The 71,347-nt window shown below is 37.3% G+C and overlaps 6 protein-coding genes across 8 annotated transcripts; 5 read left to right on the top strand and 1 right to left on the bottom strand.

Annotated features, from left to right (window-relative positions):
• Positions 1-9,553: 9,553 nt before the first annotated feature.
• LOC145784377 (protein-tyrosine sulfotransferase 2-like) lies at positions 9,554-24,179 on the top strand. Its single transcript, XM_082596185.1, has 7 exons — positions 9,554-9,799; positions 11,566-11,729; positions 11,967-12,122; positions 17,106-17,228; positions 17,817-18,026; positions 20,842-21,031; positions 21,636-24,179. Exons 1-7 carry the CDS (start codon positions 9,581-9,583, stop codon positions 21,660-21,662), a joined length of 1,089 nt encoding a protein of 362 aa, XP_082452311.1. The 5' UTR covers positions 9,554-9,580; the 3' UTR covers positions 21,663-24,179.
• On the top strand, positions 12,520-13,194 carry LOC145784656 (protein FAM200C-like). Its single transcript, XM_082596523.1, has one exon. It carries the CDS (start codon positions 12,520-12,522, stop codon positions 13,192-13,194), a length of 675 nt encoding a protein of 224 aa, XP_082452649.1.
• A 5,312-nt stretch (positions 24,180-29,491) lies between the features above and the next one.
• LOC145784381 (radial spoke head protein 9 homolog) lies at positions 29,492-34,162 on the top strand. The gene is made up of 5 exons (XM_082596190.1): positions 29,492-29,807; positions 31,380-31,545; positions 32,211-32,340; positions 33,158-33,304; positions 33,766-34,162. Exons 1-5 carry the CDS (start codon positions 29,581-29,583, stop codon positions 33,924-33,926), a joined length of 831 nt encoding a protein of 276 aa, XP_082452316.1. The 5' UTR covers positions 29,492-29,580; the 3' UTR covers positions 33,927-34,162.
• Positions 34,088-40,490, bottom strand: LOC145784387 (serine/threonine/tyrosine-interacting protein-like). 3 transcript variants are annotated; one of them, XM_082596197.1, is made up of 7 exons: positions 40,076-40,490; positions 39,608-39,694; positions 39,323-39,420; positions 38,784-38,921; positions 35,754-35,804; positions 35,017-35,089; positions 34,088-34,784 (listed from the first exon to the last, which is right to left on the bottom strand). In XM_082596197.1, exons 1-7 carry the CDS (start codon positions 40,094-40,096, stop codon positions 34,650-34,652), a joined length of 603 nt encoding a protein of 200 aa, XP_082452323.1. In that variant the 5' UTR covers positions 40,097-40,490; the 3' UTR covers positions 34,088-34,649. The 3 variants fall into 3 exon arrangements, with proteins under 3 accessions (XP_082452323.1, XP_082452322.1, XP_082452324.1); XM_082596196.1 differs by having other exon boundaries at positions 40,090-40,490; XM_082596198.1 differs by having other exon boundaries at positions 40,278-40,490.
• Positions 40,491-48,182: 7,692 nt separating this feature from the next.
• LOC145784374 (UTP--glucose-1-phosphate uridylyltransferase-like) lies at positions 48,183-64,510 on the top strand. The gene is made up of 11 exons (XM_082596182.1): positions 48,183-48,335; positions 49,628-49,735; positions 51,640-51,825; positions 54,235-54,368; positions 54,779-54,978; positions 55,262-55,353; positions 55,999-56,196; positions 56,761-56,839; positions 57,074-57,240; positions 57,585-57,689; positions 62,497-64,510. The coding sequence occupies exons 1-11, from the start codon at positions 48,219-48,221 to the stop codon at positions 62,602-62,604; spliced, it is 1,494 nt and encodes a 497-aa protein (XP_082452308.1). The 5' UTR covers positions 48,183-48,218; the 3' UTR covers positions 62,605-64,510.
• An 8-nt stretch (positions 64,511-64,518) lies between these two features.
• On the top strand, positions 64,519-70,979 carry LOC145784379 (arginase, hepatic-like). Its single transcript, XM_082596188.1, has 10 exons — positions 64,519-64,673; positions 65,029-65,104; positions 65,580-65,701; positions 66,086-66,153; positions 66,748-66,907; positions 67,061-67,098; positions 67,180-67,236; positions 67,583-67,687; positions 67,765-67,841; positions 68,400-70,979. The coding sequence occupies exons 1-10, from the start codon at positions 64,587-64,589 to the stop codon at positions 68,621-68,623; spliced, it is 1,014 nt and encodes a 337-aa protein (XP_082452314.1). The 5' UTR covers positions 64,519-64,586; the 3' UTR covers positions 68,624-70,979.
• Positions 70,980-71,347: the final 368 nt, after the last annotated feature.

Genomic DNA, 71,347 nt, shown 5'->3' with positions numbered 1-71,347 from the left:
GCAGTTCATTTGTATGAATCGTGGACAGTTGGAGGGCCATCCGGTGCTCGATATAATCGCTCTAGTTCAGGATGGTTCGAAATGCAAACCTTTGAGGACTGGTTTGTGAGCATTGCGCTTCCGTATCTGAAAAATCTGGAAGGGAAAAAAATAATGATCGGAGACAACTTAAGTTCTCACTTGTCTGCTGAAGTCATAAAACAGTGCGAAGAAAACTACATTGCGTTTGCATTCTTGCCACCAAATTCCACCCACATCCTCCAACCTCTTGATGTTTCCTTTTTTCGACCTCTTAAACGTTCCTGGAGGAAAATACTGGAGAAAGAAAAGCGCAACTGCAAAGGTTCGGCTGGCCTTTCTAAAGATTCATTCCCTTCCCTCCTAAATACGTTGCACAACGATGTGTATAACAATGCTGCGTCAAATCTGAAGTCTGGTTTTGAAAAGTGTGGAATTTATCCTTTAAATGAAGACAGGGCTCTTTCCTCACTTCCACATCGCAGTACCGGTACCGAACCAAATGATGGAGATTCGTTTTCTGCAGTGGATGATACCTTAATTTCAGTATTGGAAGGAATGCGTTACAAAGCTAATGCGCAACACAAAGCTCAAAAACGGAAACGGCTAACTGTGGAACCCGGAAGAAGTGTAGGAACGGCCGATGTTCCTTCATGTTCTGATCAAGGTGTGTCACCGGCACAAACTTGTATTAACACCGAATCAACAGAAGTGGACGATTTTGAGGAGGATGATATTGTTGAGATAAATGCGGCAGGAGATTATGTAATTTTTAATTATGAAGGGGAGGTTTTTCCTGGCCAGATCATAGCTGTGGAAAGCGAAGGCTGCTTAATTAAATCTATGGTAAAAAGCGGCTTCCATTGGAAGTGGCCGAAAGACGAAGACATCCTCGTTTATCCTTTTTCAGATGTCAAAAGGAAAATTGCACCTCCACTGGTCAGGAAAAGGGGCATATTTGCTGTACCAGAACTCGATTCCGTTTGGGGATTTTGAACTCTGATATTGATTGATTGACTGCATGGACTTATTTCTTGAGTAACAATAAAACTTCGTTTAAATGCAATTATGTGTGCATTAGTTGCTCTACAACTCCCACATGCGGTTGTCATATTGTAGATTATAAGCCACAAGTCGAAGCATGTTTCTTTTAGCAACATCAGTTGGGTTTTATAGGAACAAATACTTAAAAAGCAAAAGCGTTCCTTTTCACCCCGAAGTGTGGGGTGAATAGGAACATCACTTATTTGTCTCTGCTTTCTAAACGTAGTTACTTTCCAACTAATCTGGTTGTTACACGTATACCTAGTGTTGATGTACACATTTTGGAACTATTGTGGTATTGGTTAAGTCGGTACTTTCAAAACAGCATTACAAAATACCTCCAAATTGTTCCTATCCACCCCATCTTACGGTATAACACTCAATCCAACATAAATCTACTCCTGAAAGTAGTTTTAACTTAACTCGAAGTAATTCACGTCCTACAAAAAATTCATAAAAGGACATGACACTTTTTGGATTATGCATTGTTTAATTAAAGCTAAGAAAATGGTGTTTCATCCTCACCACTTCAAAGTTTATTGTAACAGTAACACTACCGCAAACCTGTAAGTCTTAATTGCAAAGATAAACTTACCTTGCCAACAATAGTAAAACTTCTCACACGCTTATAATAGTAAAACTTTCACAAAACGTCATAACGCTTGCTAACTACTTTTATTTTTGCTACAACCAGCCCCCAACAGATGCAAATAATGCATCATTATTACGCAGTAAGGTTAGCATTGATGTAGATACAGTTGTTGCAGCAAAATTCTGTGTTACGTCACAGTTGGAAAAGAAAACTTACTAATTCCTATCAGCAGGAGGAAAACTTGAAGAAGCAAGATTTCGATAAGCTATTTACCGAGCTAAACTGCTTTATTTTTCGTTTAAAAGGGTATTTTTAGAAGTTTTACACCAAGCCACAACTTTTTAGCACCAGTCATTGTTGGGATTTGGCAATTGAAAAAATCAACACGCCCTAATGAGAGAGTGCAGACTCGACGACCTCCTACGCCTTCAGGGCTACGGTCTTTCGCACTCTTTCATTGGATGCACACTGTCAGTTTTTGTTTTATGTATGTTTCGGCGTTTCGCATCCAAACAAAAATAAAATGACCAACCATCCATCCATTCGCGCAACATTTGCCGATGCTTGACATTTGTCACATTAAAAACAAAGCAGCTGACTCGATGACTGATATAGTCTTTTGCTGCTTCATTGCTCAAGCGCACACCCCGAGTCAAACCACAGCGGTTTGATCTTGAGGCTTCTTCGTTCCATAAGTCACGCGCTCACCAACTGAGGTATCGGGGCGCACAGTTTGCTTAATATCTGTTCAGATCATATCATAATAAAATGATATCATATAAAGAGTCACCGGGTAATAAGAAAAATGGTCACGATATGCCACTGGACAAAACTATATTAGGCAGTAGGCTATGTGTTGAAAAATCTGGTGTAGTTTTGCAGCGTCTTGTGAAAGCTAAACTATCACAAGGTTTTTCAGATAATAATTGGCATTTTTTCCAATTTTTTGTCAATCAAACAAGATTGACTTCTTAAGAGGCTAGAATAGACACTGACAACCACAACCAGTGTAACATGGCAGAACGCAGAGCCATGTTGGTGACCTTTTCTGTGATACTACTGATAAACATATTTTAGAGTCTGGCAGCACTGACTTCAAAATTTGTGAATAAGAAAGCTTTTGAGGATTTCAGATTTCAGAAAGAAATACAAGATTTAGATTTTGAAAGAAAGAGTAGAATCAGTGGCGTAGCTAGGGGGGGGGGGGCGGTCCGCCCCGGGCGGCACGTTTGGGGGGCGGCACTTTCAGACAGGACGTTTTTTTTTTTTTTATAATGCAAAAGTACACGAAAAATAAAAGCAAACAGAATGGCAACGTTCAAAACATCTTAAACATCTAAAAACGTTTCAAATTTTCATGAATTTTTCTGCCGTTATGTTTTTAATACGTTACAAAATACCTATTAGCTTTTATTAAGCAGAGGCGGAAACATGCTCTTCAAACTTGGGTGGCCTTGTAAAAGGTTACAAATTGATTATTTTAATTCTGCAGCAGTTTTTGTGCTTTTGCATTCAGTATATTACTAAATTATAGTGGTCAGTGGCGTAGCCAAGAGGGGGGGAAGAGGGTTGGGGGTTCAACCCCCCCCCCCCCCCTTTTGAGAAAAACTAAATGGAGAAAACTGAATCACTTTTTGAATTTTACGAAGCAGATCTGCCGTGTATACACGCCCTTGCTATTATATCTGAACTGCGTATATGTGGTATCGATGTCTTTTCAATTCTTCCCAAACCAGCTTGCCAAAAAGTGCTGTAAGTGCATTGCCATTTTGCCCGCAGTCAACGTTTCCAAACATTAATATTTTACTCCGCATTCTGGCTACTCTTCCAGTTAGCCTACCACTTGCACCAATGAAAGATCTTTTTCTGCTCTTCGAAGACTTAAACTTATTTAAGAAATTCAACCTCTGAAAACCGATTAAATGGTTTGGCTTTGCTTAATCTGTATAGAAAATTGGTCCCAACTGTTGAGGATGTCATTAACAAGATGTGTGAAAAGGTTCGTCGACTTCCTTTTTCCCTTTAGTTTCATCAGTATCAATGATTTTTTGCATTCTTATTGCTTGTGTTGATGAATTCTTCATAGCTGTTAGCTGTAAGCATGATTCTACTAATTCGACATGTTAAAGCAATTCTGGTGCTTTATCTTTTAAAATGAGTAAGAACTTGTGTGTCATATGCTTTATAATTCGAATGACCTTTCATATAGCAGGGTGTGACCGCTCTACAACTGTTCAGTATCCATGGTATGCAGCTAACTTGTGCAGTCGATGGAAACACCGCAATATCTACAGCTGTGAAAAATTGCACTAACCTTTTATAGCCTATACCCGATTCCAGTGATTCGTTATACAAAACTGGAATATATCAAAAATAAAGTAACTTCTTTGTCTCAAAGCTTTTTGTCTGACACTCATTAAGATGTATGACGTCTATGACGTTACATTTTTTAAACTTCGGGTTAACTTTAAAACATAAAAGTTAGTGACTTACCGGAAGAAGATCGTTTTTTGGATCAACTAAGGAGAAAATTGATAAATAATAAAACTGTAATGATCTCGCAAAAAAAAGCAATCAACCTATGTCTCTAAAAAAAAGTTTGCCTAATTTTAAACGAAACTGCATTAAAAGAGCTAGTTTTTCCAATACCAAACATTCAAATATCTCAGTCAGGAATTAGCAACAAGAAAACATAAAGACTTCAGCTTTATTTTCGAACAATGCCGAAGAAAACATGATCTTATTCTTTTGCTATGCCACCGGACAGCACCATTTTACAGGAATATTCATACCCACATTTTTGTTGAAAATGCTCTCAGAATGCACCAAATTCAAAGTAATTTTTCAAAATTTTCTGGGGGAGGTCCCCCAGATCCCCCGCCGCTTCGCCCGACGGCTGTCAAAACCTCTCCCTTTCACAATTCCTGGCTACGCTACTGATAATGGTACGTTCGTCTGACTTTACACCGCAAATTGAAAATAGCACGTTGCGTATTGCAGTGCTGATAAAAAAACGCATTTCATTTTCACATGCTTTTTCTTGAAGGGGCGGCAAAATCTGAATCCGCCTCGGGCGGCACATTCCCTAGCTACGCTACTGAGTAGAATGTAGGTGCTAAAAATAGATTCTTGCCTGTCATATATTAGCGCCATACAGACGTTCAACTGTATTTTGATACAAAAAACTTATATCTTCAACTTTGGGACTACCGTACAGGCGTACATTGATTACTTTGGGTTTATGAAATTGGGTTTATTGTATTGTATACCTAGGTCGAAAGATACCAACTACTTGCATAAAACATGCGCTGGTTGCAGTATACCTAAATTATCAGTTCAACGTATTTACTGCAGAATACTTGGGTTGAAGACTTACGTAATTACAATATCCGTTACATAATTACAATATGTGTGTGTGTATTAGTTTGTTTTTGTGATGTTGTTGGGTTCAGTCGTGTTCTCAAATGCATTAAGAATTGGCGTCCAGTTGTTTCAAGAATGAGGAGGTTTTAAAGTATCAGGTTTGGTAGCCATGCTTAACTATAATTATCGATGCATAATTAATTAATTATATTCCGCAATATTACATCCTTTCATGCACGTCTTAAACCATTATGGTTTTGCCACCTTTTCCTTTTGTTAGTTTTGTTACTAATACTGTATATATATTTTTTTCACAATATCATTTCTTTTGCATTCTGACAAAGAAAAATAAATCGAATTGAATTGAAAGGACCTTGGATCTCATATAACATTAAATTAATACAGTGCACTGGTTGCAGTAGTTCAGAGATGCGGTATGTAGCTCAGCTTGAACAGTTTTTTGAGTGTTCACCTTTTCAGCAAGCTTTGAGCATGTAGAGCTTCTTTAAGACCATATATGCTGACAACTCAAGAAAGGAGTTGATGTTTGTAAGTGACTATAAGGACCTTGATGTACCGGTACTAATTATTATCAGTACTTATTCAGAAAACACATAGAAAAAATAGTTTCTACTAGAGCTAACAGTGTGGTGGGACTGATTCAGCATTCTATATCTAATTTTGATGCTGTAGTGTTTGTCACTGTTTTTAAAGCATTAGTTTGTTTGATTTTGGTATAGAACAGTTTGATTTAGTTTCCAACATATAAGTAGGCTACTCTGCAGCTGTAGTAGAAATATTCAAAGGTGTGTAAACACATTGGTACTTGGATTTAAGGAGTTTATCATATCCTCCAAGATTGGAAAATTAAACTTGCATACGGTACTTTTGCATTTCAACGTGTTCGCCATAATATTATTTAATGTATAAATGCTTAAATCGTTTATATATGATGTAAATTATACTGTACTGTTTCAAATGTATCCAAATACCTATATTACAAGAGGCTATAGCTTAAAATTGTATAAGCCACAAACTACGTAAAGGCTAAGAAGTAACTGTTTCACAGTTCGTGTGATAAATGCTTGAAATAATTTACCACCAACAGTCAAAAATGCATTTAGCCTAAATGCATTCAAAGCGAGGCTTGACAATTATTGGAGCAAGGATCCATTGAAATTTACTTGAAATCATCATATGACGTACCGGCTGGGTTTTTTTTTTCAGTCATTGACCGATTTTTTTAGCAAAATGTCCGAAAAGAATATACTGTAGTCAATTCTGTCAAAATGTTTGAAAAAATATATAGTCAATTTGGTCAAAATATCCGAAAAAAATATAATCAATTCGGTAATAGTTTTGGTTTGCGTTATTTTCGAACGTGTTAGTGTGCAACAAAAGATGTCTGCGGCCGAGTGTTCCAAGGTTGAGTTTCGCTGATGAACGTTGATGAAACGTTTGTCTGTTCTAACTTTTCTCAGATAAAACACGACAATGTTTCTCAGTGAAACTTAATGTTGTAGCTAGTCAGGAAGTGCAAATTTTGGTTTGTATCAGCTACTTAAAAGGAAATATTTTCATCAGAAAAAATGACCGAAATAAATAAAAAATGACCGAATTTTTTCAAGTCATTTCGGACAAATGATCGAAAAGTCAAAACGAAAAAAAAAAACCAGCGTACCGGTACCTATTTTATTATGTGACAATACTATTGTGCTATGCATATATGACTGTGTTTTGTTTTACATGTTGTGCTCTCATAATTATCTCATATGATGGCTTATTTATGGTATGTTATCAGATATTATTAACTGAACTAGTTATGAAAGTGTAGCTGTTTAACCTAATTCGATAGCAATTGCATTATGTATATATATACATCACAAAGATAAAAAAGCACCTCAGTGCTTAAAGTTACAACATTTAGGATATTATTATTATTATTATAGTCTATTGGTACATATTAAAAAAATGAGAAGAAACTATGGGGGTGTCTTGATTCAACCACATTCAAGGCTTTTTCTTAATACAAGTCGACAAAAGTTTTAAAATTCAAAGAAAATGAAGGGGTGTACCAGCAAACATCTATAGGATTGGCCCATGATACAAGAGAAGGATCCACACTTCGCAGAGAATACAAACTGATATGCATGAATCAACAAGTGATTAAAAAAATAACAGTAACCTCCTAAGTACAATAGTACATGTAGCTCCACACAAAGTGAAATTTGCATGACTCTGTGTTATTTCTAACTCTTAACTTAACTATTTTCTTTACCTTTAACTTATGTTATTGCTTCTTAGTTATTTCTTTAAAAGTATATAATGTCTAAAAAGACATTATTAAATGTAATTATACATGTCTTTAATAATGTCTTTTAGACCTGATTTAAAAAAAAAAAGAGTCAAAAGTCATGCAAATTTCACTTTGTGTGGAGCTACATGTACTTGAGAGGCTAAAGTTTGCTAAAAAAAAGCGAACACCCACAAAAATAGCTACCCCACTGGAAGGATCTTGCTTGACTTGCTGCCTCATAAGCATGAAGAAGAATTAATAAAACTATTCATTGGTGTATACATAAAGCAGAGTAAATGTAACCTGGGGTGTTAAATTCACTGAGTAGGTTTGTTTAAATGCTGCATGGATATTGTATATATGCATATTAGTGATTGTGATCACTTCATTTGTCGTAACAAAGTTCAGCTGTACAAGGTCGGATCATCGCAGCACTAAAGCAGAAGTCAACAAGCTATTTTGAGCAAGGGCCGCCAGGTGACTGTAAAAAGATGCTTCAGGCCTCAAAACAACTTTTTTTTCTGGTGGCCAAACATGTCCGACTGAAGCAAGCTGTTTGGCGGCCAAGCACGTGGCGGATAACGGAACTTCGACACGCATCAACACACAGTCTTCAAAATTAGCACATTTTTTCCTTTGCAGAAGCGAAAAATATACTAGAGTAGTCTATCACGACCGCATTGTTTGATTTGTTGTGATGTAACAATGCCAAAAGTAGCGATAAAGCGAGCTACAAGATACGCACGTCGCACGCTGTTACAGTAATTCACGTTAAATAACTGACGGGGGGGAAAGTAAGTTAATTTTGTTGGGTTGATTCAACGTTCGAGTCAGCACAAATCAATTTAGTTTTTCTGGCGGGTTATATTGCATAACAACAATGCCCAATAAGAAAGTTACGTTTATTTTACATTAATTCGACATCTAGCAACGTTGAATTATCATAAAATAATGCCAATTGCTCAACCAGGTAACGGTAACAAAGTAATAGCTCCCTGCGAGAAGATTGCTTCGATTTACGTATACACTAACATAATTTCGGCACAATTGGGATACTGCAAAACAACACAAAGTCTGTTAGTTAAAGAACTAGCTGCCAGAATCGTAATCATCAGATGCTGTATCGAAGCACGAGGTTGTCGCGTCATCACTGGAATCAGACACATCAAGAGGCTCATCGCTTGGCTGTAAATCTACACCGTCTTTGCCGTTCGCAATGAAGCGTCCACGTTTTGCGGCTTTCGGGCTTTGATACCAATCTACACGCCTCTTTCTTTTTCATAGAGATCCATCAGGGTGTTGACTAAGGAACAAATCTATGGCTGTGCCATAGCGACTGGGAGGAATGTCTAACCCTAACCTTACAAGCGCTCGTGGGGCCTCGACATTTTATTGCTGACTCTAATGCCCCATTTGCCGACGCTAATTTCAAAGACTGAATATATCACATCAATAAAGTGTATTGTGATGTCACTTGCATTCTGCGGATGTCAGACATCAGCTGCTTGGTCAATCAATAATGTTAACAATTCAAGCATAGACACTAAGACAGGGTGTATTTCGATTTATTGGATACTTTGACTGCTTTCTAATCCTTTGTGATTATAAGTGGCAAAGTACTTTATTCACAAGGCCGCTTGCGTAAAGTTTTCTCGGAACTTCATGGCGGACAAATGCGGCCGACAGAGGGCGAGACCCGGCGGACAAAATGTTGGTTTTTGTAGGTTAATTGCGGCCATGGCTGCGATGGCCGCCTTCAGTTTTGAAGCCTGTGCTTGTGGGCCAAGTAACTATTTTGTTTAATACAGTCTGCAACTTGGGATGATTTAACAAAGTGGGTGTCGTTTACTCAGTTATGTGCAACAATTGACACATTCAGTTGTTGCAGCCAAATAGGAAAAAAATGGAGAAAAACTCAGTATTTTATAATCACAAACTCCCACAGTCACGTATACTTATTAATCTTTGAGAAATCGATATTTTTTAAACATTTTATAAAAAATATGGCTGGGAAATTGCAAATTAAAACTTAAACACTTCAGATGGTGTCAACTTTTGATGGAATTTTTATTCAGTGCTAAACCACATTCTTGAGCAGTTTGGCAGCCAGGTAGACACACTTTTTGGGTCAGAACTGTAACCTGCAATTTGGTGACTCTTAGACTAAGGTATCACAATAACTTCATGTCCTTTATTCTTTTTCAGCTTCAACAAATATGTCATTTTTTTTGACATAATCATGTAAAAACTTGTCTCTATATAAACTCATGTACAGGTCTGTTAAGATGAGAGTTGTTCGAGGTATGAACTATAGATTTGGAAGTTTGTTTCGTTTAGTGGTGTTGGGATTATGGATTATGTCAATGTATGTAACCTACTTTTTTGCATCTTCCCAACCTTCAATTGAAAATTCTCGGCAAGCATCTCACTACAACCGAGTTATCAAGGCAGCAGCCCCTATCCATGAATATGGTTATCAGGATAAGGTACTGTATGCATTCATGTGGTTGATTGAATCTTTATCCTCAGACTGGAAAAGCTTTTTGCAGTACTTAATGCTGGCGGTTTTGCATACTTGTAGAGGCTTTGAATCACTGGCGCAGTCCTGGTCACTGAGATTGACAGAGTGAAGTTTCCAATTGTTGAAGTCTTGTTGCTGGGGAATTATTTCATCCATTAAATGCCGCCGAATGGAGAGCAGCAGTTCCGTGCATTGCTCAAGTGCACACCCTGAGAGTCGAACCAGCGCCACTTAATCTTGAAGCTTCTTCATTCCAGAAGTCACGCACTAACCAACTGAGCTATAGTTATTTGAAAAGGAAATGTATTTGCTAGGTCTTTGTTTCTGATTTTATTTCTCTTTTACCATAATGTTTGTTCCCATGTGAAGGCAATAAAGTGGTTATCGTACGTGCCTTACTTGCATGGTCAATATGTTTTCATAACAATCAAACTTTAAACTTTTGAACACATTTAAAATCGTAGCAATGGACAATTATCGTTTCTAGCACTAGTTGCAACGTTCATCTGATGAAAGTGAAAGTAAAAGAACCTGTTCATTGTTGCTTTTACTTTCACTTTCATCAGATAAACGTTGCAACTAGTGCTAAAAACGATGTATGTAGCGTGTAACAAAAAGTTGTGGGACTGTGGGTATATACGCTGCATTTTCATACCAATTAAATTGCTCTTGTGACAATGGTTATGATTGAACTTATTTGGGAATTGGCATATGTATTATTTTCTGAAGTTATGCCAATCTATGTTATTTACACAATTAGTCAAAAGCAGATATGTTGTTGTCATTTTGTGTAAGTTGTTTTAGCTTCCTTGACAACCATATGATACTGTTGCACTTTGTTAGTTGTGTTTTTTGTTTGTTGTAAAGAATGCAAACAATAGTGAACTTTTTATCTGTATACTGCATTATACATGGATGGTACTGGTAGACACATGAAAAAAAGGGGTCCACGTCTTTTAGGCGCAGACAGTTAGGCGCTGGTCAAATAGGCGCGCACACTGTGGCGCTTGTTCATTTAGGTGCTATTCCTAGTAAAGTATATATACAGATTGTATCAGCTCAGCTTTGGCAAAACCTAGTCGGGTTTTCACTTAAGCCTGAATATAGGCTACGGTATATTTTTACTGATGTTTAGTGGTAGTTATTATTTGACTTATACAACTAAAAGTGAACTCAGTCATGTTTGGAAACTTGAATAATTTATTGATAAAGCTTTCGTCGACGCAAACCTGGACTAACAACAACTAAATGCCGAACACGCCCATTAAAAAAAACAATATATTTTTCTGTTCAATATAACATTTTGTGTGAATTTGTGTGAAAAGCATTGGCGGTTTAAGCAGCTTCACTTACCAAAGCCATGACGTATTTTTCTGTTCAATACAACATTTTGTGTGAAAAGCATTGCTGGATAAAGCTGCTTCACTCACTGAAGCCATGACTAACAACAAATAAATGCACGCAGATTAACAAAACAACATATTTTTTTGTTATAACATTTTGTGTGAAAAGCATTGCCCTACCTGCCAAGCTGATACAATCTGTATACTTTACTAGGAATAGCACCTAAATGAACGGGCGCCACAGTGCTCCGCACCTAAATATCCAGACGCCACAGTGTGCGCGCCTATTTGACCAGCGCCTAACTGTCTGCGCCTAAAAGACTTGCTCCCAAAAAAAGCGATGAAACATATTTTATGATTGGAAAATAATATCATTTATCTTCCTTAGGGTCTTACTTATGACAAGATGATGCCTTTAATCTTTATTGGAGGAATGCCAAGAAGTGGGACAACATTAATGCGAGCAATGCTCGATGCTCACCCTGATATCAGATGTGGTCAAGAGACTCGCATTATACCGAGAATTCTTGGAATGCGTGCCAACTGGCTAAAGTAATTAATATCTAAAAGTGCTTAGTTTGCTTGAAAAACTGTTCACTTAATATCTTTCTAAACAACATTGATTTCTGTGCTATGTGCTAAAACAGTTTGATGAGATAACGCTATATTGCCCTATATTTAGAGTAATTTGATATTTTAATGAAAGAGTATCATATAATTGATTATTTTATATGTACACATTTTTCTGTCTTGCATCTTGTAAATTTGTGTTTTTTTTGTTATTTTCAGGTCGCCAAAGGAAAGAAATCGCTTGGAAGAAGCAGGAGTATCAAGAGATGTGATTAATGCTGCTGTTACCCAATTCATTCTTGAAGTAATTGTAAAACATGGTCGTTTTGCCAAACATCTTTGCAACAAAGATCCTTTTACTTTAAAGTCTTTGAAGTGAGTGTTTACTCATATTTTTTCTGAATTAAAATATCACCTAGATCAGTGGTTCTCAACCGGGGGTCCGCGAAGCATTTCCAGGGGGTCCGCAATTAAATTAAGATTTTAGGAAATTATTTGCAGTATATTATCGTGTTTTTTTGGTAATAGGATCGAACATTTGCTTAATTGCCTATTAAGATGTGACAATAGCCTACAAAAACTATTTTGATTCATCTCCTGTAGACCTATTGTGATAAATACGAGTTATGACACCACAATGATAAATACGAGAACGCAGCTACAGTGATTTCAAGGGCATGTGGTCGCGTTCTCATTTGAAGCGAAGTAGCTAGTTGTTCTACAGCCAACGTGTAACAAAGGAGATTGTGTTGCTTACTAAAACTAAACCAGTATGGCTAAATCAAGAAAGTACTCGGAAAGTTATCTTGAAATGGGGTTTACCTCAGTGTCAGAGGGTGGCAAGGAAAAACCGCAATGCGTTTTATGTTATGCTGTCCTCAGCAACGAAGCAATGAAGCGATCAAAGCTAAAGCGTCACTTGCAGCAGACACACCCAGAGCATACCGAAAAAGATTTGCCATTCTTCCAAAGGCATAAATTGTCTTTGAAACGGCAAAAACTGGATGCTAGTGGTTATTTTCAACAGCAAAGCACTGCAAGCATAGAGGCTTCTTTTGAAGTGGCATTACAAATTGCCAAGCCAAAAAAGCCTCATACGCTGGGAGAAACGATTGTGAAGCCTTGTGCTTTGAAGATGGTAAAGTTGATTTTGGGCGAAACAAACGCAAAGAAAATTGAACAAGTGTCTTTATCTAACGACACTATTAAAAGACGCATTTCGCATATGTCGACAGACGTCAAACAGCAAGTTATGGAGGAAATCAAATCTTCTCCCATGTTTTCTATACAACTCGACGAATCAACAGATGTCGCATCATGCTCGCAACTTTTGGTTTTTGTTCGATACGTACATATGAAAGACCTCAAAGAAGAATTTTTGTATTGTAATGTTTGTTTGTTTTTGTTTTGTTTATCTTTATCCTGCATTGCGGGAAAGCGGACTTGAGCGCTATGCATCGGTGTACGCCTTCCGACATACACCTGACCCACGCTGCAGCCGACGGCAATGTCTGTTTCCGGTTGTCTACTCTTTTTATGACTTAAATTTGGTACTACCCATTACTCGAAATCGATCACTAGGTAGAGGCAATTATCGTAAAGTTTCTTGCCCAGAGAAACAACAGCAAGCGCGTGTGGCTGGAGTCGAACATGCAGGCTCTCGACTGCGAGCCCAACGCGCAAACCACTCGGCCACGGCTGCCGAGTGGTTTGCTTTGAAAACTACAACTACGGCCCAAGATGTGATGGACAGCGTCTCAAAGTTTTTCGAAACCGAAGGCTTGCAGTGGGAAAAGCTCTGTGGCGTACGTACGGATGGAGCACCGGCAATGCTGGGATGCAAATCTGGGTTCCAAATGAAAGTTAAAGAAAAATCTCCTCGAGTCATAGGAGTACATTGCATGATACATCGATATACGCTTGCTTGCAAAACTCTTCCAAGTTCTTTGAAGAATGTACTTGATTCTGTAGTGAAAATAGTCAATTTTGTCAAGAAGGGCGCCACCACCTCTCGTCTATTTAAACAGCTTTGCAAAGAAATGAACAGTGAGCATGAGACTCTTTTATTTTATACTGCAGTACGATGGCTTTCGAAAGGAAATGTTGTTGCTCGCTTCTTCGAGCTTAGAGTCGAAATCAAGCTGTTTTTGGAAATGGAAAAGAAAGATACCTTCATCAACCTCTTCAGTGACGAAACATGGTTGCAGGGTCTGGCTTATTTGGCTGACATTACGGAACAGTTGAATAAGTTTAACTTGAGACAACAAGGGCCTGATACAAACATTTTGCAATTCAAAGACATTTTGTGTGGATTTGTAGAAAAGATACAAAATTGGAATCGCAAAGTTAATCAGGGCAACTTCGCAATGTTTGAAAAGCTCTCTGAATTTGAATCTGCAAGTCTCAGTGCACAAATAAAACCGGAAATTTACAATCGCTTGAAAAAGAATTTCAGAAATATTTTCCTGATCTGACAGAAGGAGTTGGAGCATTTCAACGGAATCCATTTTCTCCTGTGATAAACATGGCAACTGTTCCGGAGGAAATTCAATATGAACTACTGGATTTAAGGAATGATTCAGCCAGTCATGAAATGTTCCTGGAAAAATCACTTTCTCAGTTTTGGTGCTCCATTGTGCCGTCGTACCCAAAAGTATAGATGGAAGCATTACGTGTTATTGTTCCATTCGCCTCCACTTACCTTTGTGAAAGTGGATTTTCTGCTCTCGTTCATATCAAATCCAAGGCTCGTAACCCACTAAACGTCGAAGACGATATGCGTCTAGCGTTATCAAAAACACGACCACGTATTTCAAGACTTGCTTCTGTTACGCAACAGCAGAAATCCCATTAAGTGTATTCGATTTGACAAAATAAATGAAAATGTCCACTAGTTTTGTGTTATTTTTGACTTGGTTAAATCTGTGTGGAACAATAGGTTGCCGTTTAAGCTATAAACTAAAATTTTAAATAAAAAACTTTTGAGGGGTCCGCGACCGCTTTGAGAGCACCAAAAGGGTCCGCCAAGACAAAAAGGTTGAGAACCACTGACCTAGATGGTATTAACTATATATAAAAGAAATCATGAGTTTAAAAAATGCTTTGTTATTGTTGTGGTAGACCTATCCTATATGTTGTACAGCATGTCTTTCTTACTGTTTACAGGATAACTGTATTGATAAATTTAATTTAGAACTTTGGATAAGAAGTTATTTTTACTATACCACAGACAGAGGTTGGACAACAAATTAGTGAGATTGAGTGACATTATTTACACAACACAAAAAAATAGCATACACAATAAGTTTAAAAGTACGGTATTGTAAAAACCCTACCCTTTTATCAGTATAATAATGCGATATATTTGAAAAGAAAAACAAAGATAACTGTGAATAATATTAAATAACTACGAAAGATATCACATTTAGTTATACAAGCAGTTAAGTAGAACAACGTTTGAAACAGATACAAAAGTTGTCAAGACTTTTCTGAACATTTACCAGAATGTAGTCACAAGACAAATGAGTGGTAACAATATTAACAAACTGTTCAAACTTCTTTGAAGTTCTCTAGTAGTAAACAGATGGAGGAGATCTGCCTGACTATCTGAGCGGCTACTATGCTGCGACGATCCTTTGTCCATTACTAACTTAGTTGGTCTGTCTGCACTGTCTAAGTACCAAAGGATCGGTCAACACTCAACAGTCTAAATCAGTGGTTCTCAACCTTTTTGTCTTGGTGGACCCCTTTTGGTGCCTTCGAAGCGGTCGCGGACCCCTAAAAAATTCTAATTGAAATTTTGCTATATCGCGTCTCCTTATTGATTGATTGATTGATTGATTGAATTTTTATCCTCGGACTGGGAAAGCTTCTTGCAGAGCTTAATCCTGGCAGTTTTGCATACTTGTAGAGGCTTTGAATCACTGACGCAGGCCCGGTCACCGAGATTGTCAGAGTGAAGTTTGCAATTGTTGAAGTCTTGTTGCCGGGGAACTATTCCATCCATTAGATGCCGCTGAATGGAGAGCAGTCCTTAACGTGCGTTGCTCAAGCGCACACCCCGAGAGTCGAACCAGCGCCGCTTGATCTTGAAGCTTCTTCGTTCCAGAAGTGACGCGCTAACCAATCGATGTAATCATATGTTGCATAATGTTAGGCCTACATAAGTTTCGAAGCAACACACTTAGAAGAATTTGCTCTATTCGCAACGTAATTGATGAGATTGACGAAATTATGTTATGACTTATGAACTATATGTTGGCACACAGTATCAAACATCAGTAATTTATATGCTCATTTGATGTTTTTCTACAAATTTTATCTAAAGTTAATAGAACACTTGCGACCGTTACAAATTTTTTTTTATTTGTAATCAATATTAGTTCGTTATAATCGCAGTCCTTGCAAAACTGTGAGTGGTGATAGACTGCTGACTAACGTTTGCATTTCTAAGTTAATCATTGATCAACAACCTGATGTATCAAAAGAATCAAGTTGAACATAGCTTTATATCTTTAGTTAAAAAACCTCTACCTTTGTGCCACGTCCTTTGAAATTTCAAACGATGCACCAGTGCGTTGCGACTTACAGTTTGAGAATCACTGTAGGTTAATATATAAACAAAGCACAAACAATTTTTAAATTTCGTAATTTATCAATAATGCTGAAAACTCGGAAACTTTCGCGGACCCCCTGAAATCGCTTCACGGACCCCCGGTTGAGAACCACTGGTCTAAATACTTTATTAGAAATCGATTTCATGAGAGGCCGTAGCCCTCACATCTTCAGTCTCGTATCTTTCAGTCTCGTATCTTCAGTCTCGTATACGAGACTGAAGATGTGAGGGCTACGGCCTCTCATGTAATCGATTTCTAATAAAGTATTTAGACTGTTGACCGATCCTTTGGTACTTAGACAGTGCAGACAGACCAACTGTTCAAACTTTATTACAAAACAGAAACAAGCGTAATTTAATGCAAGTTTAGCAGAAATGATGCTCAGCATACAGCTGTTCCTTGGAGGTGGGGTTACATCCTTTTATTTGTGATGTCTTCTGAATTTTAAACTCTGATTGACAATTAAGAATGATTTGAAAAGCATGTACAGTAAAATTGACATTAAAATAAGTGGTACCGTATCATTTGTAAATATGATCTTTAATTGCACTATCTGTGTTGGTATACACTGCTAAATTGTGTTTCTCCCAATGTTGTTCATGAATTTACTTATTCATGTGACGATTGACATCTGTACAGCTATGATTGACACGCTGATTTTTTGGCTGCGTGTCAGATCACAGAAACAATAAGCAGGAACTACTTGTTATTATGTATGGTTATAATATTCTCTGTCATTTAGGTATTTGAAGGAGTTATTTCCTAATGCTAAGTTCATATTGATGTTGCGGGATGGACGTGCTACTGCACATTCTATAGTAACCAGAAAAGTCACTATTTCTGGCTTTGATATCTCCAGTTACCGGTAGGTTGCTATGTTTTATATATATAATATACTTTAAAAGAAATATTTCACATCTTTATGTGTGTTGTTTACATGACAATGCAACAGATACGTTATAACGTGTTATTATGGTATTGGAAGTGTAGCACTTTGCTATCCAATTAGTGTTTTTTTGCTGTATATAAAAAGCTTTTAGCTAACTAGATAATCATTTAACTGAACAGTGCATGCAGAACTAAATATTTTTAGAGTACCGGTATCTGTAGAACAACTGCCAATAAGCAATTTTGTTTTTTTATTCCTTGACAGCTTGGTATAATGAATGTGCTGTATATTTTAACTGACACGGTGGTTACAAATAAACCCAAAAACATAACGATTTCACAGCATCGTCGACCAGCGAGTGAGCTGACGTGAAATGGCACAAATTGTTGGCATGTTTTTATTTGCCAAGTCACCCAACAGTGTTTAAACCGCACTCAGGAAAATGTGTATGAATAATGTATGTTCTGAGACACTTCGTTTCTGCATATGAAAAGCATTGTCTGTGTGCACTTGCGTTTAACATGCGCTTAGACGACGATGAAACACAACTGCTAATCGTTGCAGGGATGTATTGACGAAGTGGGATCGAGCGATTGAAACCATGTTTGCCCAATGTAAAGAAGTTGGTGCTGATGTATGCCTCCCAGTGCATTACGAACAGCTGGTTCTTCAACCAATATCGGAGACCCATAGAATTCTCTCATTTCTTCAGATTCCCTTTAACAATGCTGTGTTGCATCACGAAAAGCACATTTCTAACATTTCCTTATCAAAGTAAGTACTCTGTTGATACGAAGGCCCCACGCTTTAAATTAAGATGTACTCATCTGAACAGGAAATCACTCATTCCAACAGCATATCAGTCCTTTTTTCCCGTTTACTTACGGAATGTTTATGTTGAGTCTTTCCTAAAAGACCTGTTTTCTGTTTCGGGTACTACCAGCATATCGCATCAATATTGTTTTGACCGATTTATCAACTGACATATAACTCAAATCAAACGTTGTATTATTATATTTCGCCATGAAAGAAAACCAGAGAATTTTAATGTAGAATGGCTTTAGATGAGGTTTACCACTGCATTACTGTGCTTTTGGTGAAACCACCGCTCAGCAGGCAGATGTGCAGCTTCTGTTTGACATCCTGATTGTTTTGTTTATACACCACCTTGTCATGGCTTCCTCATAAGTGGTTGCCATTACTTTCGATACTTCCTTTTCCCCTTTAAACATCTGCCGGGTAATGTGTTAAGTGCGACGCGAACAATAAAATCCGTCATTTTTACATTGATTCAACGTCTGCAGACGCTGAATCTAATGAAGGATTTTGCTGTCCGGCGATTGTGTTTGCATTTACTCGAGCTATGTTGCAAAGTGCTGGACTCACTGAGTACCGGTATCCTCGTTAATTTCAGCACCAAAATAAACTTTGGAGACCTAAATGCACGTCAACATAAAGGCGTTTTTGATCCACTTTCGATATGTTTATACAGTATTCTTGTGAAGACAAGTTTGGTCTGAATGCAACACCTAGTTCTTGTGCAAATCCCATAAGTGCCGAAAAAACGACTCAGTGTACGTTACTTGGTTTGAAAGTCCTTTTTGTCTGATTTCTTTATCTGATCTGCATTGTTTGTGTTGCTTTGATCAAGAAAGCGAAAGACTCCCGTCTCTCGTGGACACCGCAAAAGTATTTCAAAGTTTGTTAAATAAGGATTTTTGAACAATCCAACAGCGTCATGATATCACGTGGTATTTTTGAACAGGTGTCAATTTTCAACTGAGGCATTCACACATGTATCATGTAGGCCTATGCTTGTTGAACGTGACGAATCTTTGTTTTAGGTGCGATGAGACATAATGTCATTTGTTTTTCAAGAATTAGCGTTAAGCGGTAGAAGGCGTAAGTGGCCTCCAAAACAGTGGATGGTAACTCTTGCAAAGCTACGATAAAACAATAGCAGCCAGCCCAGCAACTACTTCTTTGAACCAGAAAAACAAATTTTTGATGTGGTATTGCTGAATTCATACTTTGTGTAATGTGCTTTTCTCTTTTCTGCTTTTTTCCTCCAGAACTGTGCTTTAATTTGATAACAATGCATTTTTAGTGTTATCTTGTCGCAAGAGGTAAATCGATATCAGAAATATCTCAACAATATATGACGTCATACTAAGGCAAGAAAATTGCTTTTGACCGAGACCAATTGCAAGAACATCCCAGCCAGGAAATCGCTCCTTGTTGCATTGATTCAATATCTGCAGACGTCAAATCATTTTAAAATAGAAACGATTTATTGACTAGGGTCTCATATATGGATTGATTTGGCATCGACCTTTCTTTCACCTTCAACGTTTGGCAATAACTTGATTACGTCAACAGCTTTAATGAGAAAATCAACATGGGATCGACTTTGTGGTGATTGGTCAGTTAGTGTCGAGCACCTTCCAAGAATATTTGATAAATGCTGAACAATCAGCACTCAAGCAGAAGGTTGTTTCCTTTTTTTCCTTGAAGTACCAGTGACTTGAAACACTGCTGGCTTTTGGGGTCTGAAACTTTCAATGGCAATGAAATGTCCCAGATCTTTTTTTACACTGATTCAACGTCTACAGACGTTGAATCAATGTGAAAACGGTTGATTTGCGGTCTGAGGTGGAGCGGAAATGGTGTTACAATAGAATTGACGACCACTTGCGTTAGATTCTGGCGAAGCTACTTTATTTTCTTGCCTTCATTGTGATGATTATATTTCGTTCAATCATTTCTACTTTCCTTTTTTTGAGCTTGTCTCAAGCATGGATGACGCGGATCAATTTCCTTCCCTCAAAATTAAGATTGATAGTCATGCAGCAAGTGTTATCGCAGGAGACCGGTTTGATTACTTTGAATAGCTTAAATTCAAAACAATGTAAATGTAATCAAAGCAGAAGAAGAATATTTTTTCCTCCATAAACTTAAAAAGTGAGATCTTCTGTGACGACTGGCGACTTGTGGATTAGGCTTTAGTTCTAACTTAGTTGCGTGCGTACAGTGACTGTCTCTTATCAGCTGATTTTAGTGCTGTAAGCCTGTTAGAAGCAGAAGTGCTTGTTTCAACGCACGAGCCCTACCGCATGTATTGTGTGTATTGAATAGTTTCAAACCGAACCTTTAAACAATTGACAACCTTTTTTATTGCAATTGTTACAATTGGAAGCTTTTTTACATGGATCACATTAAGTCAACAAAATGCTTTTCTAATGTAAATTGTGTACTTTTGTATGTTTCACCAGTCGGTCTGTTTTCACCAACTGCATAATCTTAGTCCACCGCCCAAATGGACTCTTTGCAATATCACATCAAACTATTGATTATATGTGCCAAAGAAGTAACAACATGGCGGTGTAATACCGCGCGGACACCAGTTGACTACCGTTCATTCACACGGGCAAGGGAGACGTCGATAAAATGGATTGCTTGATTATATTGTTTATCCACTGTTTTCCAAATATCTTTTTTCTCTGTTACATTTGACTTTTCTAAGCCGACAATAAATCGATAATAATTAGTGGACGATTTTCTTTTGATTCGATTAATATTTTTTCTACAGCGTCGAGAAATCGACCGATCAGGTTCAGCGACCGCTGTATCTCGATGCACTAAGTAGCTGGTTTGGTCACCTTCCAGAAGACGTGACTCGCGATATGGCTCAGATCGCTCCCATGTTACGGAGAATTGGCTACGATCCATACGACCCAACGCCGAAATATGGCGAACCGGATTCATTAGTGCGTAACAAGGTAAACGTCGCAAAAACATAGCGTTAGTTACTGCTGTAGACTAGCCTTGGTACTGATACTTTGGTATGAGTGGTGTGCGAAAATTGCCTTTTTTGTCCTACTGTACAAATCTCTCCAAAAACGACAAAAGCAGTTTACAAAAATTTGTCATGAAATGCTGGTCGTCTACTTACCTTACACGGTGCCCTTTTTATAGTTTTTTTTTTTATATCACCTGTGGTTTTGGAAAAGGTTATAATGTGGTCAAACGACGCAAAAAAAACTGATAAACGATTGTTTAGGTTAATGTTAAATGTCTGTCGTCGTTTTCTTAATCAATGCATCCGGTTGTGCTTATACTATTTTTTGTTTACATATGATCGATATCTTCCTCAATTACCTGATTAATGTGTGCTTTTATAATGCGCTGTTTATCTCACACACATGCTTTGCTATCTACGTTTTACAAAACAGACAGTGTTTTTGTTGGTATTAAAGCAATGGGGTATACTTATGTACTGTCTTATGACACTCTTGTCAATGCATGTTAGCTCAAAACTCAACATTCTGAAAATAGACACGCTTTTTAGTACATACTTTTTAAACAAGTATTCTTTTTCTCCAGACGAGACTTGCGGGATTCAAGACGTAACAGAACCAAAGGTACTGACTACTCGGGCTTTCTAATATTGCCAAACTGTAACATTGTTTCGGTGGAAAACGAAACTATTTCTGCATTCCATCAATGTTTTACAACGTTGGTTGTTGAAAAATAGCTCAATATATCAGCAAAGCCAACATGATTTTGAAAGACTACTGCAGAGTTATCTTAGTTTGGAGTTCACCAGTGTTCCAGTGCCTTTTCGGTGGCCGATTGCAAATACCTAGTCATTCAACGTTTATTTGCTATTCTGATGTTTCAAAGTGAAGTCAATTGAGTGATTTTTTTATTTTTCAGCTAAAAAAGCTAGTTGCATATGTTGATATTATACTAAAGTAAAATTTTGGTCAGTAGCCAGATTTTTATCGAAGTTGTGTCAGAGTGTTGCCACTGATGTACGTTGTTGTTGCAGTATTTGTTCTCAGTTAGCATTTTTTGTTATTTTTATGTGTTTATTGTATAATCAGATGTTGTGTCTACATCTGAACAAACTGACTTTGTTGGTGAAATTCGTGGTTGCATGTTTTTACTTTTCTGTTTTGAACTATTATTACGACAGCTTATCATACGACTAACAATCAACCTTTAAAGACGTGTCAATTTTGTCAACTTGGAGAACAATCTGTTGCATTTTTTTCATCAACTGCTTACCCCAGATAGCAAAATCTGTCATTTTACATTGATTTAATGTCTTAAATCAACGAAAAACGACAGATTTTACTGTCTGAGAGTGTCTTTGCTTCGATTTAGCGTATTTGCATTTTCTCGGTCGATTGCATGTTTAATTTTATTGAAAACTTGAAGTTGCCCATAAACTGTCATTTTCTGCGCTAATCAATTAAGGCTAGCTTTGTTATCGAGAAAATGTCACTGAAACATGCGACGAGAAATGCCTTTTTGTAAACTATCTCGCAAAACATTTCGTCATGTTGTAATCATTGCAAGGATTAGAGTTGGCATGTTCTCGTAAATGTGTTTTCAAATTTTTCTTATTCTTTGCCATACTTTGCTTTGACACTGTTATAATCTAGCCAGCAAAACAGTCCTTTTTATAAATTTTATTTTTGTACGTCTACAGGCGTTGAATCAATGTAAAAAGGACTTGTTTGTTGATTAGAAACTGCTCTTTCTGCTTCTATTGTAACGCTGCTGCTGTTTGTATGTCTTGTATTGATTTTCATCATCAACTAACATAAAAGTGATGTTATATTTCGTTGTCACGTTTGCTTTGTAGTTTGCTAATACTTGTTTTTCGTTTGCTCACATTTGCTCATTCTTGTATTTTTAGAAATTGCTTGTGTTCACTTCTTCCCTTTGTTTTTATGGTTTTAAAATATCTCACGATGTGATTCGGTGAAGTTCATTACTTTTTCTTCAGTGACTTTCTCAATCATTTAAAAACTACTTGAAAACCTCGCGCAATTCGTTGCATTCTGCCATCCATGTCTTTACTTTTTTTTGCCATTGCGGTTGACTCAGTGACTCATTCCTGTACCGCTTTGAAAAAAGCTTCACTAATTTCACGCAAAACGATTTGCTGAACCGGCACAAATTCTCTAACAAATGGCTGGTCCCACACATTACTGGTTTTTATGTATTCAACTTGGAATGCGTAAATTGATGTTACTGCCATCGAATCATCGCTCTCTTCTGCGAATCTGTACCCACACAGTCACCATATAAAATAGAAAACAGTCGCTAAGAACTTAAATTGTCTACCACAGTCGACTGCCGTTGTACATGTCGTAGAAAGCTTCTTTCCAATATATGGTATCAAAGAAGAACTCTATTCAAGCAGATTCTTGTTTCAAGCTTAGCCAAAAACTTCATTTTCATGTTATCCTTGCCACTCGTAGGTATTGCAGAAAGGAAGCGGTTAAAATCTCATGCAGCGACAACAAGAGAAGTATTTTGTTGCACCGAGCCTAAGTATTGTTTCTCTGTTCATGTTAGTTTGGTACGACGTTGACAAACTTAAAAAAAGATAGCCGAATCCTCGCGCAGTGGTCCTCTAGTCCGAAAAAGATGCTGATTTCAAGGAATAGCATCTTTAGTTAATTGTTGGTTGATGTATTGATGTTTAGTTTAATTCTATTTCAAGTTGTGGTTTTATGTTTTCACTGAAATTCCTCTTTAGGGACCTAGTTTCAACGTCATGTTCAGTTCTAGTTATGTGTTGAAACAAGGCAATGGCAGCTTGTCATCTCAGTGGATTCTCCGCTTGGGAGCGGTCACAGAATATCTCATATCTGAAACAGTTTCATATTATTCATAGCATCAACATCAAATTTACTGAAACCCAGACGAAGGTTTGAAATTGTCCTTGGACATTTTCTTCAAACTTTCAACATTATGAATTATACTGAAAATTGAATGAGGCTGTTCACCAGGCATTAAATTAAATGATATGAGATGTTCTACTGGTGCAAATTAAGCTAAACTATCACAAGATGTATACAGTGACAATCTGCTTTTATTCCGACGTTTCGTCAATCAGACACGACTGACTTCTTCAGGGGGCTAGACCAGGTAGTGACTACCTGTCTAGCATGGCAAAACACAGGACATATTGCTGAAAACAACTAAACATGCAAAATGAAAATTCAACTTCTGGACAAAAACTTATCGCGCGCAAATTTCAAACTTTGCGCGCGATAAGTTTTTGTCCAGAAGTTGAATTTTCATTTTGCATGTTTAGTTGTTTTCAGCAATATGTCCTGTGTTTTGCCATGCTAGACAGGTAGTCACTACCTGGTCTAGCCCCCTGAAGAAGTCAGTCGTGTCTGATTGACGAAACGTCGGAATAAAAGCAGATTGTCACTGTATACATCTTGTGATAGTTTAGCTTAATTTGCACCAGTAGAACATCTCATATCATTTAATTATGAATTATAGTTCAACTTTTTAGAAGTGTTTTTTCAAGAAGACACCACCATGAAAAACTAAAACGATATTACATCACCGCTTCTGTATACCACATGCGGTTCAGCCAAGCCGGTGAATCAGTGATCTTCTTGCTGCCGTAGAACAAAAATTATTCAGTTCAAGGGTGCTTTGACTTTCTCATTGACGTGGTAGTTTACATGTCATGCTCCAAAATCACGAATACTTTATCACATTTGCACAATGATGATCTTATTCTTACACATTTACTGAAAAAAACGAATCGGAAAGTCGAATAAAAAATCTCTTTTGCATAGGTAATTGATAATACATTACTATTCTTACGTCACAATTTTATGATTTTTTTAAACATTGGGTCAAACCTCAAAAACTTAAAACTTCTTTTGCTTGTACGTATGTTTTTGTAAAGCATTAAGTTAAATCACAATGTATTCAAATTTAAGCAAGAGTTTGCGTAACATATTTTATTTGGTTATTGTCTACCAAGTGTGAGTCTTTTTACAGAAATGTAAATCGAAGCTAGTCCTGGCTGGGAATTTTAAAAAACAATTTCCTGATAGAACATTGGCCGAGGCCGACTTACATTATGTCAATTCTTTAATTGAGAGTCTAACGTTCATCTTATTTTGGACTTCAAATGATTTTTTTCTGGCCTGAACTTAAAAGTTCTATAAACAACTCTAGACTGCTATCATTGAACTGGCATAGCATGTTGCTGTTGTTGTTAGTACAATTTCTGTGTTGGTCAGATATGCTTTTGTTTGTTTGCAAGTATGGTACCCAGCCAGCAAATCAGTCCTATTTTACGTTGACTCAACGTTTACACACGTTAAATCAATATAATCAGTCAATGTACGTTAAATCAATGTAAAAAAGACTGAATTGCCGGCTGGGGTATTGCGGCCCTGTGATGAAATTTTGTTGTGAAATTTATCTTTTTACTGCTGCATACCTTTTTTGAACCTAATGCTCAGTGTTATCGATTTATCTTATTTGGGCAAATAAGTTGTCGAAGAGCAATTAAACTCAGTTTGTATTATTCAAGTTATCCCAACAACATCAGATCTGATCATACAAAAATGTTTCATGGCTGCTTATTCAAAATTAGTTTGATTTTTCGTCGTGTTCATTCTTGTGTCTGGTAGTTTGATTGAGTCGACTGGAAAGCTAGGAAGCCGATCTCCGTGTCCACATTCAAGTTTTATATTGGAAAAATACCAGTGTGCTCTGGGCAGGTATCGAACCGGCGTAAGTTCGAGTTTCGGGCAAGTTCTTTTTTACGCAGCCAACCTGTCAGCTATTTCAATAACATCTTCTGAGTCTAAAAGTAAATTTAGCGTTCTTGTATGATCAGCCTTGCACTTTGTAACGAACTGCATTTACCTGCCATGCTTGACCAGATAGCAAATCAACCTCTTTTTACATTGATTCAACGTCTGCAGACGTTAAAACTTGTAAAAGTAAAAAAAAGGGTTGATTTGCTGTCTGGGTATCTTTCATTGTCCGAGATTGCCTGTGTTATCGCAGCCGTATCTCGGTCAGATTCATCAAATCAATCTTGTGTTGGACCGTTGGGCTACAGCATTTGTATGCTCATTGCTCATATAGGTTACAGCAGCGTTGCTTGACCTAAAGTTTGTCCTTTGCAATGTTTAGAGACATTACTTGTTTGAGATGCGTTTTTCTTTGTTGGAAAGTTTTTATGACATGCTCAAAAACACAACTACCGTAGTATTTTACTATCATATATTTGTTGCAAAGTTACTTTTGTGTATAACGCCCAAAGGGAAATAGTTTGATTTTGGGAATCTTCACGCTTTTTTCTGCACTGCTATGTTATCCAGTATGTATGTATAAAAATAAACTAGCATTTTCTGTTACTGAAGTTCAAGTTGTGTGTATCAGCCTAAATGCAAAACTACTCAACTACGAGCAAAAAGATTTGACCGTTGTGACCGTAAAAACTGGAAATCCGATGTGCAATCTGCCATGCGTGCAGCTAGTCTCCCATTTGAAGTTGGACCTAGCGTAGAAATGTCTCGCAAAACCTGCACGTTAAAAACAAAACTCGATGATAATGATGATCAGGTTACAAACCCAAGGTATTTCAAACGGGGATACAATTTCAAATAGTTTTTTTGTATTAAGCTTAATCTACTTTCGAACGGACTGGATGGGTTGGCGATGCTTTTAAGTTTTATCTTGGTGACTCATATCGAGAGTGACAAATTTTTCGATTTAATTTAATTCTTTATGACAAGATTCTTTTTCGAGACAAGATTAAAGCTTTTGTCATTGGAAACCTTACCGAATCTTCTAAAGCCACACAAACTTTTTACCTAGTCTCCAGACCGTAAATTGCACACCATTTTGCTCAGAATATTCGAGCATGCCTATCGTCATCAACAAAGTCGATCTACAAGAGAATGCCAGCTTCTGCCAGTTGTACAGTATTATTTAAAAGTGGTCGTCAATAAATTTTTAAGCATTTCTTTCGCAGTAATATGTTGCAAAGTTGCAAAAATATCGTTCTGTTTGTAAATGTTGGTGTGATGCTTCGCCTAGTTGATATTCTGTCATAATCGAAATTGGTTGCGTCTTTTTTAAGCTGGTCAATGAATTTCATGCAGTATACAACAGCAACGGATCTAAAAAAATATGGGTAGCACCAAACGAGAAAAATAACTTAATTTTTTAAATTGGAAGGCTGTATTTTCCCCACATAGCACACAACCAATTGGCTCATCGAGAAACTAAATTGTTGAGTGAAATCGGGAGTGAAAAGGAAGAAAGATATGAAGCAAAGAGTTTTTTTGTTTTTTTTTTAAAAACTGGACACTGTCTGCTTTGTAAAGCGCTCAGGAGCAACGCATTATGCGATGGATACAGCGCTATATAAAAACAAGCATTATTAGCTTTATTATTATAAAAATACTTTACACGATTCGTATCAAACAAATTCCTTAAGTGTGAAAAGTTAGAATTTCTGATCTTTGAAGGACGAAATTTTTTACGCAAGTTTTCATTGCAGCAAAACTGTTTTTGTTTAAAACAATTACATATTTTTTTGTTGCAGTAAAAATGCACAAAGTTTTGAGGTTAAACGGTGCATTTTAAACGGCAGTAGCTTACTTTATGCTTTATTCATGTGATTTGTTCATATACATTCATACGTCCCCGCATTTATACAACGTCAAATGTTTCTAAACATTCTCCTTTAAAAATTGACGATATTAACTTATTGGTATGAAATATACAGAGGTGGGCAAAGTTACTTTCAAAAGTAACTGAGTTACAGTTACTTGGCCAAAATAGTAACTGAGTTACCGTTACAGTTACCGATTTCAAAAATGTAACTAGTTACAGTTACTAGTTACAGTTACTAGTTACTTTTAGTTACTCATAAATCTCAACATAAACGCTGTAATCCAAATTTAAACAAACAATTATTTGCGGGAGGCGCATCCATTCTCCTCAACATTTATTAGATGTATCACGCACCCTGTGGTGCAAATTCTTTTCTAGTTACGCAGTTGCCTTTTCCTAATGTAATTTGTTTTCCGTCTGTCTGTTTTCCACACTATTGCTTATAATCGTTGCGTGTTTCTTGATGCTTATAGTCAGTTAGTTATAGTTACTTTCAAAAAATTTAAATTTATTGTAATTTATACATATTTTCAGATTCCTGATGAGGGCTTAAGTTAAGCCGAAAACGTTTGACTGTTAAACTACTTGTAAATATGTAAAATATATTGTTGTCATGCTCAACCCTGTGGTATTGTTGTGTTTTGCCTGTCTTTGGTACAAAAAAGCAAACTCTATCCAGAAACTATATTCTCTTTAAATGCTCGAAACAAAGGAAATAATTTGTTTTCCCTGCTATGACTCAAGTTACTTAGACATCGACTTCCGATTTTGAATCGAGAAAACAATGATGTAATAAGGTTGCGAATAGTGAACGTAACACCGAGACTTCGGGTCCTAAATACTCCAAAACTACGGCTCCTGTACACCTCTGGCAGCTATACGACAAGCATGAACTGAGCTATCAAGTGTTGCCAAACACTTTTGCTAAACATTGCATAGAAAGTCACATATTGATCAATCACCAAAAGCAATTAATTTAGCCAAATCAGTTCTCAAAAAGCGCTAAAAAAGAGCCAAATCGCCAAACCATAAATATGAAGCCAAACGTCTTAAAAAATCGCCAGATTTCTGGATTTTGGCGATGAATTCGCCAATATGGCAATCCTGCTCCATAAGATCACAAAACAAGAGCGCCGCGCATGGGCAGTGCTGCTCCGAGTCCGATACAGCTGCGAGAAGAATGCATTATTGCGCGCAAACACGCATAAAGCATGACAAAAACATGTGCAGAGAAATGGACGGCAATTAGAAACAGAAATTTCAATACAAAAGTAACTTGTAACTGTAACTGTTGAAAAAGTGCTAAAATAGGAACTAGTTACCGCGTTTCGTTACTTTTGGAAAATAGTAACGAAGTTACCGTTACAGTTACTCAAAAAGTAACTAGTTCCAGTAACTAGTTACTGCCCACCTCTGGAAATATATAAAGTAATTAGTTGCAGGATGTTATAAAAATGTTGGTAGAGATAGCACCACCAAAAGCCCTGTGATAATCAGGCAAGTTTTTCAATTGAATTTAATTTTCAGACTTTTTATATTCATAAGTAGGCTAACTGTAATTTCTAAGTTAAAAAAGTAGTTAGATTTATTGATTTTATAAAAATAAGAGACCAGAGCGTCCAATCTTACATTTATGCAATATAGTTGAGCGCATGTATTATTTTCTGATGACAGCCTTCTGCAAAACAGAAAATTTATCAATCGGTTCCTTTAGATATTTCAAAAAAATATGTTCCAGCAACCATTGTAGTCATAACAACAAAAATGTTCTGAATTTGAGCACAGTTCGGTTTGGCCAGAGCGTAACAGAAAGGCTTTTTACTTGATGTGTCAAACGTTCTAACAAAACTTTATAGACATGGATGCCGAAGGACTTCATTTATCCATCGAGTATTTAGCTGGAAGTGGCGTGATGCTCAGCTCCGAGCAAAAGTCTGCTTTACAAACATCTTTAATCATCATGAAAACTCACTATAAATTTCAAAAAGTCATTCTTTGGGGGAAAATTTTGGGATTAAAAGATGACTACTTTATTGCTCAAGGTGCTGGAAAAGATGAAATGAACACTCGAAAAACGCTGTACAGGTATGATACTTACATGCAATAGTTTTTAAATGTAGTACAGTAGTTTTTATTGATTAATTGAAATACAGTAAAGATTGTCATGTCAAGGCGATTACAAAAAATTGACAGATTAAGCTCACTGGTCAATCATGAAAACAGTTAAAAACTTTGCAAAGTTTGTGCACATGCTTTAATTTTAAAAATTATTTGCACTTTACTTAAGTGTAGCATGTAAAAAGTCTTAGAAAAGCTTCTGATGAGGTCATTTGCCAAATGTGATATGGTATACCGGTACTAACATTGGGTTATTTACTTGCATCCAGGTTGCAGCATTAACTGTAGAAGCTTTGATGATGGTTAAACTCTAAAATGACTTTAACTAAATTTTTCTACTTTATTTTCACATTTAAAATGTTAATAAGCTTTTTAATTGGAAGAAGAAGAAGAAGTTCTTTTATTTTGCATATTAATGATTTTCCATAGTCATTCAAAGGCCAGTCGAACCACTCCTCATATTACAAATCTTCAAATGATTAAATAGTTGAAAAAGCGGTTATCAGTAATATACTGTAAATAGGGAGTAAAATGATCAGTGTATATATTGGTAAATTAGACAAACTGGAATGTACACAAAAGATAGAATTTGTACCTGATGAAGAAAATGTGATCAATTGACCAATCAAACAAATAAAAAAAAACAACATAACCTAATGCTGGTGCTTTCACTAAATTGTATACAGTAGTAAGAATAAAGTGCATTGAGTTGCTGATGTAACCCAATTACTGAAGTGTAAAATTCCTCTTTCTGAAATGTTTTTGGGTTTTCTGTGTCACATATGTGAAAGGACTAATTTAGAACTGTTTTGCTCAATTGCACAAGCCATTATTTGAATCATTGTTTTGTAAATCATTACAAAGTTTTATAGGATTTTATGGAGTAAGGTTTCAAGTCAATATTTTCTTATGATTTTCCATTGTAAAAATAATATAGCTGTGTGTACATGAAAGGCATAAATTCAAGTATTGCAGTCAATAATTAAGCCGATCTGATGAGTTTCAATAGAGCTGTTCCCTCTCTATTTTTCTTTATTGAAGCCTGATCTTCATTCTGAAACATCAAGGTCCACCAGTTGTCTGAAGTGTCCCCTCCAATTGTCTCTATTGTTGCCTCAATTCTTACGTTCCTTTTTATCAGGTCATGCTTCACCTTCACAGTGTCTTCTCATGTTTTCCTTGGTCTTGCTTTTTTTATTTTTTAATGGAGCTGTATATGTTTGAGAATGGTATTTTTATTAAAACTCCGTTTATTAAAACTTATTTGACTGCTTTAAAAATTGTGGGAATTAGGCTACATAGCAAGAAAATTGTTATCAGTTTCAATGGCCTAATCTTTGTACTTATTGTAGCATTCAGTTGAAAAGTTGATTGGTGATCAAATTTGAAGTTGGTGATTTATAGTTTGAAGTGCTTTTTACAACATTTTTGTATGAAACAGTTTGCATTACATTTACGTATGTTATCCATTATATGATATTATTCAACTTTGTATTTTAGCCGGAAGTATTTTCACACAACATTATCAATATTTTGTAGTTTAAATTGCATTGATTGGCATCTTTTACCTCTACCAACAAAAGAAACCATGACGAAGTCAGCAGTCGTCCGAGGTAGACTTATGGGTGATCCATCTTATGAGTATGAACACACTGATGTACACAGAGTGAAAGATGGTGATGAATACACAGATGAAGAGGTTTCGGTTAGTAATTTGAGTCACATGAGTTATTAAGGCAACACATGTTAATCATGCCATCACCTTAAAGTACAGATATCCGCATGCAATTCAACTAATATTATAAAGTAGAAGTAGTATTATGAACACATACAGCAAGAAAGACTGTGTTTAAAAAGTATACCGTACCATTAAAAATATTACATTTTTAAGTCGACATTTGCTCTCTATATTGAAAAGCTACCTAATATTTTGCATCAAGTACCGTATAAGAAAGCAGAAGTGTTACTAATATGATGCATCTTGATGGTTTGGTTACTTCCCAGTGATTTACAAAACGATGGGTACCAACTTTTTTTCAAAGAATTAGATAACTGTGATAGTGGAAGGTTGCATTTCAGAACGCTACTAGTTTTAATTATTGCAATGCGTTGTTAAAAAATACTGTATACTACACATTAAATTAAGCATTTTCTTTAGCAGCGTTTCACTGTAACCAGTTTTCTTATTGTTCCCACCAACACCAATACATAATAATATTCCCAACATATCCTACCTGTAGAGCTAGATGGTTTCTCAATAAACAACTGAAGTGATATAAAAAGTTAAATGTTCTGATATGTTAGGCTGAGTGCAGCATTGTTCTGATATGTTAGGCTGAGTGCAGCATTAATCGACTTGTATTGAACCAGATTCAAATCAAGGAAGAGCATCGTTTGTCTGCAATTATTGCGACCATTGATCAAGAAGCAAGAATTGTTCCCAGAGGCGCTTACATCAAAACTCCTCTTGGACAAGTACATACTAACCGCAGTTTTGAAGGTGAACTACTGAACAGTTACTTTAGTTTCACTTGTTTGCAGAAACACAGAATTTTATTACAACAAGCTCTTAGTTAAAAACTGTGATTCGTTTCCGTGAAAAAAACAATGTTTGCAATATGGTAACCTACTTCAGTTTGTATCTCTGACCATTACAGCGAAAACAATACATGTCAACATTGCAGAGGTCTTAAAAAAGGTAGAAGCGACAAAACGCGCTTGAGAGCGAAATAAGTTATCAAGTTGAAAAATGGTACGGTCGCAATACCTTACTTTTGTGTTAGTGCTGAAAAGTTTGTAACTACATCGCATTTCAGTCCGTCATTATTGAGTTACCTCTACTATAATGCCCTTACGAAATACGCCTTTCATCTACTGTGCTTGTGGAGTTTTCAACCAATGAAGAAAACTGGTCGACAGTTTGCAGTTTCTTTAATAAAACACCCCTGCAAATTGTTGCTATTTACAGTAACTAGTACGTATTCCATATATGATATATCAGAATCAAAAGTTCGTAACAGTGCTACTAAATAAAGAATCTCCCCCCTTTGTCATGCGTTGCTCAACTAGGTGGATACAATGGACTATCACCGCTTGATTTTTACCCCCTAGGCTACTTGAATGCAAACTCGTGTGTTTCTAAACGTTTCGCAATCAGTGTCACGGGTCACCGTCGCACAGCTATTAAACAAATCCATCTTCACTGTTCTTGATACAGTAACGAGGCTGGTAAGCCTGACCAATTACCTACTACTTTATATGCTGGCATGGTGAATTGTTAGTCTTTGGCCATTCAATTCTTGTTCGCATATTTTCAGGCTTGCCGGTGTCGGAAAGTAGTAAAATGACTTCCTACATGCATTTTCGACCGCAACAACATTACGAAACAAAAACTATTGAAGAAAAGGCCGATGTGGATCCTTCGATAGACTTCATGGATAATATAGAAAGTGATATTCCAAAAGGTGGGAAATGTGTTAGTAAAAAAATCTTTTTATTAGCCCAATTGAAAAGATGGAATTCAAGAACCTACGGTACTTTGTAAACTTTTGCCAACAAAAAGGTGAAACAGAAAATCATCAAATGCAGTCCAAGCTAACATCTGTTATTCGGCACAGCAACTTAACATCGAAATGAAATTTATTTTCGTTTATTCATAATAGGTAAGCTTGCACTGTATGCACATTTCAACCATTCTGCATTTTTCACTTGTTTCGTTTGATGGGCAGCCCACTTCTCTAATATCGTTTTCCGACTTCGGGAGGGTTTGACAAAACCGAAATCTGCGAGAGGTGGATGAATAGGTGTTGTATAACCTACAACACAAACAACTGGGCGCTTTTTATTTATCAGCATAACTTCATTGCATGTAGTTGGAAAAAGAGTGACAAATGGCCCCATCCTATAACTGAATTTTTGTGTACAGGTTCATGGAGCATTCAATTTGAAAGAGGGAGTGGACTAGTCACACTTCGCAATCTCCAATGGATTGGCTTAACCTTTTACCACGTACCCAATACGACTAAATATGGCTGCATGTATGTTGGAACAGGAGAAAGAAATTTTGACATTCCCTTCATGCTGTGATGGTGGGTTTGAAATCTACCACACGCAGACCAGAAACCACAGAACAATTGCCTCTTGACGTTTAATTTATACAATTTTTTTACCCCACAGGTTACGGCTTCTATAACTTACATTTAAAAAGGTACCGTAACTATAAACTTGTCGCTTACGTACACTGTACATACATTTTATGTTTTATTGAAATTGTTTTAGCTTCAAAAATAAACTAACGATAGCTGTTACTAAACTCATGAAGATGCAATTTTACCTTGATGGAATGTTCAATTACTAAAACAAGAAGAATTAGTTTGTTGACCAGCCAGTCAGTCGGCCTTCCGCTATCACACAAAACACGTACAGTATTGCACAAAAAATACAAAACAAAAAATAAAATCCTGAGACTTGGAAAAACGTTTCACTTTTTTTGTACTCCGTCCGCTAATGCAGTTCATCGAAGAAAATGTTTTGTTGGAAAAAATTGTTGAAACGCCTGGTCAATTTAATTAAAACATAAAAAGTCCAAAATGTCAATGGTAAACTCAATATCCAGTATGACCAATGAACATGCTACAATTTTTAACATGCAGTTATGCTGAATTACATTTTGGGCTCTTTATTTTTAGATTAAAATGTTTCGTAATCGATAAAAGCGCCAGAAGGTCCAAAGCGGAAGTCATTTTGAGGTGAATATAGCAATCTAACTCTTGGAGCGGCGTCACATTCATTGACCAACCGAACAGCATCTTACGATGTGCGTTGCATTGTGTTGTGAGGTTTTGAAAAGTCATCCCCACTGCAGCTTCTCTTTAATCCGGAGTTGGAAGAGTCGAGCGAGTTCGGTTTCGTCATGAATTGGGCTTTGTAAATTGGTTCGTACTCCTAAATAGATATTTTCATGAAAAAGTATAGGGTTATTTTAGGTATAAACCAGCACAACCAAACACATTAATACCAATCGAACAGAACAATCGTAGTTTAAGAGCAGTCTGTGCGTGCCCCAAGCTTCTTATGCTCTCAACCTCAATTCCAATTAAATTTATAACTTTTAAAACTCAAGCAGTTTCAGCAGGATTCCATCTGGTTGTTCATTTGTAAGGGATGATGTACTCACTTTTAACTGATCCACAAAACCCTGGTTTGGCATTATACAGGAACGACACTTTCTCACACTTCTCTGTGCATCACTACAAAACAATATAGTACTTACTTTTCATCAAATATAGTTATTACTATCTGAATCTGGTTCTTATAATAAGAACCTTCTGATGATCCGTGTAGGTGAAACAGGCTGTTAAGGATTCAGATAGTAGTAACTAGGCTATAATTGATTTATTTTGCTCTGCTTTGCTTTTTTGCTTAGCATTGAGCACTTTTTGTAAATAGTTTTCATTGTTTTAGTACTTTTCATCAATATATAAACAAAATTATCAAACTTAAAACATCAATGACAATTTGCATATGCCTTCACAGAGTGAGCAATGTGCAATTCTTTTCTACTTATTGCGTGGCCCTTCCCACCTTTTTAACTTGCATTTAAATGTGCATATTATTTGCATATATATATTTACATTTTGCATACAGTATGCAAGTTTACAAATAAGTAGCTATAGTATATTAAAACACATTAACAGCAAAAGTTGACAAAAGAAAAAAGTGAAATTAAGTTTAAAAACTTAGTTTGGCTCTGCTTGGTGTAACCTGAATTTTTTTGAATCTCTGGCATCTTATATCTGGAATAAATTAAAAACATAAGTACATATCTAAAAACTTTGTCAAGATATAAGTGCTGACTGCTGATAATGTTGGAGATATTGAAACATGAGAACCGGTGCATATATATAATCTTACCTGAAAGAAATGTCACATTTCACCATGACATATGCAATCACAAGCGCAGCACTGAAAAAACATATGCATAAATACAAGGGTCACTAAAAAACATGCAGAATGCTCTCATAACCCGAGCACAAACAATACTGAACTAGATTGAAGATTTCAGTCAGATACAGACGTTTTTAACTATCTGATGGTTACAACCAACCAAGCGCTTGGAAACAAAAACTGCCAGGAGCTACTGTAGTTGCAGAAAGGGAGTTTTTCGTCACTGGAGCTTTTTATGTCAAGTTTACAAATTAAAAGCAGAAGTAGCTCAAAAGCATCCGGGAAAGCTCCACCGAGGAATCACTATCACCTTCTACCACGACAATGCTTCATGTCATTCTACACATGCTACAAAGGAAATTCAATGACAACCGCTGCCTCATCAAGACCCACCTTATGGCCCAGACCTTGTCCCATCATAGAACAGTTGAAATTTAACACTGCCTGAAGAAGGGTATTGACTTCGATGGAGAGTACATTAAAAAATGAATGCTAATAAAAAGTCCACATAATGCAAATGACACATAGTCTGATACAGAACTGCAGACAGGACGTCACTGTTTCGACCTTAAGGTCTCCTCAGTGCAGTAAATCGTACGCTAGACATGAACGCCTTATTACCATGGCTGGAAAAAATGTTTAGCTTCCCGGGAATCTGTTTTTTAGCGAAAAAATTTCCTGCGGCTTACAATCACGATAATGACGTCATAATTACACTGTTTACAGTTTTCCGGCGAAATGCCTCACGCAAAAAATATAGACGGCCATCTGTAGCTTCATAGTTCCAATAAAGAATCTTGGTATCGTATTCGTAAGCAGGCATGGCGCACTGTTTGTGTCTGATGCGCCCGCTTTGATCGGAATACATTGGCCAACAACAATAGGCTTAATAAATTAGACGCCGCATGCATACAAATTAGATCCACTGACTCACCGACTACGACATCACGAGCCGCTTGTTACGTACTTGACAAGTTAACAATATGCTTCATGCTCGAACGGGTTGATAGTATGTGCAATGTGCATGAATAGCATAACTAATTATTAAGCGATATAGGCATATAGCACAAAAAACGGCCGGACAGCTGAAGGCACAACAAGTTTCGCTGAGTGAGAACACAAGACGTTGGGAAAATTACTTCTGTAACCTACAAAACAACCAGTCGGTTACACGAAGAATGACGAAAGCATTAAGTAATTTGACAACAAAATCCAAATTACGACGCTAAAACAGCTGTTTTTTGTGAATCAAAGAAACCGCAAGCAAGTTTTGCCCATGCGAAATTACTACAAATACATTACCAGGACATAAAAAATAGTGACGATTTCTTGTTGTTTGGTCTATCTACCACCGCAGACCAGGGTTGTCGGTATTTTACCCGACCCAAAAAAACCCGGGTGGGTTTTTAAAAAAAAAAAACACTTAAAAAAAACCCAAAAAAAACCATAAAAAAACCCAGAGCATCATATCTGTCCAGTTTTTATTAGAAAATTAAAAAAATGAACAAAAACACTACAAGGCACTTAAAACAAACTTTAAATTAGGACTTAAGGATGTGATTGTGAAGTAAATTTCCAAAAATAAACTGAAAACGCAGTGGATACTGTACAGTACACAAAAATCAAGTACCGGTAATGCCGCTTTGTGTATATATACTACACTAAAACTAATTTATGCAAGAAGGCCTGATAGTTAAACTGGTGAAAGTAGGCTACTACTCTACTGTAGTCTGTATATATGATGTGAAATGCAATTTAGGAGGCTATTTACCAATTACAGATTCTGGATTCTAACGCATGGCTGTTTCAGAGCATTTGCCTAAATGGCCACGCAATTGCTCATCCATTACTATATATAATATATATATAAATGATAAAAAATATTTAAACATGATGGCATAAATGCTCCTTGCCTTCAAATCTAAAGCAAATAATGCAATAATGTGATTTCTACCACGGTAGCATCAACTTGGTATAGAAATCAGTGGATGATGCATCATCCAATTTGATCTTGAAATTAATGGATGATGCAACATTCAAGCAACAACAGCCCTAGTGCATTATTTTATTGAGTTATGCAAGCATGTACTGTGAGTGAAAGGCACTTCATTCGTAAAAAGTAGTATTTGAGGTGAAATAAGCATGAATCTACCTTTTTTGCATCTTTTTTAAAAAAACCCGGGTTTTTTTAAAAAAACCCGGGTTTTTCTCAACCCTGCCGCAGACACTTTGTAAATTTTCGAGCGAACGTCATTAGTACTAAAATGCCATAGTTTTCCTTTGAAATGTAGGTTAAGAGCCTGTTTCACAATGCTATTACACTTGCTTATGTGAGACCCATTCCAGTGAATGAGCAGCTCGTTGCTAATGTCTTTATTTATTTATTTATGGATGTTTTTGTACCTCCGCAAACATTTCAAATTTTTTCAATTACACTTCCCGTGCTTTTTACGACGCTTTCGGGCGGACTACTGCAATATATTTGCGCAATTTTGCTAAGAACTTGTTCAGCTCTGGCCTCTGAGGTACAAGTTGGAAATCGTAAATACGCACTACGCAGTGATACGAATCAGTGTCGGAACTGCAATGTGTCAGCAAATTACGATGACGGTGAATGAAAGACGTTAGTAACGTGATTCTTACGGCAAAAATTTCCCGCAAACCGACAAATTTCCCGGGAATGTCATTCCCGGATTCCTCATTTTTTCCAGGCCTGCTTATTACTATATAAGTAATGCAGCGTGGGATTTTTCCATTTGTGGTACGCAAGGAACCACGTTTGGATACTTTCACCTATCTTGCCAAAGTGCTCAAACTGCCAGAGCAGTGAGCTATGCGCAATGCAACAGCAAGATGTCTGCCAGCAAAGTGCTCAATTGGCGAACCAAGAGCATTACACAACTGCAGACAGGACGTCACTGTTTCGACCTTAAGGTCTCCTCAGTGCAGTAAATCGTACGCTAGACATGAACGCCTTATTACTATATACAGATGTACCTTCTGGATATGCCAGTGTTTCCATGGACCAGAACTTTTCCACCATTGTTGAGTGCTTCATTAATGAATGTTATGACTGATGGGATATGTTGTATGATGTTTTCACATGGGTGGTCAGCAAACTCCACAATATGATACCTGGAAGATTGGATCTACTGAAACTAAGCCAATATAAACAATAAAATTTAGCCAACATGCAAAACTAAATCCATGGTTCAGTAAAGACATGAAGTACTTTAGTACTTTTAGCTACACAATGGCATCATACATTCATAATGAAAAAATTGTGTGATTTAAACAATTATAAAAATTGTACCGCAAAAATGCTCTCATGAACAAATTCCGATTAAAAAAAGTATAAATAAACTAAGAGGCACAACAGTGTGGGGCGTGGGCACCTGCCTGGTATATGCCTACTGTGTCTCCACCTGGTAGGCCTACTCATGATTTAACAAATTAAAATGATCATTGATAACTATAAACAGCACATACATAGTTACATACAATACTAAAATGATGTAATAATGTAATCATTATACTTGAAATGTTGCGGAAAGTTGGGATGAATGTATCTAGCTTCGACTTGGTGTCGCACACAAACAATGTGAGTAATTCCATTCTCAAGTAAATATGGCAGCTAAAGAAAAATGAATTGAAAAAGAAACAAAGATAAGCTGATAAAAAATGATAACAAAAAATAAAAATCTAAACTGAAGTCAAATATCAGCACTCAGCAGGCTTCTTTCATCCCGATAAAGGGGATAAACAATCAGCCCCAGAAGCTCAAACAACTAAGAATATAAAAGCATATAACCAAATCTTACTTTTGCTTTACTTGCCGCTGTAAAAGGTCCTAAGAATACTCCGGGAACAATGAGTTGCATTTCTCGTCGCATAGCATATGTCCATTCCTAAAAGCAGATTATAGTTCTTGATTATAATTCATGCTCATTAATTTTTAATTGCTGTTTGACAAAGCTTGGCTGCAGACTGTAGGGCACTTTAACATTACAAAGGTGCAGTGAAAAATAAATATTTTTGATTTGAAAAAAAAAGTACAGTAGTTCTAAAAATGTGTCTTAAGCCTTAAAAACATGTCCAACAGTAGTTTTGGGCAATGGGCAGTTGCCCCAATACTGTCCAATGTCCATGCAACCTGCGTGAGTGAATCATAGGGGGCTACCGTAACTCCATTGAAGTTATAGGCCATTACTTGTCAACTTTAGGTCATAGAAACCTGAATTTGGGTTCATTCACACATGAACATTCATGAATAAGATTTGTTCATTCACCTTATTGTACTCACATGGCATTGGTTAACGATTTCCATGAGAACAATATACTGTATTTAGTTTAGGCATTTGGATGCAAAAACAAGTTGTGAGCTAGAATGTATTTACAGTTTGCCTATTGAGTGGATGATTATCTACAGTGGAATCAGGAAGCTATGATTTCCAGTTGTGTTATGCATTTTCTATTGAGTGGCCTATCTACCTGAAAACTCTGTGTTCAAGGAAAACTGCTTTAACAAAAGTTGGATGCTGTAGTCTAGAAAGTGAACTCTCTGTAACTCAGTTTGCTTTGCACTTTGCAGCTGTAACGCTGCAAACAATGCATTTGATTCTACTTGAATAAGATACTGAAAAAGCCGCCTTTACGGAGACGAAAGCTGAATCAATAAATTATACAAGTTTCCGAACCTCACTGATTTTGTTTCCTTGACCTTGTTGATATTGTTTATAGTAATTTGTGGCAGTGTTGCCAGACACTGTTTATACAAGTTTCCGAACCTGACTGATTTTTTCCCCTAGTAATATTATTGATAGTAATTTATTAAGGTGCAATGGCATAAGTTGCCAGAGCCTACAAATTTTTTCAAACAAAAACAGGTTTCAAACCACTCAAAAATTGCAAAACCAAACTAAAATTTTTTTGCAAGTAGTCCAAAAAGGATTCAAAGCATATAAGTATTTTACGTACACTTAATATGACCAAAATGCTTAAAAAGCAGATTTGGTTCATATTGGTGGGTTTTATTTGTCGTCTGCGCGTTGCAGCTCGGTTTAGGGTATCGTACCCCAACTTGAGGTGGGCACCTGCTACTTTCAAAGTAGCGCGCTACCCGCCACCGCAACTTGGACCAAAATAGCGCGCGCTACCGCTACCCGTTACCTATTTACAAAAGTAGCGCGCTACCCGCTACCGCTACTCGGACCAAAGTAGCGCGCGCTACCGCTACTTCTTCCGCTACTTTTGTCTAAAATGACACTAGGAAACACTCTTCAAGTCCCTAGTGACGCAAAAATGACCTTGAAAACGAATGTTATCATTCGTTTGCACTGTCCTTTTAACGTCGTTATAGAAAACACATTCTAAGAAAATTAATTGTTATAGGCTACGCATCTTTCAAAACACTAGCATTTCAAATAGAGAGTCACTATAAGTCCTGCCCGCTTTGGCTTAAGCACATCTTTTCCAATAGAGAAAAGTCTCTCCTCCGCAGCACTGGAAGGAATGGGGGTGTATTTAATGAACAGATGTTTTAACTCGGTATTCAAGAAGCTCAAGGATTTTAATTGTTCCTGTCCGAAAAAAAGGCGTCCACAATTAGCCTACTGTTTCCTTCTGCACCGACGTTTCACAGGATGGCGCCGACACACCAAAAAAATTTATCCTCGGAGTCGTGACTGGTGTTGGTGTCACTCTTCTCGGTATCAACCTGGCTTGATGTCTCCCGCAACAGTCGAATTACATCTGTTTTGAATTTTTCTCGCAGTGCGTCAGCATCATCCGTGGAAACGTAATGCAGAAATTGTAGCCACGATGTCTTGAAGGAGGGATGAAAACATGATGCCATAACGCATTTCATGTCGTTGAAGCACTTGTTTCTTCACCCCTTTAAAGACTTTTACTCTCAACTCCTCACAGGTCACAAGATCACTGATCTCGGTCAACTTCTTCGCGCAAATTGTAATGGTTGGAAGCAAGACTCAATAATAGCCTACGCCTTGGACTCGCCCTGGAGAATGTCTAAAGCAGTGGTTCTTAACTTTTACTAACCTTCCGAACCCTTACACTAATCTGCAAGCTTTCGTTGAACCCCAAATTTTCGCTGAATTACAAAAACCAAAATCTACCACAATAGGTTACTGTATCAATAAGACTTTTTCTGTGACCAATAGTGAGATTCGAGGCTTTGTCTCGGAAACAGCAATTCTCATGTCATTTTCGCATGCAAGCCGGTTTCGTTTTTTTATTCATCCACCAGAATAGAAAACGCATACTCGCATAAATAAGTGGTTACGAATGGCATGAGAACTTCAAGGGCAACTTTTGTGATAAGAAGATAACTTTCCATTTGTTTGCACCAAAACCTTTGAAAATTTATTTGTTGAAGTTTTTTTTTTTGCATTTTACTTTCTTGAAGCTCGATAATGTCATCCAAGTATGGACTGTTTATATCTGCTGTTGTTGACAAAAATTGAAAATAGAACGAAATTTCCTCAAAAGTGAGAGCCCTGCTTCTGCCATTCCATGCAAACAGCAAACGTGAGGAAATTCATCTTTTGAGAAAATCAAGTTTTTCTTATCGATTGTTTTTATAATGTTAGGTAAAAATATAGTTTTTTGCATTCTGTGTTACATGCAGATGGCATCATTACATCACGCGTCAAACACACAGATGTTTATTTTCTATCATCATTTGCCATCACAGATGTTTATTTACCATCATGTAAGCAGCAATCAAGTTTCGGCTGGACAATATTTTCCAAAAATATTCGCTGATATACCATTCAATAGGCCGTGTGTTAATGTTTCAGAGGACGTTCGCGCCGAACCCCTGAAACAGCTTCGTCGAACCCCAAGGGTTCGATCGAACCCTGGTTAAGAACCACAGGTCTAAAGCTTGGCAGATAGACTTCATCACACGGAGATATTCGCCGAAAAATATGACGTCAGTTAGAAATAAATGAGCTGTTTGTTTGTTTATCTCATGGATATCTACAGTGCCCCGGGTGCCTACAGTGCCCTTCCTATCGTTTTTCGCAATCCGTGACAAATTATTCACTCAGCCGTGCATTACCATTGCCACGTGGTCAGTGGAAGCTGCTGAAACTAAGTTAGGCAGAAATAAGTCATTGCTTGTTGTTGGTAGAAATGAAAGTTTGTTTTAGGTGGTAAAAAGTAAATTTTTAAAACTTTGTAACTTTTTTTGTTACAGTTTTTACGGTGGCTTCAGGGATGCTTCACAAGTTCTTCATGCTTGGTCAGTCACCAGACTAGGTTTCAGTAATAACGTTTCAGATCGTAGGCCTCGGTAAAAAAAACTGACGCCATTTTATCTTGTAGGCCCATGGTTCCAACAGTGCCCCACCCTAAGGTCTCCAACAGTGCCCCGGTGGAGCACTGTTGGAAGCCATGAGATTTTATTAATCAATGCATAGTGTCAAAATGATTATAAACATTTTATGTTATATCAACAATATTATAGGTGTTGGGAAGTTTTTGGTATGTTTCTAAGTTTCGGCTGTGGAAGAAGCTTCCAGTGCCTGAACTACATAGGCCTATTGTTTAGTAATTTTGTCTGTCAAATTTGGTTATTTTGCTCTATAAACCAAGCCATTTCTTGTGAACCACGTGCCAATATAGGCCTACTAAAGTGTGTTGTGTCTGTATCTTGTGTTAATCATACCTTCCATGTAGGCCAAATCAATGATGTCTTTAATCTCCTGCATTGCATGTTCTTTCACTGATTGACTGTTGAATAAACACCTTCCTTATCATTGCAATTGGTAGTTAGGTCATAACACCAAAGCTTTTAAAACGGTAATCACAGCTCTAATTAAATCAACTTGGGCTGTTCTATAAACTACAACTCAGTGTGTTCGTATGGTTGGAACCTATTCGCTATCTTTCGTTTAGGCACAGTCACCACGACGGCTAGATAGCGTGTCCCACAAGTTATGATAATTGTTGCTGTTATATTTTGTGTCTGTGATAATTGTGTAGCCTACGTACCACTTTTAAAAGGTTTTGTCTTGACCTGACAGCTCAGTGACATGCATCATATGAAACACTACCGGTACTAACCCAAGTTTCATACCTGGGGTAGGCTAATCATTGCAAAAAGAGTGGCTCAGAGAACATTGCAACTAAAGACACCAATTACTTTGATAGGGGCACTGTTGGATATGGTATCCAACAGTGCCCCGGGTAGGATCCAACAGTGCCCCACTTTGACAAGTGATTTTTAACGCCTGATTATGAAATATGTGTAAAACTTTTAAACTTTTTTTTAAGGGAAATACTAAAGAAAAGGAGGAATTTTCATAATAGAAAAAAAAAATTGAAAAAAAAGTTTTTTTTATGTCTAAACCTCAATTTTCCAAAAAGTGGGGCACTGTTGGACACTTTCCCCTACTTGCTTTACATCTAGCCTCCTGCAAAGGCTTTGTTATAAAAAACAGCTTACTGGTAACTTTTCAACTGTCTTTGTAAACAAGTATTCTTTAAATATACTCTACGTAACACTTGCTAACTGTCTTCTGTAGCTCATTGTACCTACCAGCTGCACAACAAAACTTTCTACGATTTAAAAAAGAACCACATGTTTAAAGCACTACAAACTACCGCCCTGGTAGTGTCATGAGAATGAGAAAATCGCTGCGAGCCTTCATATCCCCTTCTCTAGATATCCCTGGTTTATCTTTATCCTGCATTGCGGGAAAGCGGACTTGAGCGCTATGCATCGGTGTACGCCTTCTGGTCACAGCGGTAAACCATAATCTCTTCGTGGGAAAATTGTAACGTAAGATTTCCAAATCCGTTCGTCTGTATATAATGACCGAAGAAACACACACTTGAACTTCTTTTCAAACAGTGTATTTCTGTAAAATTAGCCCGCGGCTATCGAAATGACTGGTGCAACGCCGTACACCTAAAAACTGTCACTACAATACAAATTACTTGGGTAAAAGACGGAACTTTTGTCCAGCTAGCAAGCACTAAGCCAACAGTTAAATGTGCGGCCAACTTTCAAACAATCATTTTACGAATGACCAGAATAGATAGCAATATCTCAAATTCACGTATGCAGTACTGTGACGCAATAATGAAAGACAATTATGAAGTCATTCCAACAGGTGTTTAAAGCTGATGTAATATTTCCTGTTTAAACAGGCCCAAACAGGCCCAAACAGGTTTGACACAATTCTTATGAACGCTGGTGCAATTTTGGCACATTTTCTAGCAACTTCCATGACATAATATTCAGTAGACTTGAACGGTTTTTATATGACGTTTGATTAGCTGAACAATTGTCTGGAACACCTTCCGACATACACCTGACCCACGCTGCAGCCGACGGCAATGTCTGTTTCCGGTTGTCTACTCTACTTATGACTTAAATTTGGTACTACTCATTACTCAAAATCGATCACTGGGTAGAGTCAATTTTCGTAAAGTTTCTTGCCCAGAGAAACAACAGCAAGTGCGGGTGGCTGGAGTCGAACATGCAGGCTCTCGACTGCGAGCCCAACGCGCTAACCACTCGGCCACTGCTGCCGCTGTTTAGACATAAGATGAACTATGTTGTAACTTCTAAGTTGTAAGCAAAACAAATCATACAAAATTGCCCTGTAATGATTTCTTTTAACAAAAACCATCGTGTAAGAAATTTTTATCAGCAGCAAATATTTGGGCTAACCATTTGTCAACAGTTTTACTTTAACCAATCCGATTGAGAACCTTATTTTTGGACATCTTAGCATATCTTAGCTTAGCCGAGAAGCTGTTCTCAATGTCTTGGATCATAAATGTGACCCGATCTACGGTTGATCGTCCGTGTCGGAAACCAGCTTGTTCACGGGGAGCTGCGGATCAATTATTGGTTCGACACGGGCGTAGATGAGTCTCTCGAGGATTTTGAAGGGGATGCAGAGCAGTGAGATTGGGCGGTAGCTCTTCGGGTCCCCTGGGGGATTCTTCAGCTTAAAAACTGCAACCACAAGGGCTCTTCTCCAGATACTGGGAGTTTTCAGGTGTATGCGATGACACCGAAAAAATACTCTTCTGAAAACGTCTTTATACGAATTGTATTTCAGCAAAGAATAGCCACAGGCTGTCGAAAAGGAGCGCAACATGGTACGCACTAAAACTTGTCAACACAATACAGATTTCTGGGATAAAAGACGGGAATTTTGTCTAGTTGGTAAGCACAAGCAAAACATTTTTAATATTCTACCAACCTTTCAAGCAACAATTCTAAAATGACAAAACTGACTTGGGACATTTCAAACCACATAACTTTCGTTTGTGACGTAATAGTAGATATGCATTGTGAAGAAAGGCGTTCTGGCACCTGGCACCTGCTGGTTTTGTTGGCTCTTTCTTTCCACAAAGATAAGAGTTAAACTGACTGGTAAAGCGACGGTCGATTACTCAAGTGGCAAGAATACGGTGCGATACTGATGAGCCCAGCCTCATGGGCGAAACACGTGTCTATCGCTGTCTATTCGATGCTACAATCGGCTGCCAAAATAACTTAAATAGTAGATATGCATTGTTAAGCAATTCCACAGGTGTTAAAAAGGATGATGTAATGTTTTACAGGTGTTACAAAAAATGATGAAATCATTGCTCATTTTCTAGCAATATTCCATGACGTAAGACGCCAGGTTAAATAGACCTTAACGGTTTTATGTGACTTTTGATTTGGGGAACGATTGTCCGTAACACTAGCCTACTAACTACAAAAGTCGATATAGACCTACCAGCAAGTTAATGAACGTGAAAAGGTGACAAAACCTTGAAAGGTTTAAAACGTGCTTGAATAGAAAATTATGCAGTAGGCTTTATGTCTGTATACTTAGCACGGCCACAAAACCCAAAAAATCTGGCAACTCTTGAAAATTGCCAGGCGTTGTCAAGCATTGTTAACTTTTTCAGACATTGGCAGACATTTTAAAAGATTGTCGGACGATAACCATAATCCCCATCCCAATCTTGAGTTTGCTTTGTTAAAATAAATTCAGTTAACGTTTTGCTGTAGCTAGCGTGGATGAAGAGGGTAAGGGCTAGGAAATGCATTTTGATGTTGTGGGTTTGATTCCCACCCCTGTCATAACCCTTTTTTTTTTGTAAATACCAAACAAAATTCAAAGTACAATTTCAAGCACGTGCTGGAAAGGTCACTCACAATTGCACGGTAGCCACTTTATAAACATGCTCTGATTGGTTGACGGTGTCATTCATTGGATCTTAAAGAGAATTGACACTTTGAAGTAGCTACCCCTTTTAATACCCTATGTCATTGTTGCAAGATATTTTTGTGTAAAATTTTTTTTTTCTATTTAGTTGGTTCGACATAAAAGAAAACCCAAAAAAATCAATAGTCCCGAAACCGGAAAGCAAAACTTACTAAGTTTTGTGGCCAAAAATTGTTGAACTGGCAACCATTGAAGATTGTCGGCATTCCCGAGCAATGTCGGCACAACGGTTGTTGGACCAGAGCCACTGTATAGGCCTACATAGTGGCTCTGGTTGGGCCATAATGCTAACCTTCGCTTCACCGTAACCCAAGCCGCAATCCGCAAAACCTGTCCAATTGGAACTGGCAACCCTAATAATCAATTGCACTGAAGAGGACAAAAGTATGATGCGAAACGCACATAGTAAATTAATAATCCGTGACGCGTTATTACACATACACACATACCGCACACGGAGTCGGAAATTGAGTCAGGTTTTCTGGACTTCAGCCGACTCCGAAGTCCGAAGATTTCTAATAGGGGTGGTAGAAGTATGGGATTGCTCACTCACAAAGAAGGTGGACAACTGGGCGTCATAGTATTGTGACAAAATTTGGTGCAACTTGAGGTCTACCACCACATGTCACATACCTACCCAAACCCAGGTGCAGCGTAGGTGACCTGTCAACGAGTGTACAACTTGTGTATTGCCAAAATAAATGTATAGGAATACGTGATATCATGTTTATTTAATAATATTCAAAACTTGATCATTCTTTACATGATAAAACTCGAAGCCTAACAGTTTAATAGTAAGATAAAACAGCTTGAGGTTGAAATGCAAGTCTCGGCAAAGTAGTTTAAAGTTGAGCCCATGTAGGGTAGGGCTTGTGCAGGGATACCTAGACACTAAGTCTAATATCCCTAGGCTTGTGTAGCGATGTAGCCTTGCTTACCGTATGTTTCTTATGCAATTAGGTCTGTGTTGAAGCATTTTGGAGCAAAAGTGTTAGCCTGTAGTTACATCCTAGTTTCAATTTTATAACTGCCTGTGTCAATTTTTCTGCATGTGGCAATTAAGCCTAGGTAGTTGACTTGATATTGGTGATACATTTGGTAAGGTATATCTATTTTTCTTCAAGCAGGCAACTTACTGTAGCCCACTGATTTAGTCAAGGCAGCTGTAATGAAACGTCAGGAAAGTATCATAGCATTTCAGCAACTCATGAAAAATGATGCTCAATCTGCATTAAAGCTTGAACTGAATAAACTAGGAAGTACTTCTGCTTCAGAAGTGAAAGAGGTAAGTTTTTATAGTATTGTGATTATGACAAGTAGGGTATGTTGTAATTTTCCCAATTATGTTAAAGAATACCGTACCTTGATTGATCAATTAAGCTTTGTTATATATACCGTACTTTGATTAAATTCTGCCCGATTGTGAGCCCAACAGCTCATGGGCTCAATCGATTAAACGGGCGACTTAATGCATAAAGAAATGTTCAACAAAATCAAGCAGCACTGGTTTAGCTCTGATGATGTGCATGTGAGCAACGTATTTTAATTATTATGTCCTATTCAGTAGATGCAACCTAATTCGTACCGTCAGTTCGTACCTTGAAAAGATCGAGAGCAAAAATTACAAAAAGCCGAAGTTGCTGATTGCAGTTTCCGCAAACATTTTAAAATTTTCCGCAAACAAACAAAAACTCTTAGGATCATTACTACCAGAAATTTTAAATGTTTGCGGAAATTCCGATCAACCCTAACCCTTTTAAAATGTTTGCGGAAACTCCGATCAACCCTAACCCTTTTAAAATGTTTGCGGAAACTGCGATCAGCGACTCCGGTAAACTCTTAGGATCAATACCGGAAATTTTAAAATGTTTGCGGAAACTGCGGAGAAACGGAAACTGCGATCAGCGATGTTCTATTTTTTTTCTCTCGATCTTTTCAGTTTGTTTGTTTACGAATACCGATACCAAGCCGATATCCTAACCCTTTTAAAATGTTTGCAAAAACTGCAATCAGCGACTTCGGCTTTTTTAATTTTTTCCCCCCCCACCTTTTCAAGGTACAAACTGACGGTACAAATTGTTCATGGTACCGTACGAATTAGGTTGCACCCCTATTCAGTAGCATCTAGTGGATGGAATGTTTACAGGTTACAACAATGTTCAATAAGTGAAAACCTTACTTTGTAAATTTTGTTGACCGGGCCTGCATCAGTGGATCAAAGCCATTATAAAAATGCAAACTGCTAGTTCTCAAAAAATGTTTTTCAGTCTGTGGATAAAATTTTGCGTAATCAATTGATATTTGTAAGTTTAAGTGAATTATTTACGTGTATTTGTGAGTATGGTAGAGGTTTTGAAATTTTTTTCAATTTAATAATAATGAGAAAATTTATTGTTAGATTTGTATTAGTTGTCTATTGTCTAACAGGTCTTTTACAACTTAGTGCAAATCTTCACACATTTTTCTAAACCTTTTTTTCAAAAGAATTTATTGTAATTTTATTAAAAATGTGTATGCCCCGGTGTTTCTAAAATGGTGTTATTTTTTAAAGTTTTGATAAAGACCTTTTTATAACAGGAAGTACGAAAAGATTTTGAAAACTTTCAAAACCTATTTAAGACATTTCTTCTTAGAAGTGGCCCATCAGTTGTATGGGACAAGATCAGGCCCCCTCCACAGGGATATGTAAGTAGAAATAGTATTACAAAACTATTGAGTAATATAGTATCATGTATACTAGAGGTTCCCAACCACCAGCTCGTGACCCAGTGGTGAGAACACTTGTTCAAAATAATCATTAAGAGTGTGAATTGGTTGAAAATATGTCTTTAGCCATAGAATGAAGGATTAAAGTAAAAACAATTGCAGCCATGCACTATGCTCTAAATACATATATATATATTATATAAATTAATATTACCTATTACCTGTTCCATCTGCATATATATCAAAGTAGTAACGGATCTAAGGAGGAGCATTTGGTCATGTTCCTCCCCCAAAATAAAAAAAGGCAGATGAATTTTTGCACTCATTTTACTCGTTGAATCCCAAGTCGTCAACCTAACGAGTGGCATTGGGAATGCATATAGTTTCAGCAGTGAACTTAAAGAATATATATTATATAGTAGGCCTACCAGTAAAATTTTAAGGGCCCCAAAAACCAATATATTAATGAAATATGTCTAAGTAAACACCTTGCTCACTAACTACCTAACAATTAAGTTGACCTATTTCATGTATTATGAGCTAAATACGAAAGGTGGGGAAACCTCAGATGGATTTTTGAAACTTTACTGAAAAAGCCGCTAGGCTCCAATACAAACCTTCAACAAATATCATAAATTATTGAAATCCTTCTGTAGTCGTGAAAGAAAATACACTATATTATATATATATTTAAAAAGTAACAACTTCAACTTTAAATCAAAACTTGTCACTTAAACTTCTAAAGAAATCGAGTTTTTATTGGATGACATTGCTTAAAAACAACATGTGCATTTGTGCAATGTGAATCTTGATCAAAAAATCATTATTGGGCCTAAAAAGTGAAAGTAAATAAAAAACAAATAACAGTAACCTCTCAGGCAGGTACATGTAGCTCCACACAAAGTGAAATTTGCATGAATTGCGAATTTCTAGTTTGCAAATTTCACTTTGTGTGGAGGTACATGTATTTGAGAGGTTACTGTTTTATTTTTTTTATTCACTTGTTGATTTATTCATACCAGTTCGTATCCTCTGTGGATCTTTCTCTTGTATCATGGGCCAATCCTATATATAGATTTTTGCTGGTACACCCCATCATTTTGTTTGAATGTTAAGTTAGTTACAATTTTCTGGGAAGCAATCGTCCTAGATTGTCTGCTAAATTTGTTTCCTTTTCTGAACTTTACATCCATGTTTAGGCCGTTATAACAAATTAGACCGATAAACATCCTAGATGTCAAACTTCAATTTTCCAATCTTTAGTTTGCTAGGCTATTTTCATTCAAAAACCGGTCCGTGAGAGAAAAAGTTTGGGACTGCTGATGTATATAATCAGAAAGCTAGTAAAAGCTACCATATAATACTAATTTTTAACTGATGGTGAATTTAAAGTTTACATTATTAGTTATATTCATGTAGATGAGTAATTTGAATTGATTAGGAAACTGTACAATTTAGTTTGTGTCCGAAAGTTATCAATGGAAAATAGATACTTACTGTACAAAATTTGATAAGCATGGCATGTAAAGAACGGGTCTGCTACTATTCGGTGAGTTCCTAACCCCTAACCCTAAGCCCTAACCCTAAAACGGCAATGATAATTAGGCTACGGTACCGTACCCGATAATTAAAAAAAAAAAATTGAAAAAATCCCCCGTTAAGGGATCGGACTCACTGAAGCGGGCCATTCCGGTAAAGAACATTAGCCAGACTATTATACAGTGAGATTTATATGCACTTTTGTGCTGTTAACTTACATTTTTGAAATAAAAATTATTTAAGTTTCAGTAAGAAATTATAATTTTAGAAATTATGCACATTGCACAGTTTGGATGTATTGTGCTCATTTAACTTATATATATTTTCTGCTATAATTTTTGCAGATCAGGTCTTATGAAGAAATATCATCAGATGCCTTGCGATGTTCTGAAAAACAGCTCTTAAGCAAGTTGGTTGTTGTGAAGCTCAATGGAGGTTTAGGGACAAGCATGGGTTGTACTGGTCCGAAAAGTTTAATATCTGTTCGAAGTGGCCTCACTTTTCTAGACTTAACAGTTCAGCAATTAGAGGTTAGTGGAAACAGTTGGGAAATTTTATGCATATACGATGTTTCTCTTTGTGTGTATTTCAAGACAACTGATTGATGCTGATTGCTAATATAATTGACATGATTGAAGTAGTTTTTATGGTTCTGATATGTAATTTGTCACATAAACTGATTCATTGTTCTCATCATCATCATAATCCATCGTCGGTTTGTTCCCCACTAGTGGGGGTGGCCGATTGTTTCCGCGCAGCAATTGTCTTAATCCCTTTTCTCCATTTCACCCTGTCCCTTGCATCTTCCTCCTTCAGTTCGACTTTTTTAAACTCATCCTTCACTTGTTGTTTCCATGTTCTTCTTGGACAACCGCGTTTCCTCTTCCCATCCACCTTTAGATCTAGTGCCTTTCTAAGAAAACTTCCTTCCTCCCTCCTTATCACATGTCCATACCATCTTACTCCATTTGCCCTTGCCAGTTGGTCTATGGTCTCTCTCATCTCTAGCATATTCAACAATTCTTCAGTCCTTTTTTCCCTTCTCGTTTTCACCCCACACATTGCTCTCACCATTGACCTTTCCGTTCTTCTCAGGATTGCCAGTTCACTCTCTCTCAATACCCATGTCTCGCTACCATATAGCATTGCAGGCCGCACACAGCTCCGATATACTTTTCCTTTCATCCTTAGTGAAAATTTTCTGCCATACAACATTTCCCCACATTCCCTGAACTTTGCCCAGTCCAATCTTGCCCTTGTTGTCACCGCTGCTTCACATCCACCACTTCCATTTATCCGATTACCCAGATAACAGAAGTCTGTCACTGTTTCGATGCCATGGCAGAACTCATCATCATGGCCTTCCACTTCATTCCTTCCTTTACTACATTTCCCACAAACAAAACACTTCGCCAATCTTGTTGCGGCTCTCTTGACATTAGCACATCTTGCATGTACCCACTTTCCACTTCCTTGCATTGCATTGAATTTCTCATCACTCTCTTGCCACATATTCCACAGGGATCTACTTTGCTCTCAACAACTGTTCCTTCTGCTCCACTCACCATCACTTTTGTTTTTTCAAGATTCACCTTCATACCCTTGGTTTCAAATGCTTCTTTCCATTTCTCAAACTTTCTCTCCATTCCCTCCATACTATTACTTGTCAAGACCAGGTCGTCTGCATACAAAATTTCACTCAATAAGCCCTCCCTCACTCCTTCAGTTACAACGTCAACCACAATAGCAAATATCAGAGGTGACAAAACTGATCCGTGTACACCAACCTTCACAGAAAACTCGTTTGAATAATTTGATCCAACTCTCACTTTTGTTCTTGCATCCTCATACATAGACATCACAGCTCTCACTAATACCTCCGGTATACCTCTTTTCCTCATTGCCCATTCCATCACTTTCCTTGGTACTCTGTCAAATGCCTTTTCTAAGTCGACGAAACACATATATAGTTTTCTCTGCTTCTCTCGGTATTCCTCCTGCATTCTTCTCAATATAAACAGAGCATCCACTGTACCTTTTCCTGGCATAAATCCAAACTGCATATCATTTAATTTCACCTATCATTTAATTTTACCTATCATGTTCTGTAATATGTAATTGTATTGGTGTGTTTTGACTTTGGCATGTATCATATTGTATATATCGTAATAGCAGTTCCAAAGAATGGAATAAGCTTCACCAAATAAATATATTTTTTATAATATTATTATTAGCCTTTGAAAATATTCTTGTGCATTTACTCCCCCTTTTATAAGTGTGGTTACCACTTATTCGTATGGACTGCAGAAATCATTTCATTTTTTCCACCCTCTCTTTCTCAGTCTCATCTCATCTAACAACATGCACCTTTGAAATTGTTGATATTCATAAACGATCACTCAATCTGGTTATCATTACAACTTGTGTTAGGCTGTTATGCAATATAATGGGGTATGACATTCTGACGCGGTCGTCCTGAGCATTACACAATTGACCTTGATCAACCTGTCATAGGGACGTCTCACCGCAAGGGCATTTCACTGTGAGGCAATTCAGTGTGAATTCTATTTCAACTATATCTTGCATGTGCACATATTTTTGTTTACCAGTGTTGCATTCCCATGACACAATCTTTTTACTAGGTGCTGGTTGTGACAGAGGTTATCCAATATTTGAAGTAAGCTTATACAAGCTATGAACAAACAAAAAAATCTAACCTCCAATTAGAAGTAAGATGAGATCACAATATAATTGGCACTGCGGTCAATTGTCTTGCCTTAGGTCGGCCGCGCCAGAATGTCCTGCTCCCATTCCCTGTATGCTATGCTTAGTTTGAAATTGCTTTGATTGTATTATATTTAATTATTTATGCTAGATATTTATTTTAATTCACAAATGTTTTTTGTTCTTACTTTGGATTAATTCATTTTTTTTGTTAGTCTTTAAACAAGCGGTACGATGCTGATGTTCCATTGGTGCTAATGAATTCGTTCAACACCCATGAAGATACGAATCTCATCTTGCGAAAGTATGCTTCTTGCCAAGTTAAAATTCACACATTCAACCAAAACAGGTGAGGTTCTTTGTCGTCAACTGGCACAAGCATGTACAATTGTACATTGTACAATCTTTTGGTGACTTTTTTCGTTGTTACTTTCACACTGCGAATTTTATAGCATATGTAGTGAATTGCAATATTTTACCAGAATTTGGTAGGCTAGTTAGATACAGTAGCTTGGTCATCATCTGTGATCAGTTGGGTACAATGCCAAGCAGTTAGTATTTATACTGAACAACACCACATTTCATTTTGTTTTATACTCTCCAGAAATTTCTTGATGTGTAAATTTCATTTGCTTTAATAATTTCTATTTACCTTGAAAAGCTTAAATAAAAACTCGCATAGCCTAGAAACTTATCACCGAGCAGTCGTCTTTCTAACTTAGTTTTCCTATTTATACTTCATTGCTGTATGTATGTTAGGTACCCAAGAATAAACAAAGAGTCTCTTCTTCCCATTGCGCAATCATATGACGATGCATTGGAGGCATGGTACCCCCCTGGTCATGGAGACGTTTACGAATGTTTCACCAAATGTGGCCTTCTTGCAAAGTTTGTCAAGCAGGGCCGCGAGTTTATGTTCATGTCGAACATTGACAATCTTGGAGCCACTGTTGACCTCAGTATCCTTTCAATGTGTTTTAAAAGTTACTGAAAGTTTTGTAAAACATAATTTAAAAAAATGACATACAACTGTTATTTGATCGAAATATTTTTCAAGTGTATCAAAGATGATCTTGATTGCATTTTGCCTATAAATGAGTATAGGCTATACACTTAATATATGCTTAATTTTTTAAACTTAATGTGTTTACATACCAGTAAGCTTGTTTCAAATACTTTTTGTTGCTGACTAAAATACACAACTCATCTTTTCAAATAATCCTTGACCGCCGTATCTTTCAGATATTTTAAACATGCTGGTAAACCCTGTAGACCAAACGAAACCTTGCGACTTTGTCATGGAGGTCACCGACAAAACAAGAGCTGACGTTAAGGTGAGGCTTTCTATCTTACACTCGTGTTGCATTTAGTCACTTCACTTTAAGGAGCGTCCCTCAAACTGATATAAATTAGCCATCATTTAGTTTAAGCAAACCTTCAAGTCAAAAGTTTGGTTATGATTTTTGACATCATTTCAAAAATATCCCGTCCAGCTAGCAATATCTGTTGTTTTTATATTGATTCAACGTCTGTAGACGATGAATGATTGTGAAATGAAAAAAACGAGTTTGGCATGTGACATGAAAGATTTGCAGTTTTCAGTGATCCAATGTTCCACTTTCACGCATATTACCCCTCTCAACATCTGGATGGAAATATTTAGAGTTTAGACTTTTATCTTACTAGCAAGGTAGGTGAAAGTATCCAAATGTGGTTCCTTGCGTACCACAAGTGGAAAAATCACCACGCTGAATTACTTACATAGTAATAAGGCGTTCAAGTGTAATGTGCGTTTACTGCACTGATGAGTCCTTACGGTCGAAACAGTGACGTCCTATTTGCAGTTAGACTTCTATCTATATTCCTTCCCAACCTATTTTAATATAATTTGACACTGATATTGCAACGATTTGAGATTGAGTATTTTGATTGTATAGTTAATCTGTTTTAAATTTTTTTGATGACTCGTTTTTTTTTAGGGAGGGACTTTAATCGAATACGAAAAGAAACTTCGTTTGTTGGAAATTGCCCAAGTTCCTAAAGAACACGTCGATGAATTTAAGAGTGTTTCAAAATTTAAAATCTTTAACACTAACAACCTATGGATGAATTTGTCTACTCTTGGACGCCTTGTTGATGCTGGACAAATGGACATGGAAGTAATAGTAAACAACAAGGTACTCCTTCTATGGTACATTTCAGTGTGTGTAGAAATTCACTGCCACGCATAGTATTTTCGACCTCATTGAATCCAATAGTTTGTTTCCGAACCCACGACTTTATACTTCCTATGAAGAATAGAAGAAAAATACACATTATGGAATGCCTGTCTTGCGTAAAATAATCTAGTCAGTATTACAGTTAGGGGTTGTTTTTTGGTATAAGTTACAATTACTTGTCGTGTTTTTGGACCAGCTACACATTCTTTACTAGCAATGCAATAAATAAATGAAATCAAGCGATTACTTGTTGTTCAATTCTCATTCCTCAACTCACGGCCGTGGTACTGTGCAGTGTGCACAGTATTTAAGGAACGATATCTTATAATAATATCATTATTTGATATTGCCAGCTTTTGATCAGTAGAGATACTGTACAATGTATATTGTTTCTACATTCCACGCTGTTGTTGCGTAGTGATTAATCAAGTGATATGCCTAAAATCATGTTCATTGGGACATGTGTATTTTTGCGACGCTTACACAGATTGTTTGGTCTTACTGAATTTATTTTTATTGCAGAGGCTGTCAAGCGGAACCAACGTCATCCAACTCGAGACCGCCAGTGGTGCTGGAATCAAGAATTTCAACAACGCTGTTGGTATGTTATTGTAAGATTAAGCTGCAGATACTTATGGTATCAAAGCGGCAATTTCCAGAAAATTTGAAAGTATTTTTAGAAATCTTTTGATTGTTACGTCAATTGATTTGAAGTACGGCCATCTTTATGGTTAGAAGTAAGGCTTAATGATAGGTACTGTAATAGAAAATAGCAAATAAGGAGCCCACACTACACACTGATCAACTAATGGGTCGTGTTAAAATTATATTCTAGGTATAAATGTCCCTCGACGTCGATTTCTTCCAGTCAAAAAGACGTCCGATTTATTGCTGGTCATGAGCAATTTGTACGAGTTGTCCAAAGGGACCATGAAAATGAACTCCTTGAGACAGTTTGCCACGACTCCTTTGGTTAAGTTGGGCGATGAACATTTTGCCAAGGTTTGCTTGCAATACGGTTTGGGTAGAGAAGTTACTTTTTTTAACCATAAACAGACATAACTGAGCACCAGTTAAACAACATTTGTAAATAACTTGCATTGTGGGGATCATGTACTCGATGAAATTTCGCTTTAGAGATCGCAATTCTCAACTTTTTACCCTTGATTGTTACCAAGTCTTTCCAAGTATTATTTAAGTCCATTTTATCATTTGTCATGCAATTTATCTTTCCTGCTTTAATAGATTTATTCCCTTGATAGATTAAATTTACCTCAGAGAGAGTAAATTCTTCCTCGGTAATAACCCCTGCTTTAGATCGATTGTTCTACTTTCTTGCTTTGCAGGTTCACGAATTTTTGAGCCGATTTGCGGCCATCCCTGATATGTTGGAGCTTGATCACCTCACTGTAAGTGGAGATGTCACTTTTGGAAAAGATGTGACTTTGAAGGTAGGCGTTCTGCAGGCTACGTTCCATAGACTGTTATGATGAATATTTTCTTGCTGACAACCCCTTGTTTTGAGTACAGTGCTGTAGTTAGAAGAGGCAGGAGGGCATTTATTCCTAGTTTATCATGCTTTAAACTCACACGTCGTCATCAGGGGACGCAAGAATGTGTCATTCTTAAAGCACTGCCGACCCTAGCTACGTTGCTGTTTGTATATTTCTCATGTAATATCCTTTCTTCCCTTTTGTGAGAACCTGGGTTGGAGAACCACTTTATAAGCACATTGTTTCGGCTCCAGCTTTGAGGCCAGGTCTCTATGCTCTCGGCAGTCTAAATTAATTAAAAGTCGTTAAATGGCCTCCGAAACTACCGCGCTGGTAGGCCATGTTTGGTCGCCGGCTTCCATAAGCCAACATTTTTCCACTCCGTTTCCAGACAACACAATTCGTCATTTTTACATTGATGCAACGTCTGCAGACGGTATTTTAAACTTTTTCTCCACTCGCGTTCGTATTTCAAACTTCTTTTCTTCACTCACATTCGCAACCTTTTCTCACAAACAAGGCAGAGTCTCTCACACGCCGACGAGAAATATTGCTGGTAAACGTTTCGCAAAAAGTATGAGCGTCAACTTGAAAAACCTTAAAGACTAGCTCTACATTCACTTGGGAAGCAGTGCATTTAAACACAACTGCAAATAAATTTCAGGGCCTTGTTTGCAGTGATGTACGCGCATACAAAAAATATTGACGCCGTCAGCGCAAACGCAAACGTTCGAAAAACTATACGCCGCATGCGTCAACAACGCAACTTGTAAAAAAAGTTGGCGGCGTCAGCGCTTACACTAGCGCAAACTCATTTTGTTTGCTAGGTGCCAAACATTCACACAGTATAAACCACTCGAAACAAACAAGTTTTATTTTGAAATTCCACGAAGAAACACAAGCATCTGAAAGTGTTCATCTGACATTTTGCTACGTTTTGGTTTCAATATGTCTTTGCCCATTGAAAACATTCTTTCAACCGCAGCACTGGAAGGTATTGGCGTGTTGTAGCGAAAAAAAGTATTTTGGAAATCGTTCGTTGGAAAAGCGCCCACGAGTAATGGTCCTTTGTGTGGCCTCTCTTCCAAGTAGGGCCATGGATTTGTATTATCATGCTCCATTTCACTTGGAGATTAGTATTACCGTAAGTTATTCCCTGAATACAATAGTGTAGTGTAAGAAACTGTAGCATATGCCTATCAAGAAAATTTTAGTATTGTACTAACTGTAGCACCTAGTAATACTATATACTAACTGTCGCTCCCTAAAAATCCATTATAAAAAACACTATTTTTAAAATGATTCCGTTTAAATAAGACTAATGTTGCTTTTAATGCCATAATTCTCTCAGTAAGCTCTATGCTTTTTTCTGATAAGATTTTTAAAAAGTGGGTTAATGTAAGATAAAACTGCCAGACACAAGCAAGTTTAGATTCTGAACTGCACAACTCTTTGTTATTAGCATTCAGGCATAGGCGCCGACTTTTCAAAAAACCTTGGGGGGCGAGAAAGGTGATGACGTCATAACCATAACGCTATTTTACTCAATTAAAATAGTCTTTGATTAAGCTTACTGTCTTGTTTATACTGTATTGACACCTAGGTCGCAAACCGAATTTATTAGAACCGCTGCTTGAAACGATTAGTTTTACGCATGCAGTACGGCTAGTCATAAAAATTTTGATATTGTTAGCTCATAATTGGAACAGTTGGAAAACAAGCCGATTCATTTCCTTTTTGTGCGAGTGAATAACAACGATCAAGACAGTGAAGTTATCGAAATAAAACGCAAAAAATCATGATCTAAAGCAGAGTGGAAACCCGCTTTCAGTTTTATTAACCTCGTTTTGCTAATTATTTACCTTCAAGCGTTAACAACGGCGAAGTGTTTTCTCTTATGTTTTTTATCGAAAGTCTTTATGGTCTTTTATCGAATACCGTATATACTCGAGTATAGAACTATAGATCGAGATTTTCGCAAGTGATTTTCACCTCAAAAAGTCAGGTTCAACTTATACACGGGACAAGCTGTTGTCCCCAGCTCGGCAGTTTTCAAAATGAACACATTTTTGCTGAGGCAAAATCATTGCCGACGTAGATTACGGATTGTAAAATGGCGTCGGCAGAAGTAAAAGTTTTGAATACGTTTATTTGCAAAGATTCAAACTTAATTTTCAAATTTAATGATTTCTTGTCAATTCTAAACTTTATGCGCTTGTAGAACAATATGCAAAGCTCACAAGACAAAACAGCAAAAAGAGCTGTTTTAAGAGATCAATCTTTTATTTTTGCGTAAAAGAAAATTATAATCGTTCTTATTACCGGTACGGTACGTAACATTCCATGATCGTTGAAGTCGATGTCAAACCTTCGCGGCCGCATAAAACAATGATGTCAGGTTGGCTAGGTGATAATAGCGGTAAGAAACGCCGTTAATGCGGCCAATATCTGCGACCAAGATCATTAAACACCTTTTCTTTTATCGGTTTTCGATTTAATTCTCACACATTGTGAACAAAACAATGCGTTCTGTTGAATCATAATTGATCTCACAACGAGAAGACCTCGTTGAAAATAGCGCATCTAATTTAGCTGGTTTACGTAATACTGCAGTGAATAGTTACGTGACTATTCCAGCAGCGTAAGTTACTCTACCATCTGCTTTGAAATTTCCATACGGTGTGATTTCCCAGCTGTATTCACGTAATTGTTCGGTGTGTCGTAGTTTCAACTCGATAAAGTTTGCTTTTATTGATTGCATGTTTGAAGTTACGAAAAATCTAACGGACGTTTGGATAACTCGTGAAATTAGAATAATTATTCAACCTCGCATTTGCTTTTTCGCTACCACGTGTTTTGACTTTGAAGTTGCTCCTCAAGCGCGGGAAGATAAGCAGTGTGTGACTGTGAGCGTGCGTGCTGAGCGCATCTCAGTACTGTAGTAATTCACGTTCCAGAGAAAGCCATGCGATCAGCTGCTGTTCATCTGGGCAATAGCAACGTAGCAACGCAGGCTGTTTTTCGCTTTCAGCATTCTTTAAATCCGTTTCTCTCGCGAAGTATTTTATCTTTGAAACACCACTTGTAATAGCCATTTTTGTTGCCCCTCAACCATAAATTTACGGGGGGCGCCGCCCCCCGGCCCCCCCGGAAGTCGGCGCGTATGCATTCAGGGATAGTTAGCATTACTAGTGTTATAAGCATTAGGCTACTCAAAAGCCTCTCACAATTGGCCCCTGGATGCATGTTTTGCTAAACTGCTCATCAAGTTACAAAACATATATAATTACATACTTACGCAACCGAATGTATAAATTGTCAAGTAAAAATTACTTTAGCTTGATAGTCTACTGTATGTAGGCCTACACATTACTACGCTACATAGCCTACAACAAGAATAACCGGCAAAGGCAAAGTAATGTACTACATATAACATACAGAGTACAACATCATCCAAGCAATCACGGTCGGAGACCAAATATTTAAGTTTGTTTAGATACATAGGCTGCACTGCTTATTGCCTGAGAAGTTTCTGATTTTCCCCAAAATGCAAGACTTAACTAATATAAATTAAAGTGCTCACAATTGCTGACAAACGCCTTCAACACTGCTTGACTAAAAAAACTTCACACTACGAAGCCAAGTCATTGTTTACATTTTACATGGAGCGACATTACCAACCTACCTACTTGCTTGCTTATATTACATTCCTGTTCTGACCGTAATTTACTAATTTCTCAGTAGGCCTAAGTTGTTTTAACTAATTCTTTCTTTTTTTCTGCAAGACTTCAGTCTCCACGTGGGACTCTAGCGTCCAAAGGCAGTAGTGCGATATACAAACAAACTCCAGCTGACTGAACAATAGATGACAATGTGACACAACACTAGAACAATGGGCAATTGCAAGACGTCAACACTTCGCAGTTTGACAAAAAAAAATTGCAAACAACAACTAAGACATTAAAAAGTATGCGTTGACGCTATGCGCTAAAAAACCGCGAAAACTTTACGGCGCAGCCTCAAGCGCAAACTATCCAAAAAAATGTGGCGCAAGCGTTAGCGCAAACAAAAAGTTTACGCCGCAAGTATGCGGCGTAGAATTTGCGGCGCATACGTACATCTCCGCTTGTTTGCCATGTTTTTACCCAAGTGAACGCAAAAACACGACATCGATCAACGCACTTTTAAAAACACTCTAAACACAAATGTTTGCGGATTTTTTTGTTTTGGCTACTGAGTGCCACAATTTGGCCGCCGGGAAGAAGCTCTGGTAGGCCGTGCTTGGTCGTCGGAAAAATAAAGGAGTTTAGAGGCCTCTGTTTATTCTTTAACTTGTGGATACTAGGCACTAGGTAGTGAAGCTTATACAGTAGGTCTTACAAGATTGAGAAACACTGCCTTTAATTCAACCGTAAATTATGAACAAGTACGTCTGCCATCGTTGGAACGCAGACGCTGAAGTCTTCAACCCACATGCTTTGCCTGTTTTAAATGTATATTCTCAAACTTTTAAAACACATTCTGAGATCGGAAAAGATACTTGCTTGTCGTTTTCATAGTGCTGTATTGTGGCCCAGTTGTTGGGTCAGGTTCCTACAATTCTGGTTTATCCCAAGGACATCACATAAACCTAGGCCCCCTTTAAGGACCTAACACAAGTTATGATGCTTTTCGGTGCTGTTTGCTGCTGGACGTTCAATCTCCCAAACGATTGTCGATTCTCGTCTAATTCTTTGGTTTTATGTGTTTTTTTTGTTTTTTTTAGGGCACGGTTATTGTCATTGCCAACCATGGTGAAAGGATCGATATACCGTCCGGATCTTTTCTTGAAAACAAAATTGTGTCAGGAAATCTTCGCATTCTTGATCATTGAAGACTGTTTTATACTGCAAAGTGAAGTTTTCTTGTAACTCTCGTCTGTCCGGTGTTTATTTTCAATCGAATATTGCAAGCTTGTTTCGTCTTACTTTTTACTGTTTCAAGGTGAATGTCGCGGATACAGTCCATTGATCACAATTTTCGTACTGCCAAATTGTCGTCTTGTACTTTGCCTATATACTTTTTTATTATTTAATATTAAACGAAAATTAGTTATTTAAGGAAAAGTTAGATTTTTTGACTACAAAATAAGCTTGTTGTGTGGACGTATAGGGCAGCCAGTGTCGTCATCGCTCGAGTCCCATATTTGTAGAAAACGCTTCGTAAAATTTGGTGTTCTATCTTCTATGATAAATTTCGTTGCCCAACATGTTGCCAGCGAGGGAACTGAACTATTTTATTCTTCATGTTTGAGTTTGATTTATGTCTGTATCTCATAAAATAAACAACGAGATATTATGCTTGCATCCTATCTCTTGGTAGGTAGTGTTCTTACGTTGAATCGTGATGGGTGAGCCATGGTTAGCATCATTCAATAACGGTACGATGGAAGATTTGATCATTCCATGATGAATCATGCAAATAGAGTTTATTACGTCTGCATTTTCTTCAATGGGTGGTTCAACTCTGCCCATACATTTCCCTCAACATCTGCGCCCTTACGCAACGTCTTCCATTGTGCACGCACTGTAAACTAGCTAACGTACTAAACCATTTTAAGCCTCCAATCCTCGAACTTATTATCGATCCAGTGTTCTAATGCTTATTTTTCTTCTAAACGTGAGTTTGGACTAGTTCAGGTTTGTGTCTCTTATTGAATAATGCTACTTCTCATGGTTTCATTTCATAGATACTCAGATTTTAGGTTGCTGTGATCAGTATCTTCCACCACAGAACATTGTTAAGTGTTAAAAGGTCACGCAGGGTCACGTGAGCTTACACCAAGATCCTTGTCATTTTATGAAACGTCGATAAATTTTATTTCCTACACCTATTTATTCAGATATTTTGTTTTTGAGGAGAACAAAATGTCATTGATGCTATGTTTTATCATGGGCTCTGTTTTTGTTTAAATTTCAGGGTTCTTTGCGTGTTTGCAGTGCATACATTACAGAGTGCTTTTTTGTGTTACTGTCTTATTTTGAAACATTTTTACAGTCAAAGTTCATATTTCGTGCTTAGATGCGTAGTCAGGTAATGTCATTTAAGTTTCAGTTATTTTCCATTTAAAATGGTTTAAATTTTCCATTTAAGATGGTTTTGGACTCGTCAGATGCATACTTATTTAATAAGTATACACTCTGTATATTTATTTAATATAATCACTGATAGAGGAATCTATGGGTACGATTAAACCTAAATTCGTAAATATCAGCGATACGATTTCAAGAAAAAAAAGCTATTTAAGTTACAAAAAAAATGTATTTGACTTGTTTGTACATGAGATCTGATTCAACTACTGTGGCTGACCTTATTATTGCAAAGCATGTATGCATGGTTTTCAATAAGATGTTCACTTTTTCTTCAAATTTTGTTCCATGTGTAAAGACCTTGAAACATCCAACTTAAATCCATGCTGTCTTTTATGTAATGCATGAAAAATAAAAGCGAAATAAGAAGAGATGTACTGATGCAGCTATAGAAGTTTGTGCACTCATGGCTATATTGTTGCAAGCATATGAATCACTGATAAGCTATTTCTTACATTCTGGTACGTGTAGGGTAATTTTCAGTTCCTAAACTTGACTGTGTGTAAAAGCATGTGATTTTGACTTGTAAAGTTTATAGCTTGAACCCGCTGAAAACTAACGATTTGTCTTGCCAATTGCAGAACTCGTGTAAAAAGATTGCGTTGGATTGCATTTAAACTTTTTGTATTGTTGTGGCATGACAATGGCAGTTTGTAAAAGTAGCCTCAGTAAACTTCCCTCGTCTTACAAATTTATCAAAGGCTTGTGTCACATAAGCTGTGGAACAATGTCGAAAAGATTCTTTAACAATCAGGAGGCGACCAGTGGAAAAGTACAAATAGGCATTTTAGGCGTGCCAATACAATCTGGTCAGGTGAGACAAAGTGCATGTATTTTGCTTGAAGATATACACTAACTACTTTTAAATAAACAAAATTTCTTGATTTAATTCCCAAATGTATGGTGTAAAAAGTAATTTGTGCATGATTTACGCGCTATTTAAAGAAGCTATCACTTTTTCTCAAGCTATATGCTGAGACAAAGTTATCCAGATGCTGTTCCACTCAAGAAAGCTTCTGTTGCATGCCTTCCCATGTAATCTTAAAGTAAAAACCAACGTTATATTAACCTGATGTACCGGCAATGCTAGGTTTTAGGCGCACATATTATTGGCGGTGTCTTAAGTATGATCACTTCCAACAAATAAATGTTGCTTGTGTTCTATGTAGAGAAATTATGGAGTTCAATTTGGAGCTAAATGTATCAGAGAAGCAGGATTGATAGAACGCTTGGAGCATCATGTAGGTGAGAAAAATTTGATTGCAATAAGTTTTCCTCAGGTTTATATACGTATACTGTAGAAGTGTGGAGGTACAGCTGTGTAGCCTACATTATTTTCTAAAGTTGACCCTCTCACTGCTGAGTGGAAAGCAGGGACCAGGTTTGGTGCTCTTTATCAAGGTCTTTGTATTTCTGGATAAGTTCATTCATCATTTTTCCCTTTAATCTTCTAATCCTTAACAGCCTGTCCAATCGTCAAATAAATGAGTTAGCACTCCGTGTTTCCCACTCACTTTCACAAAGCACTTCTGTCAGCAGCATAACCGAGCCACTTTATTCGGCCACTTAATTTTATCCTTAACATTGCTGGAAAATGTATGAAATGATTGCAACCTGTAAATAGCATAACAAATAACCTAGAATGTGAGAAAACACGGCCTAAACATAATGTTTCTCAACATCATTTTTCATAATAATTATTACAACTTACCAACGGCAGGCATGAACATCAAGGATTACGGTGATTTGGGTGTTGATTTTTCACAAAACGCTGCAGATTTTCATAGATCTGGTACACAAGCTGTCCGCAATGTGAAGTCAAATGGTTATGCAAATAAACAGGTGATGGTCTTGCATGTTGCTACGTGATTTACAGCGATTTTTTTTATTCTCAATTTAAAGAGTTGAGTAGTGGTACAAAACTTAAAAATTACGAGCAGAATGTTACTCGTGGCTCGAAGCCGCAGGTTTTTGTCTGACTCTCTTCAGGAGCCACTATGACAGTCAGCACGTAGGCCGCACGTCCCACGCCTTGAGGAACGAATCAAACAACATGTCCCGAAAATATTTAGAGAAGGAAATAATACCACCAGGAATCAGCAAAATCGTGCTTGCAAAACTGTAAATGAACAAAACATTCGAAATCATCGCCGCATAATGTTAAATCCTGTGTACTTGCCTGTACCCATCGATAACGATATAAGCCGGCTATTAACTTTTTTTCAGGTTGCTGCCAAAGTGGAGGAAATATTGCGTTCTTCTAATATTTGTGTCACGTTAGGCGGTGATCATAGGTTAGTGTACTGCTCGTTGCTTAGGGATTATGGGATGTTTATAGATCATGGGGATGCGAAACTACATCCGCTTTTGGCTTATCCGCTACACTGGAAGGGTTACGTTTTCGATGTGCAATTGTGAAGGGTAAAAAAATTGTCAAACTGGCAATTGACCGTTCTGATGTGGCCGGAAAAGCGGAGCTGCGCGTCCCTTCATGTAGTGTTGCTATCGTGGATTTAGGGAAAACATTCGGCTGCGTGGCTGAAGGGTGAGAGTCTCCGTACGGCGCTCAAAAGGACGCCGGTTCGACTCCTATCAAGGGCATACAACTGTGTCTTGGCAAGAAAAAGTGGCATGTTTGGCGATGGATACGATTTTCTTCCCGTTAAATTAATTTAAATCTTCACCCACCAGACATAAGCATGATTACGTCAAAAAATAAAAAGATTTATCAGTGTACGCCAACTTAGCTACAAAAACTGTTTTTTAAAAAGTGAAAACGTCATTGAACTGTGCATGTTGTGCTAAATTTAAAACAGTTTTCTGGCTAGGGTAGCTCTTCGTAAGCGCATGAAACGTTCTAAGATTATCAGTAGAAATATATCTTTCAGCACAGCAATTGGCACCATAGCCGGGCATGCTCGAGTCAGGTCCAACCTCAGTGTGTTGTGGGTTGACGCGCATCCGGATCTCAATGTGCCGGACTCGTCGCCAAGCGGAAACCTTCATGGCATGCCGCTGCACTTTCTCATGGACGATTTACAAAACTCGGTGAGTAGTTGCAAAATGGTTGGAACGCCTGGTCAACCTAATCAAAAAATAGAGCCCAAACTGTAGATACTAGTTCGTCTTCCTATTTTCATGTCACTTATGTTTCTATGTACATATTCACACTCTCACATTTTTATTTTTATTCTTTTTTAGCGCTTATCCATTCCTGAGTACAAATGGGTGAAGCCTTGGTGAGTCTCGTGTGCTTTTTGTCACTTACAAACTTATTCAAGGGTTCCGATTTGCAAAAATTTGATTGATTATTTTTTCAGCGTCAGCTCTCCAAATCTCGGATACATAGCTATACGGGACATCGATCCTGGCGAGATGTGAGTATTTATGTTTATGCAATGCACAGGACTAGCCCGCAAAACTTTCCCTTTTTGCATTGATTCAACGTTTTTTCCGTTGTTAAGCGATGCAAAAAAGAACTAGTTTTCTGACTGGAGAACAAATTGACAGTTGTGAACAAGAAAAGGTTTCGTTAATATTTTCCAAACTGTTTTGGAAAGTTTTTTGTCTAAAAACATTTTTTAAGATGCGTAACTTCACATTTCACTGCAAGACAACCACAGCTATAGTGAATACATTTTACAGGTTGCGCAATTTGTCTATGTTGGTTTCTTTGCAATGAAACATTTTATCATACTTAATGAAACCACTCTTACTTTTTAGCGCTATCATGAAACGGTATAACATCCCGCATTGCAGCATCCGTGAGATCGACCGCAATGGGATAGCTCATTGTATGGAAAAGATTCTGGACATGATTAACCCGAGGTATTGTGCAAGAAATAGGTTTGTCTTCAAACCAACAAAACCAGTCCAAACCCATTCACAAACAAATTTATTTGCAGTGGTAACAGACCGATTCATCTGAGCTTCGATATTGACTCTTTAGATCCGTCCATCGCACCTTCTACAGGGACACCTGGTAAGTTTACAGCAAATGTTTTTGCTTCAAGTCACTGAGCAACAATCGGGTGTCATCACTATCATTCGAATTTGTGTTGTTCCCAATAGAGAGGGAAGCCGACTCTTTTCCTTGCAGTCAAAAGTTCAAAGATTGGTTTGACAGATTTAATGCCTTGCTTTATAAGATTAGTCATTTCTACTCTGATTGCAGTTAAACCATAAATTTAGTGTTGTCTGCAGATATTGAATCAATGTTAAAAAGCCCTAATTTTCTAGCTGGATTAATGATGGGATACATTCTACGTATGATACAAAGTTAAGTTTTTTTATGCTAAATCTCTCAACTGGGCGGAATCATGAGAGTAGCCGAGAAGCATCGCAAGAAGGCTGCAAAACCTGACAGAACAACACGTCTAATGACGCTGAATCAATGTTGAAAACCCCTGATTTGCTTGCTTTAAAACTCTATAGCTACTTTCACTGGCTTTTTCGAACCTCAAGCCATGTCCCTTCACCTTGTTTGAAGTTGTCAACAGTTTTTCTTTGAATAATATATTCTGATCATTGCTTTCCACAGTAATGGGAGGCTTGACGTACCGCGAGGCGATGTACATCGGCGAAGAGGTAGCGAGGAGCGGCTGTTTGAGCGCGATGGATTTGGTTGAAGTGAATCCAGAGTTGGGAAATCACAGAGACGCTAAAATAACCGCCGAGGTCGCGGTAGACGTGATTGTGCACGCCTTGGGGTTGAGTATGCGTGACACTGACTACAGACGCTATCCTCACGATGAAATAGCCTAAAAATTATACGTTTTTTGCATAATGTTATTTATGAACGTTGCTTTGAGCCAACTCGATGTACTGTTGCTTTGACTATGTATTGAAGTCATGCTTGGTGATCTTTTAGACTTGACTGCTTCTACATCAGTGAAAGAACGTTTGCTTCGGAGAAATAAGTTTTAAAGTTTGAAATGTATAGGCTATGTCTCTTGTTATGACCGCTTAGCTGTGCACTTTGGCTGTAAACTGTAATTTAACACACTTTTGTTCTCAGTGATTTATCTTCCTATTTTGTAAAAAAAAGCCTTCATTGCTAGTGTGGTTTAAGCACTTAGTGCTAATGTGACACAAAGCAACCACCTTGTTTAACAATTTTATCATCAAATGTATCTGTATTTGTATTACCTCAAAACAACATCAATACATCATTCTTTTTCCTCAAGTCACAATATTTTAATTGCAATGACGTTTTTTTATACGATTTTTTTATGTGCAAACTACAACGTGGTTTTAAAACAAACGATGTCTTGTATCTTCGCTTTGGCTATGACTGTCGGTTTCTTAACCTTTTATTGCCGTTTTTAAATGTTCGACGTCGATGGTTCGGCTTTTGTAAGCGAGCTCAAGCTGTTTAGTTTATTGTGTCGATCGAAGTGTTGGTTTTCATAAACGGCTTATGAATGTTACTACATTTTTTTAAATTCTTAAGTATAATGTGATCTACTTCAAGTTTTTGTAAATTTTTATTGTTATCGACCGGAACACTTTTTCTGTTATTTTGCTTCAAAAGCAGTTTTTATCTACTGTGGGAACCCTTTACCCTTGAAATAAGCGTGCACGGACATTTTGCCGAAAGGACATTTTGCCGAAAGGACATTTTGCCGATGGACAAATTGCCGAAAGGACTAAGGTTGTGAACGATAGACTAAAACACATTGTGGAGAATATCGATACATACAGTATAACACAAAAATGAGTTTCGGCAAAATGTCCATTTAGCAAAATGTCTTTCGGCAAAATGTCCTTTCGGCAAAATGTCTTTCGGCAAAATGTCCGGGTACCGAAATAAAAGCCTCTTTATAAGCTAAATTCTGACTGACAGTTATTCATGCTTATGCTGTAGAAACACTGCTTTGAAGCACTGACGCAGGCCCGGTCGCGAATTTTTTTTCCCACGAGATTTCTGTCTCATTGATTCGAGTCACTCTAAAAAAATGTCGCGGCCGGTCGCGAAATTTTTTTCCCACGTACTTTCTGTCTTATTTGCATATTTTCCTGAGTGTAGTCATTATTGTTTACCGCGTGTGGTAAATTTTTCTGTCGGTTACTTTGCATAGAGTTTGTATTAATACCGTGTGAATGCAAGCAATTTTTTCGTTGGCATGTTTAGTTCAGTGGTTTCATCTTGTGCCAAATGTTCGTGAGAACAACGGTTCGACGCCCATCGAAGTCAATTTTTTTCTTTAATTTAATTTTTGCGGTGCACAAAAGCTTTTCAAAAAAGTAGGGTTAGGGACAGGGTTAATTCTTAATCAATTCGGAAAATATCTTACTCATAGAGTGACCAGAATCAATTTCTTTTCTCAACTTTTTTAAACTAGGTGTGTCTCCAGGCTTCGTTTTTTTTTTAAGTTCAATGTTTAGATTTGGACCTGGAGGGCGAAAATTGGCTGCTGACTTTGAAAACCGCGCGAAAAAATGAATCGGTAAAAACAGTTACCGCGCGCGGTGACCAGTGATGGCTACACTTGCAGAAATATGTAAATGAAACAGAAAGTTCGCGGGAAAAAAATGTGCGGCCCGGTCACCGAAACTGATAGATTCCGCTTGTAGAAATGTTGTTGGTTGTGCATTGTTCAATTCATTACATTTGCCGGCTGCATTGCCAAGTGGTGAGAGCCCTGGAACGACTCTCGAAAGGGCGTGGGTTCGACACCGCTCAAAGGCTGTGTCTTTGGCAGGTCACTTGGCCACTTAAAGGCATGCTTGAAGGTGGTCACAAAGATTGGCTTCCTTGCCTTCCCGTCCATTTAATCTAAATTTTCAACCACTGGGTGTAAGCCTGGATACGACAGACAAAAAATAATAATTTATTATGTTCCGCTAAATAGAGATATCCTTGAAGTGTATGGATCAAGCGCACGCATCGAGAGTCGAACCAGCGCTGCTTGATCTTGCAGTTTCTTTGTTCACAAAGTCGAGTGAACGGTAAAATGTAATTCAAAACTGAGTAGTCGACATTGTGGGTAGTCGACGCATTGGTATTTTTATGACGAAAAAAAAAATATGACATCCTATCAAACAAAAGGAATAAAATTGAAATGGCATTGACTGTTTCTCTGGCGTTGCTAAATTATATGTACGAGTCTATTGATAGTCCTCCTCAGATGTGAATAAAATTTCCAAGCTTCACTGTGGATTTGTTTGCGGACAGAAAATCTGTCCTTAAAAGTACGTGTGCTAGCTGGATTAACTTCAATCTGTGTCCTTGTAACGTACGGAACAGAAATTTTATAACAAATTACGATTTCTGTAACACGACGGATATTAAGATTTGCGGTTGTGTCAGATAATTTTGATTTTACCTTAATCTCGATAGACCCTTACTGTTTCGTGGCGGACCAATAGGTCCATTCACAAACAATTGCACAGCACGACAAAAAGACAGAACATTAACAATTGAACAGAATTCGCTATTACGGTGTAAAGGTGATTCCCATGGGATAGCCTACTTGAATCAAAGTA

Source organism: Aplidium turbinatum, chromosome 15, assembly GCF_918807975.1.
Source record: "Aplidium turbinatum chromosome 15, kaAplTurb1.1, whole genome shotgun sequence".
Lineage (NCBI taxonomy): Eukaryota > Metazoa > Chordata > Ascidiacea > Aplousobranchia > Polyclinidae > Aplidium > Aplidium turbinatum.
Note: the sequence above shows the minus strand (reverse complement) of the source record. Positions and strands in the feature narration are given on the sequence as shown.

Bases quoted from the DNA above. Each gene is read 5' to 3' on its own strand.
- LOC145784377 (XM_082596185.1), top strand. From the start codon at position 9,581: ATGTACAGGTCTGTTAAGATGAGAGTTGTTCGAGGTATGAACTATAGA. The intron at 9,800-11,565 runs GTACTGTATGCA...TATCTTCCTTAG, and splicing joins AATATGGTTATCAGGATAAG to GGTCTTACTTATGACAAGAT. The intron at 21,032-21,635 runs GTAAACGTCGCA...CTTTTTCTCCAG, and splicing joins ATTCATTAGTGCGTAACAAG to ACGAGACTTGCGGGATTCAA.
- LOC145784656 (XM_082596523.1), top strand. From the start codon at position 12,520: ATGGCTAAATCAAGAAAGTACTCGGAAAGTTATCTTGAAATGGGGTTT.
- LOC145784381 (XM_082596190.1), top strand. From the start codon at position 29,581: ATGGATGCCGAAGGACTTCATTTATCCATCGAGTATTTAGCTGGAAGT. The intron at 31,546-32,210 runs GTTAGTAATTTG...GTATTGAACCAG, and splicing joins ACACAGATGAAGAGGTTTCG to ATTCAAATCAAGGAAGAGCA. The intron at 32,341-33,157 runs GTGAACTACTGA...GCATATTTTCAG, and splicing joins TACTAACCGCAGTTTTGAAG to GCTTGCCGGTGTCGGAAAGT.
- LOC145784387 (XM_082596196.1), bottom strand. From the start codon at position 40,113: ATGGAAATCGTTAACCAATGCCAT. The intron at 39,421-39,607 runs GTAAGATTTGGT...ATTTTTCTTTAG, and splicing joins CAGCGGCAAGTAAAGCAAAA to CTGCCATATTTACTTGAGAA. The intron at 38,922-39,322 runs GTATAATGATTA...CCAATCTTCCAG, and splicing joins AACTTTCCGCAACATTTCAA to GTATCATATTGTGGAGTTTG.
- LOC145784374 (XM_082596182.1), top strand. From the start codon at position 48,219: ATGAAACGTCAGGAAAGTATCATAGCATTTCAGCAACTCATGAAAAAT. The intron at 48,336-49,627 runs GTAAGTTTTTAT...TTTTTATAACAG, and splicing joins CTGCTTCAGAAGTGAAAGAG to GAAGTACGAAAAGATTTTGA. The intron at 54,979-55,261 runs GTATCCTTTCAA...CGTATCTTTCAG, and splicing joins TGGAGCCACTGTTGACCTCA to ATATTTTAAACATGCTGGTA.
- LOC145784379 (XM_082596188.1), top strand. From the start codon at position 64,587: ATGTCGAAAAGATTCTTTAACAATCAGGAGGCGACCAGTGGAAAAGTA. The intron at 65,702-66,085 runs GTGATGGTCTTG...ACTTTTTTTCAG, and splicing joins ATGGTTATGCAAATAAACAG to GTTGCTGCCAAAGTGGAGGA. The intron at 67,099-67,179 runs GTGAGTCTCGTG...TTATTTTTTCAG, and splicing joins TACAAATGGGTGAAGCCTTG to CGTCAGCTCTCCAAATCTCG.